This window comes from Cuculus canorus, chromosome 4, assembly GCF_017976375.1.
Source record: "Cuculus canorus isolate bCucCan1 chromosome 4, bCucCan1.pri, whole genome shotgun sequence".
Classification (NCBI taxonomy): Eukaryota; Metazoa; Chordata; class Aves; order Cuculiformes; family Cuculidae; genus Cuculus; species Cuculus canorus.
Genome location: NC_071404.1, coordinates 39104906 through 39176994, shown reverse-complemented (window position 1 = coordinate 39176994; position 72089 = coordinate 39104906). Strand labels below are relative to the sequence as shown.

General features: G+C 37.2%; 2 protein-coding genes across 9 annotated transcripts; one reads left to right on the top strand and one right to left on the bottom strand.

Moving 5' to 3' along the window:
- Window positions 1–20233: 20233 nt before the first annotated feature.
- FBXO8 (F-box protein 8) lies at window positions 20234–43937 on the bottom strand. 2 transcript variants are annotated; one of them, XM_054064621.1, is made up of 7 exons: window positions 43739–43937; window positions 36128–36452; window positions 33772–33898; window positions 24524–24642; window positions 22721–22917; window positions 20460–21972; window positions 20234–20371 (listed from the first exon to the last, which is right to left on the bottom strand). In XM_054064621.1, exons 2-6 carry the CDS (start codon window positions 36439–36441, stop codon window positions 21785–21787), a joined length of 945 nt encoding a protein of 314 aa, XP_053920596.1. In that variant the 5' UTR covers window positions 36442–36452; window positions 43739–43937; the 3' UTR covers window positions 20234–20371; window positions 20460–21784. The 2 variants fall into 2 exon arrangements, with proteins under 2 accessions (XP_053920596.1, XP_053920594.1); XM_054064619.1 differs by having other exon boundaries at window positions 36128–36449.
- Window positions 43938–43968: 31 nt separating this feature from the next.
- On the top strand, window positions 43969–61301 carry CEP44 (centrosomal protein 44). 7 transcript variants are annotated; one of them, XM_054064612.1, is made up of 12 exons: window positions 43969–44109; window positions 45183–45273; window positions 47111–47256; window positions 47759–47906; window positions 48889–49035; window positions 49908–50015; window positions 51392–51520; window positions 51663–51872; window positions 54826–54895; window positions 56018–56145; window positions 56444–56481; window positions 57282–61299. In XM_054064612.1, exons 3-12 carry the CDS (start codon window positions 47168–47170, stop codon window positions 57337–57339), a joined length of 1125 nt encoding a protein of 374 aa, XP_053920587.1. In that variant the 5' UTR covers window positions 43969–44109; window positions 45183–45273; window positions 47111–47167; the 3' UTR covers window positions 57340–61299. The 7 variants fall into 7 exon arrangements, with proteins under 7 accessions (XP_053920587.1, XP_053920590.1, XP_053920592.1 ...); XM_054064613.1 differs by lacking the exon at window positions 43969–44109 and adding an exon at window positions 44181–44761; XM_054064615.1 differs by lacking the exon at window positions 45183–45273 and having other exon boundaries at window positions 43976–44109.
- The last annotated feature ends 10788 nt before the right edge of the window (window positions 61302–72089 follow it).

Below are 72089 nucleotides of genomic sequence, written 5' to 3'. Positions count from 1 at the left end.
CTGTATGAGCACGACTCAGTTCAGAACAGTAATTTAGTTCTATTGTGACTATTCTGACCTTAAAAATTAAGCAAGCATGGGATACTCAGTAGAAACTATTCTGAGTAAAAGCATTTAGCTTTGATTTTTCACAGGAATTTGAGATATCTTTATTTTCCAAATCTGATGATGATTAAGCAAAACCAACTAAACCAACGACAAAAATCAAATAAATTCAAATAAACTATAACGTTAGGGGTTTTTTTTGCCCTGTAACAGTTTAGGTTAATCTACACACGCACTGTCTCTAAGCCACTGACAAAATAAAAAGCTCAGAGACTGAGAGAAGGTGTGCATGCCATTGAGTACTGTGTAAAGTAAAAACTGTTACTGTGCTACCCACAGGAAAAAACACATCAACTATGAACAGCAGCAGACCAAGTGCACTGAAAGTCTGCACCCAGATGTCAGGACATGGAGAATTTTTCCCTCCCTTTAATATGCCTTCTATCGAACCACTTTATTTAGGCAGCTTGATAAGGGTTGCAGTTTTCAGAGGTGCAGGACCCTTCCCACTAGTATTAACGAGAATTGTTGGCCAGACTTTGTTAGGGGGCTAAATAAGATCCTCAGAGCCCAATTGTAGGCATATACCTCTAACGCTTTTGTTTAGCAGCCCTAAGCTGTGAAATTTTTCATCGTGTGTGTAGTTGATTAATGACACTCTTTCCTGAGCTTGCAAATATCCCTAGACTCAAGCTTATTCTTGAGAGTTCTGTAGACTGTGCCTAAAAATATTTCCTTGTGTATCAGTTTTCACTTTGCACACATTGTTTTGCCTTGATCTTGTAGTAGGGGAAGGGGCAGGATTTATTTATGCATCCTATTTGATATTATATATGTTATTTCTGCCAAAGTTTCATATCTTCTAATAAGATTTGCTATTTTGAATATTTCCTGAACATCTAAGCATATTTAGGGTATGGAAGAAGATGAAACTTGAAATCAATGAGATCAGGAATCAGAATTTTAGAAACAGGTAGGCAACCATTTTTAATTCTTTGACTTTACATTAAAAAATGTTGTTGACTGAAGCGTTGTCACTATTTTCTCATCATTTAATGTTATAACTTGACACTTTTACCTTCCTAATATCTGCTTAATTGCCATTAGGTAGCCAAAATAACAGAATTAAAGAGGCACTCCAGATAGGTGTTTTAAATCCACTCTAATCCTTGGTGAGCAGTGTTCTCTCTTTAGGGTGAAATGCATTTGTTATTGACTCCCCAAGAACATACTCAGTTGGTGCTTTTTAGTCCATTATTTCTGTCTTTTTTAGGTCTGTAGTAAGATAAAAAACGAAGATCAGGGTGCAAAGCTCTTCTCCACTAGGTTGATAATGTGCTTTAGAAACAGGTTTGCGGCAACAAGACATCCGATGGCTTTCACTTGTCTTTCATCTCATGTCTATACTGTTTGCTCCTTAAGACACAGGAACAGCCAACATGAAAAAATTTGAGTTGTTTAAAAGTTATGTGAGCCTGTGCTTTTCTTGAGTATGGCTTAAAACAACATCTTTCTTATCTCCTTAGGCTTTTTCTCTTTAATGAATCAATCTTTTACTGTCTTCCTTCACAGAAGGGCAACATTTGTTTCTTTATTTTGTATATGATGTTACTACACTAGATAACAGGATATTGCAGTCTTTGTGATGATTTAGAACCGAGGATGAGGGGGGCTTTCTTTTTCCTTTTTTTTTTTACGTGCTGTTTCTTTACCTCTTTTGGTTTTGCTCATGTTGGATTGACCTGCACATGTGCTGTAGACAATCTTCTGGCTTGCATGAATACACACACATGTGGTGTATATACCAACAGGATCCACCATGAAAGCCTGCATGCATTCCTGCAAATAAAACTACTCTCTTTTTTGAAAATGTGGATTAGTGACATGTCTCACTACAAACAAACGAAAAACCACCCCTCTGATTCAGAATATACAGAGAGAGTAATGCTGAAAAAAAACGCTAATGTCTGGGAGAGAGGTCTGTGTTCGTGACTGCTCTTAGCTTTCCATGTCTTTACAGGACAAACCAAGTACTGTGGGATAATCTTTCAGTTTTGGAAAATACACATACCCTCATTGCAGTGACTGTGCCCTGAATACGTGCTTAGTGAGTGTTTTGATGACTACTCAATACGTGTTTTTAAGAGCACTTTTTTTTTCTGATGATACAGAAGCAGAAATAATTGTGTGGATCACAGAAAAATATCGCTAAAACCTGATATATTCCCAGCTAAAATATCAGTGGAGTATTCTGCTAAATGACTACACTAATTTACTTTTTCTTCATTTTTGGTTCACAAATTTCAGAGGAAAATCACATATGTTTCCTAGACATAACATTTATTATTCTGATTACGTGTGGAGCAAAACTGTGAATTCATGAAGTTAATGTCTGCTTACATATTTTGTTCATAAATTAGTTGTATTAATGAAAGTCTTTTTTTCTAAGCTGAAATAAAGGAAATAATTTGTAAACATCACAAGCATTGCCACCAATCTTTGCATTTTATAAATCTCTTTAGCATTCTTTAAATAACTTCTAAGTATGCTTTACTGCTTAAGGTATGAAGATTTGTTAAAAAGGATGTATAGGATCAATTTACTGTTAAATGTATTACAGAAGTGAAATGTTAAAACACTGCAATGGTATGTTGGAAGCATTTAATTTTGATAGGCATGATGTATAGCTAGGGAAGTGAGTGTACTCAAATAATTACGCTGTCTTTGAAAGACTAGGCAATTTAAAAGTAGATTATCCAATGAGACCGAAGTAGTAGTTGTCAAATTTTCAGGAAGTAATTAAATAAGCAGAGGGTCTCTCTTTTTTACTGGCCGTTTCTGGGTTACATAGGGATTATGAAGAGAGACAAGAAAAATGACAGAACAGGCTAAACAGCACATCAAACTCCCCTTGAAGAAAGTTTTTTTTTTTTTGGTTGTTGTTAGTGGCTTTCTGACTTACAAATAAGGTAACGCTTTGAGATACTTTTGGTGCAGGTATCTGAGAAAATGTACCCTTTAGAAAAGCAAAACAGCATATACTTCTTATTTTTTTAAATACCTCAATAAAATCTGCTTTACCCCAAAAGTTTAGTTCTCTGTTCAAGGTTTTGGGCTCTCATTTTCTCCTTTTTTTTTTTTTCAGGGCTTTTGTTCAGACCTTGGCTTTTCTGGTTGGCTGCCAAATGGCACTCTGCCTTGTCTTTCCTAGAGTAGGGCCACGATTGTTTCTCCAGCTGCTGTCGGTGCTGCCTGAGCCTTCACACAGCTCCACACTGCTCATGGGGCACCTCAGTCTTCCTCTGGCATACGCAGCTCAGCTTTTTAACACTCTGGTTTTTTCAATTTGCATGCTGCAACACGTTAATAGCTGCCTCTGGGTTTCTCAGCAAGATTACATCTGGTAATGAGTAGCTATTTGCTTGGGTCTTGGTTTGGCCGAGAAATTTTAGTGCCTGCCCCTAGGAGCAGAGAGCAAGCGTGTGTGGAAGGATCCTGCACTTGCAGTCCAGCTGCAGCTAAGTGGCAAGGAGAAACACAGAGGGCAGGACTGTGTGTTTAACTCCACCTAGTTCCACTTTCCTCACCTAAGGGTGGACAAAACCTCTCCGATTTTTATGATTCATAAGCCAAAATACTCCATGGAGTGGCAAGGTAAATCTATGATTTCTATTCATTATCTTAAATTTATTTTAAACACAGGATTTGTTGTTTTGAAAAAAAAATAAAAATAAATGTCATTTGAGTCCTTACAGTTTTAAAAGGCACTGAGTCTCAGCCTTCCCTTTTCTGGGTGTGTGACTAAGCTGAGCAACAATAACACAACCATATGTTATTCTTTTTATTTAGAGTAAATACAATTGCAGTTGATCAGGAACTCGATACAGCAATTACTAGAAGACGTCTTTTGGATGAGGAACCTCAGGGAGTTTCTGAAGAGAAATCTATACTTTCTCAGTCCTGGGTGGGCTCAGGGTTTAGTTGTGATTATTCAGAGTCAAATTTAAGGTACACAGGAAACTTTGGAATAAAAAAATACACAGTTATGGAATTGAAGTATTGTGGCCAAAAATTGAAAGAAGAATTAAGTGTCTGAGTCCAGAACTATGATTCATAAATCCTAAAGCTTTTATTGTGCTTGATCCATAGTTGTGGCTTTTAGTATTTGTAACCATAGGCAGGTTTTAATAACCATAGACAAGTCACACAGAATGTAGTTGTTTGGTAAATTCTTGCATAATCAGCCCTTCGGTATCTTGATTGTGAATGTTGTACCAAAGTAAGAGGTTTTCTGACTTCAGAAAGATGAGAAAACCACTAATTTATCTGCAGAATGTGTTCTGGATCATCTTTAATAACACAATGTACTGTGATGTTTCATGGCAGGAAAAGAAAAGTTCAGTAGTCCTTTCTTGTCCTCGTTTTAATGCCAGGGTCCTCTTGTAGTCAAGGTAAAATGGCAAGGTCAAGCTATCCCAGGAAAAATAATAACCAACTTCAGTTTAACTAAAATGTTTGAATACTTTAAACCATGGCTGAGTTTTGGATTCTGTAGCAGTAAGCCTAGTTAAGGCAGGGCTTTGGCACATAGACACTTCTCTGAGAAGGTGCTGAAAGGGCGTTTGTGTCTCATATCAGTCATTTTTAAGGGAAACAGAGCTGAAACTTGAGACTTTTTAGAATGCAGAATAATTTTAATGGTGTTTATGAGTTTGTAACAATGAAATATCTAGGTTTTGGCAGTAAGACAGTACTCATGGTGTTTTCTTAAAAAAAAAAAAAAAAAGACACACAAAAAGAAACCCAGCTCTTTAAAGAGTGATTTTGTTTAAGTTGTGCCCTGTTTTGTCCAAATGTCATCTCATCATCAAAAACATAGTCTTAAATTTGCATGCACTGAGGAAAATAAATGAAGCTCAGCATATGATTGCACAGTTTGTTGTGTGTGTTACTCCTTCTCTTTCTATTCTTGACAGGCACATCGTGACTTTCTAAAATCAGCCCAGCCACAATTGGTAAGACAGCCAAACTAATAAGCATTGCCTGAGTAGTAACATGTACTACTTACATCATGGGGCTCATGAGCTGTTTGGCAGGGTTGTTGGCTGAGGCAAAAGGAGACCGAATGCTTCTGGATATCTATGCTGACTGTACAAACCAGCTCACATCGCTCTGCACCACTCTCCCAGCTCTTCTTGATCTGGTACAAAGATGGTTCTTCAGGAGCCCTGGGAACTTACACTCCCATTTCAGTAACAGCTCACCATCCAACTCCTACCTATGTAGTCTTTTCACTCTTGATTTGTTCCTGAAGCGTGACATTTCTCCGCTGAGCAAACTGCTGACCCTGCCATTTCCAGTTCTCCCCTACGCTGGACGGTGTTTCAGGCACTCTCTCACCTGGTGCTAGGACTAGCGTTGAAACTTTCCATATTGGCAACAGAGCCAGAAAAAGGTCTCTTCACTTTCTTTCTTACCCTCTCATACAACAGCCTAATGCAGGATTTCTCTCTAAGACATAAGGATTTATAGCTGTTTACCTTACCCATTCCATGCTTTAAACTGCAGGACGTAGACTCCTGATTAATGCCGCTGACTACTGAACAACTGCTGCTGTAGGCTGTTGGGAGGAGTGAAAGTCACAAATGGAAGGTCTCAGAGCAAAATTCCCTTTGAAAAAGCCTGTAGTTATCTGTGCAGAAAATAATCCAAGAACATCTCCATAAATAAACCTTAGAATTGAACTTTTGAATTAACTGTACATTTTCATCCTAAAAGTTGGAATTTAAGACCTTGAGAAAGAAGATTTTTTTTAATTTTTGAAGCAATCACCTGAAATATTTTATTTCCACACATCACTAATGGTTACACCTTTTTAAAAAATAAATTAGCTTTACATTTTTTTTCCCCAATGAGCTTTATATATCTGCATGAAAAATGCATTTTTAAAACACTGTTTTCAGTAGTTGGAAAATTGAGATAGTAGGAAATAATGACAGTAGATGAAGGTGATAGTTATTCTTCTCAAGACTTTCTAGAGTCATAGTTGTTATGGCCTAGAGTAAGGTGAGAAGCCATTGCGCTTATGCAGTTGCACCATCAGAACAGGAGTGTATGCACCACACTGGATAGTGCTCACAACACTGAACAGGCCCTTTTCAACCTCTCTGGTTTTGGTAAATCCATTTATGCACCTGTATATCAAGAATATTTTAGGACAGTTGTAAAGACATTTCTCATTGCATCCACAATATAAAGGACAGGTATTAGAAAAAGTACAGGTATTTGTTAGAAACATGTAATGTGAACACTAATTCAGTTCTAGGACAGGTCTCTTAACAGACTTTTTTTTAATGGAGATTATGTTGGAATCAGTGCAAGAGAGGGGCTGATTTCTGGAGAGGCCAAACCATCTGCAAACTTTTGCAAACTGGTTCAGCACTGGTAAGGAAAATCTCCCTTTCATGGCCCAGAGAGGTGACATTTGAAAAAAAAGAAATGCTTGAGACTTGTTCTGCTTATGGTAGTAACGCTAAAATCTGCAAACTGCAGATCATTGGTGTTTCTTTGGTATAATATATCAATATGGGGTGGAGAATACTACATAATATTAAATTGAAGCTGTTAATTGCAGTTGTTATTAATTACTGCGGACGCAGAAGGGATTAGAGGAAGGAATAAGATTTGCAGTCTGAAAGTGTGTGTCCAGAGCATCTCTTGGTATTATGCACCCTCTCATGCTGACAAGCAGGAGACTAATTCTTCAGGCAAGAGTAGTGTGAATAACTTCACAGTTCCGGTGAAAGGATTTGGTCATATGCACCATCCTCTGTGCTTGGTGAACTATTGGGTATGGTTATAAATGCAGGGAGAAAAACTTGTGGGTATGCGCGAGAGACATCAAACAGCGCTCTCTTGAGATTTCAGTCCTTTATCATATTAGCTCCTTTGGATTTTGCCCCAAGTAATTAAGATATAACTGATTTCAGAGACCCCGTTTGATCCTTTGGCCTCTATACAGAGAAACATGAGTACGAATACACTTGCCAAAGCAGTAACTTTAATAACGAAAGAAAAAAACCTTGTCAAAAGCAGATCTCGCTGTTTTCTTTTAGCTAGCTGGAAGGCTGGGTTCTTTCCTTAGTCTCGCTGCACTCCTCGAGCAGCACAGGCTATTTGCAGGTTTTTTTTTTTTTAAAAAAAAAAAAAAATGGAAAGAAAGAAAAAAAAAGTTTTGTTTTTTTTTTCCTTTCATCGACTTTTATTTGAGCCTTTTCAGCTTTACCTCTCGCGTTGCAGGAACAGCCCGCTGCTACGCCTTCGTACGACACCGCGTCCCTCTTCATCCTCTCAAATAAATAACCCCTGGCTCCCCGCAGCTGGCGAAGCCTTCCCTGTCTCTCAGCCTTTTCCCCTTGTTACTGGACTCCTCCTCATACTCTTTTCCCCCCTCCTTGTTTGGGTGGGGGAGACGGCTGGGCTGGAGCTAAAGGCGAAGGTAAATCTCCCGGCGCGGGCGAGGGGAGCCGCGGAGCGCCCCGCCGAGATCTGGTTTTCCTCTCCCTGAAGCACTGTATACATAAAGGGCTCGCTTCTGCCTTTCAGTTAGGTAACGGAGATTTATTTACTTTTGCTCTTTCGCCCGTCCTTACATGTATTTATTGTTTGCATCTCCTGTCAGCTTTGGGGTTGGCTTTGTGGTTTGTGTGGGTTTTGTTTTTTCTTTGTTTTAGTTTGTTTGGGTTTTAATTTTATTTTTTTTTTAACTCCTCCCGAAAAAGTTATTTATATGTATGTCTCCGGAGGCAATTTTAAATCAAACGTCCAAGCCAGGGAAGATTCCGTCCAGCCCGACTCCTCAAACACTCCGGCGGCTCTGCACCGCCCCGTCTGCAGCCTGCGGGTGGCGGAGCGCCTTTTAATGAGCCGGGACAGAGCTGACCCCGTCCTCGGCAGCACTGGGGCTCCCCGAGGCTCTAGGGCACGTCTCAGGAGCCCCAGCTGGGTAGGCGGCTTCTTCCCAGCACGTCTAAGAGGGCGGTGGGGTGGGGGGTTGGAATGGGGCAAGAAGACTCCAGCTTCAAAACAACCAAATAATAACATCGACCACCCAAACCATCACGGTGTTGTTGGGGAAGGAGGATTTCCCCGGTGTTTAAGGGGCTGAAGCGGGGTGGGGTGACTCAGACTGGAGGGGACAATGTTTGGGCCAGGAGGGTGCTGCTGGACTTTCCTGGGGGAACACGGGCGCGGCTGCAAAGGCGTCGAGCCCGAGGCGCGGGGGAGCGGGTGCGTGCGGGAGCTGCTGCGCTACACGCGACGCGGGTCATCCTGGGTGACAGAGGAGACGGGGCATCCCTCAGGACAGCCCATCCCACCACAAGGGAGAGTAAATGGCATCCCTCCTGGCCGCGAAAGGTAAATCTGATTTGGCCACTCCAGGGTGGTTTTTTTGTTTGGGATTTGGGTTTTTTTTTCTTTCTTTGGTTTTTTTTCCTTTCTTTTTTCCTTTCTTTTTTTTCTTTCTTTGTTTTTCTTTTTTCTTTCTTTGTTTTTCTTTCTTTTTTCTTCCTTTTTTTTCCTTTTTTCTTTCTTTTTTTTTACTTTTTTTTCTTTTTTTTTTTTTTTTTTCCCCACCCCCCCCCCCTCGGCGTTTCCTGAACGGCCCGTGGCGTCGCACGTCTCCTCCGAAGCTCCTTGCGTTTCTTCTATGAAAAACGGAGGAGCTGGGAGTAAAGCCGAGGGTTTGTCTGTTGTCATGAAAACGAGAAAAAGAAAAGAAAAAAACTTGCGTGGAGCTGCCACCTGCTCTCCACGGAGGAGGGGGGCAGGGAGGGCGGCGGGAGGCGGCAGCTTTTATTATCCATAAACAGTAAACCGGTAATAAGATCAGGAAAAGAGGCATTAGACAAACCAGCGCTCGGGCACCGCGCGCGTAAAAGCGCGCTCTCAAAAGACGCTTTCGGTCGAGCCGTAGTAAAGGTTTTATTGGTAACTGAGAAGCGACTCACACCCGCGGGTTTGGCATTAATGACCGCTTCAGCGTGCGGCAATTACACCGCCCGGCTTGTGGGCGAGACCCGCCGGGCCGAGGGCACTGCGCGGTAATAACAAGTATTTACTGAAGGAGTTACTGCCAAATGAATGCCGGGATTTAGGCTTCTATTTGCCGGATAAGCTTTTTAGTAACTATGAAAGCAGGCCAATAACTTTTATAGAGGAAAGAAAAATATTTAAAGTCAGTAACTTCTCTGGGAGCTGAAAATTAACTTCTGACAACAAACGGGATTTTTCCTCCTCGTCGAATCAAAGAAACTTCTATACTTCAACTTCACCCTGAGAGATCTACTATTTTACAACTAACAACATCCCGCAGGGCGATTTTTCAGCTTTAGAAGAACTTTTTAAACCAAACCAATCCGAAGTGTTGCCCGTGAGCAGACGGGTCCCTTCAGAGCCATTGAGAGCAGAGCATCCATCCACGTTATTTTTGTTAGGATTCCCGCGTATGCAAGGAGCTCAGAAATGTTATTCTCCCTTGCAGATTCTGAAATTCTTCCTACGAGATTTCCTTTTAGATCTGCTTATGGTCAAACGAAGTAATTAGTGAAAGGAATTACCCTCTGTGCCTTCAGGTAGCAGAGGCATTACAGCTATGAAATAAGCATATTCTGAATGGCTCCGGCTCATCCTCCCCCCTTCGGCACCGAACTTTTCAGAGGTTTTTAAAATCTGTATTTAGTTCGGTGTTATTGAGCGAGGAAGGGGTGGGTTTTGTCGTAGTCTCTGACCATTTGAAATGAATAGACTGGTTCCAGTGACTTTGCGCCTCTGGGCAGAGGCAGAGGGGCGGTTTCGTGGGGAGGCAGAGGAGCCGCCTGCTCCCCCCCCTCCTCCAGCCTCCTGGCCCCTCTGATCCCAACGCCGGGATCCACTGGGAAAAACTGATGGCGTGTCAATGAGCTCTCTTCTTTTGTTACTGAAAACCCACCACGCGAATTTCCCCAGGTGGGCCCCTGTGTATTAATGCTCTCTTAATTTTACCCTCTTTTTCTTTTTACTGTTTTTTTTTTGTTTGTTTGGTTGGTTGGGTTTTTTTGTTTTTTTGTTTTTTGTTTTTTTTTTTAAAGAGGGGGAGAGGGGATGGGGAGAAAAGAAGCCAGCAAAGGCACTTGGGACTAGTTCACCTTTGAATTTATACCTTTCCTCGGACATGGTGCTAAGCTCTTAATTTTATCCAGGCAAAAGAGATCAGTAAAGATTGAGGTATGCATTCATAAAGATACATAAATGAACATTTAGGTGTCGTGTGTGTGCGTACATATATAAGTAGTTTTGTCACTTGTTCAGAGTGCTTTCCTTGAAAAAGAGGCTGAAGAAACAGTTATCCCTTCATCAGACTAAAACCCGTCTATTGCTTTTAAATGTTTAAAGCCTTAATTCTGAGGAAAGGATTTATCCCAAATGATGGAATATTGGGATTTTTCTCGTGGCGGGAAAACAAACAGACTCCACCTTCCTCACTCCAAAATAACAACAAAACCCCAGACCATCCGTGTAGTTTTGGGGTTTTTTTTTGTTTTTATTATTATTATTATTATTATTATTATTTATTTTGCTTTTATTATCCAACGCTGAGACTCAACAAAATATTGCAGGTTGGAAAACACATTTGAAAACAGTAGGGTCACGTTACGACAAAGGTCTGGCCAGCGTTAACCCAGGGTTTGGAAAGCGGCTGACAGTAGTGAGGTCGCTCCCTCCCCTCCGCTTCCCGCTCCCCCCCCCCCCTTTTTCTTCCATTCCTTTAAAAATAGAGCCTTTCAAAAAGAAGCCACAGACCCTATCTCCGTCACACCAGGTAGAGTCCTCTCTCAGTGACAACCACCACAAAGGGGTAAATTGAAAGATCATTTCATTATTTTCATTCTAATCGGTTTAATCCCCCTTATACTAGGAGCAAATGATGATAATGGAATCCACATGGAAAAGACCCCCAGGGAGGGGTTAGGATAGGGGGATCTTCCCGGCTCGGAGCCCTGGCAGGTGGAGCCCGGCGGGGAGGAGCGCGGTTCGGCTGACTTTAAAGTAAATAAAGCATCGGAGGAAGGTTCCCTCACTTGCGGGCTGCTTGGTTTTTATTTTATTGTTTTAGTTTTGCTCCAAGTGACTCTGCTGTCACCCTGCGGGGACAGAGGACCTTCCCGAGATAGGAGAAAAACCAAGACCCCTCTTTCCGCCATCCCCCGCCTCCTCGGAGCCCGAGCAAGGATAAGCTGATTAATTTTCTCGGGTTGCCCTAGCAATCCCCGAGGGCAACAATCCCTCCGGCTGCAGGGGCTCTGTGGAGCCCGAGGAGGAGGACGAAGAAGGGCATCTCGTCGCCCCTGTTAGTTACAGCCACCGTCGGAGGAACGTTCCCATCTGAGGCTGCAGCCACACAGACAGATGCGAGATCACGGGCAGCGCGGTTTTCTTTGGGTGTTTTCCGATCCGTTCGAATACGGTACCTGTCGGTTTTTAACTTTCAGGACATTGTCAATCAATCACACTGACAAGCAAGCAAGCAGACCAGGAGCCTAGAATATATACAAGACATAAATATATACATAGAAAACCTGTCAACTTTGTGATATTTTTTCTCTCTCTCTTTCTCTCTTTCTCTCTTTCTCTCTTTCTCTCTTTCTCTCTTTCTCTCTTTCTCTCTTTCTCTCTTTCTCTCTTTCTCTCTTTCTCTCTTTCTCTCTCTCTTTCTCTCTTTTTCTCTTTCTTTCTCTCTTTCTCTCTTTCCCTCTCTCTTTCTGTCTCTCCCCTTCTCTTTCCTTTTCTCTCTCTCTTTATCTATCTTTCTCTCTCTCTTTTGTTCTCTCTCTTTTTTTTCTCTCTCTTTCGTTCTCTCTCTTTCTCTCTCACTTTCTTTCTCTCTTTCTCTCTCTCTTTCTGTCTTTCTCTCTATCTCTTTCAAACTCTCCCTGTCTTTCTGTCTTTCTTTCTTGCCTTTCTAGGCAAACTGTATCTAGAAAAATTCTGGCCAAGTCAAGAAACCACAGTGAAAAAGTAAGAGCTGTTGTTTGGAAGTTATGTTACGTTGTACGTTCTAATACCAGTAAGGCAAATGCTAGGAAAGAGAAAGGAAAAGTGTCTAAACAAGTCGAAACCCTAAAAGCAGTCTTAGTATACTTAGGAACACAATTTCAAGAATATGTAGCTGAAAAGCATGAAACCTGGTAGTCTTAAAACATGGGGCAATAGATGAATCAGGAAAAGACATGAGTTTACCAGATTTTCTAGTCAGCAAAGCATTCTTTATGTTGCAGTCTTTTCTACTCTTACTTTAATTTGAAACATATTTGTATCCAGGCATAGGTCCTTGCAAATGCACTGTATTTTTTTTAATGGCCTTCTGATAATCAGAGCTCTGCCAGCTTGGAGTCTGTGCCCTCTCTTTCTGACACGAAGTCTTCTGCTTGCAGAAGGACATGTGTGAACAAGGAATTCACACAACAAAGGTGAAACATCCTAGTAATGCAGAGAGAATAGTTAGATAGTCAGGTAGGAGTAAGTCAAATTTCAGGAAGAGAAGGGCAGATTTTAAGCTGATATATATTAGGAGTTTCACTGAAAGAGAGAAGAATGATGGGTTCTTGTTCTTCTGTTGCCATGATCCAAAAACGTGGCCCCTTCTGGATAGTAAGCATCAAGGAAAGCCCTGCGCTGCTTTGACCTGGTGGGGGGGTGATGCTCAGAGAGCAGGAGTTGTGTTTTGGCAGAGAGTATCAAGGAGCGCTTTTCCCAGCTGCTGAAAACTGCCAAATAAACTTGTAGTATTTGGAACCAGAGCATTGATTTTGCTCAGGAAAGACCTTGTGACTGCACTGCCTCTATGGAACCAACATATTTTCCTTTTGTTGTAATTAATGCATTTGTTGTGCAAGTTTTTCTATCAAGAATAAATTTGATATTAAACTGACTTCCACTCCATAGTTGTCATCTGTTAAAATAAGTCATATAAACAGCCTGAGCCAAATACCACTTGTGTTAGGAGAGTGCTTTTGGTGCTGCCCTTCCCAGCTGGCTGGGTATTACAGATGGATAGCATGGAAAGTTGGTTGCATTGGCTTCTCAGAAACTTAAAAGCATGTATTTAAAGACATGTATTGTCAGCAGAATAGGGATTGGGTTATTCATCTGCCTACATCTAAGGCCACACCATAAGGACTTGTGTTTAAAATGGAATGGATCACTTGCTTAAAGGTCATTTTCATTTTTATACGACAATTTACACTTGTCACCATGTAAGTGAGAGCTTCATCAGTCAAAACTTTAGTCTAGCGAACCTGATGTAGTATTTTCCATAGCAATGTATTATGGAGTCCTTTCATAGAAATTTGATCCGTGATAGATAAGACTGACACAATAAGGGATAATGGTATTAACTGACAATTTCCAGTTAAAATAGCACATGAAATAAACAACAATAAATAAATTAGTAGGTGCAGATTCTGTAAATATTTAATGACTTTGATATAAGTGAAATTTTTGTAAACACAGCTATCACCAATTCCATATTTTAACCTTCTGCATTAGCAATTGTAAGGTTACTTTCTTCTGCTCTCAGACATCAGTGGATGAATTTGGACTCACATGAACTACACAATCTTTATTCATAACATTTCTTGGCAACCACAGAAATTGTGTCTTAATGTAATGGAAAAAAATGAAAGCTCACACCTTCCTTTTTTTTTTTTTTATCCTGAAAGATCCAGTCTTTTTTTCTCAAGATAAATGATTGTTAAGAATGATATAAACAAGCTTCTTTTTTTTTTTTTTTTTTTTTTTTTGAAATGAAGAAAATGAAAAAGGAGGGAAGGGGGAGAGAGGTATACTATACACATACCTAACAGTACAAAACCCCTCATCAACAACCAACCTGGGGTTCTTCAGCCTTTGAGCACACCTTTTAAACTTTGTGATACAGCAAGCGACAAATCTCTTTCTGGAATGTCTTACTTCTATACTGGCTCATCAAATACTCTTTGTGCGAAGCACCAGCCAGAGCAGACAGTTTACTATTCATCAGCCTATGAACACAGAAATTCTCCTTTGCTAGATTATGTGGTATACCTGTACCCTGAGAATTTGCTTTAAAGAGAGTGAAACTAAAAGGCCACTTTAATCACCACTTGAGAAAATTAGATTATCATTTACTAAACCTCTTTTAGATTAATGTTCTGCTATGCCTGTACAGGTGGGATATTATTTATTTTGTAGATCTATGCATCGCGGGCATTGAATTTTACTGCCTCCCTTTTGTCTGAGGTTAAGCAATTTTTGAGGAAAGCATTACTTGTATTAAGTAACAGTATTACTTGTAGTAGGCACAAAGCCTCCAGAGAGTCAGCCTGCTTTTGTTTCTCCTCTTTATTGAGAATAGGTTATGCAAAAAGATTTAAAAACACTGCTACGTAGCAGTTGATAACACAGTGACATTTATCAGCCTAAACAGTGTGCTGAGACCTTGTGTCTGTCAGAAGGTGAGGCATTAAAGACACTGCGAAGCATTTGCATCTCTAAACTCTAATTTAGACATCTTGGCTCTACTCCCGCGAGTTACTGACTTGCTTTTCTGGGGCCAGAATTGTACTAGGGTGTATCTCGTTAGGCGTGTTCCAAGAACAATGCAGATAAGCCTCTCCAAGTGTTATCTCATATTCTATATAAAATTCTGCTTAGTTCAAGAATGTAGTGAACAACTTGTAAAATAGATTAAAAGAGTGGCAATTGGTATTTGTGGAATTAATTTGAGGGCAGTTTTGGAATCATTATGTGATTGAAGTTATTAACAAAAAGCTGTATGATTGGCAAAATGGGCTTCTGTGGATGGCTCTGGAGAGGAGCAGACTTGTTGGACAGGGTAGGAAGGCTGTTATGTTACCTCAGGAAAGAGGGAGGAGGAGGTATGGATGTGGCTGTATGGCTGGGACCAGGAAACTCTTGCAGAGTTTCTCTTACTCTTATAGAGTAACTCTTTTTCTTATAGAAACCACTAAATTTACCTCTTTAAAACTTCCATCTCGGCCTGCATTAAGACTAAGAAAATCTCAGTTTTAATGAAACCTTTGATGAAAAGTCTTTTCAAAGATAATTTCTTCCTTTGGGCTTTCCTACCCATTTACTAATTTGTGTCTTTAAACTCAGACCATAAATATTAATTTATGTTTAACAATTTAACTTGACATTGCTCATTTAAAATAATTCTCATATTTCAGGGCCTTTATGATTTTAAAATAAAATCAGCTTTATATAAGAAGTCAGAAAATGTCTATGTACCATTTACATTTTCAAATTAGGCCTTTAAGTGCTGTGATTTTCAGTACTTGTTATGCAGCAGAATGTACATCATGAATACTTAATACCAAGAAAAGGAAATAATATATTAATACATTTATTTTTAAAAAGCTGAAAATTAGTTTTAACAAAAGTTGATTACTAATCACGTGACTTCTGTATTTTATTACATATCTAAACCTTGTATATAAGGGTAAAAAGATTCAAGTTTTTTAATCATATTTTTACTGTGACAGATGAATGCATATCTACTGTAAATTTTGCTGCTATGCCAGGGAAAAAACCAACAGAAATAGCTTTTTCCAGTACAAATCAGAACTGGTACTTTAAGACTTTAGGCAGCGTGGAACAGTAAGAAATGCACTTATTAATATAAAGTCCTAAATATTACATAGAAATAAGAAGTTACCTTTAATGTGGAAAAATAAAGCATGTTGATTGTGGCTAAAAAGCACACTGAGAGGTGCACTTCTTCAGCATTTCTAAAGCAGTTCTGTGATTTCTTTGCTTCTTTTGTCATGCAGGTGATTAATGCTGCAGAAGGCAAGTCAGCTTAAGAAGTTCTCCAGTTATAAAAATACATTTCAATTCTATTGCATTACATGTAATTACGACCATCAGTCTGGATTCGGGATGTGAAGACGGGGAAAGAGCAGTTGTGAAAATACTTTTTTTAAAGCATAAGAAATAGCTCAGATAAAAGTCATGCAAAGAACACCTGTGGCATCATGCCCCACAAGGAGTATCTTCTGACTGGTGTAGCAGAGCAGTACAAAGTCTTCTTCACTATCTACATCTCTGTGAAGCCTCACAGGACTTTTGCCCTGCTGAGCTAGTGGGCAGAACTGATATATAAAGGGGTCCACAAGAGTGAATGACAGGTCAGTTTGTTGATGTGGAGTTACGTGACTGCAAAAAGACTTGTGCAGCACAGGCAGCTGTATGGTTTTTTTGGAAGGGGAAATTTGCTTTTGACATTAAAGTCTGTCTTTCAGTTTTTGTGTATTTCATGTGTAAGCAGAACACAGTGCTCAAGCTGCAGCCCAACAGAATAAATTTCCACATGTAAAGTGAAAAGATAAATCACAAATATTTTTCAGTATCTACCTTACATTTCAAAAGAATTTCTCATTTTTTTTGTGTTATGGTTACTTACAAAAAGGGTTGCAAACCGGTTAGGTATTGGCTGTTAGCATATGTGCGCACATAGATGTGTATTCAAGACCAACAGAACATTCCTTGCCATTGGGCAGCCCATTTGCATGCATAGGGATCAGAGAATGAGATCCTTTTAATGGAATACAGCCAAAAATTAAACAGGTTGCATAGATGGCCTTTGTCCAGAAAAATTTACCTGAACAAGCTTTGAGATATATATATATATAAATATATACATATATATAATGCTTATAAAGAATTTCTCAGCTGCGTGGGTTATAGGATTTTCCATAAGGTTGATAGTAAAGGCTATGCCTGCTCTGAAAATGTAGGTTTATACTCGTATCGCACGTCAAAACCAGGCTATTTAAATAACGAATGAGGTTCACTTCCTCAGAATGTGTAAATGTCCCAACTTAGAGTTAAACTGTCAACAGTTGAAAGACAATACCATTGACATGTACCTGGCACGAGTTACTCAGGTTTATTTTTTCCTGGAAAGCTGTTTTGGGCGACAGAGTGGCGTCCGGGTTTCCCAGGTTGTTGTGCTGACAAACTGCAGTGGTGGTAAAGGCAGGGAGTCTGACAAAATCTCATTAATCATTTTAAATTAAATTCAACATTCCTCTCCAACACTGCCAAGGAGAAAGCTAGCTTTTACAAATGAACACTGTCTGAAAAGAACTGGTATCCTGACCATGTTGCTTTCACATCAATATGCTTGATTTCTGTCATGTACACATACTCAGCAAGTAGCATTTTTAATCTTAAAAAATGCATTTGTTGGATTGCCAGAAATTCAAAAAGTGGGTTTTGCTCATTTTCTGTATTAGGTGCTATGAGTGAACTTTGTATCTGAAAGTTAGAGCCTCTTCATCCTTACAATGAATTTCAGTTTTTTTCTTTTTTAAATTATAAAGCAAACACAGAAAGCTCCTTTTTAATGCAAGAAAATTGCACATAGGGAATGGAAGAATTCTGTGTAAATATCTTCTAATGCATCTGTTCTCTAAGCTTGCTTCTACAACCCAAAAAGGAAAACTGCGTACTTACTAACATATTTGTCAGCAGAAGCACTGAAGAACAATGTGATCTCTGAAGATTTTCACATACACATTCATTTCTGTAAGTAATCCTAGCTATCTGGTTATGATCTAATTACACGCATTGTATGGTAAGTCTTAACTTTTAACATCTGATAAATTATATTAAAAGATCACATAAAATTTTATCTTACCAAAATCCCTATTATATGTACATTACAAAAGTTAGCATATTATTTCTGTTTAAGGCAAAATGAAACCATAATGTGCCTATGGGAGACACAGGAAATCCTTTAAGTCTGTCCTTTGTCCATTTTAATAGTGCTTTTGAGATTAGAGTGGTAGATTTTACAATGGCAGAGAACAAGTCATCAGCCTTAATGTTTATTAGCATTGATGCTTACATGAAATACGTGAAAACAAATCCCAATCCAATACGAGTAAATCTGACTTTTCTAAATACCTCATATTGTTATTTTGACAACTTATTATAACATGATCAAGTAGGTATAGCTCATCTTTCCTTAAGTACTTAAAATAATTTAATACCTGTTTTCTAAAAATGCTATAAAAAAAATTAGATTGCATGACAACAACCTGACTCAGAGAACGAATTCTTATCACTTCAAAAAAGAGTAATTCTTGAAAAATTTGTTTATGTAAAGAACATTAGTAAGTGAAGCTGAAGAGGAACAGTATACTGAAGAGGAAATAATAACATTTGTTTGCCCAAAGAGATAGTTAATTTTCCTAAATCTGTGTGTTAAAACTCTCTGTAATGTTTTTATTCCTAGTGTGGGGGCTGGGAGGGAAAACTTGAAGAGAAGAAATCTAATTTTTTTTCCTGAATGTGAATTCCTTGCCCACTTCAAAATTGACAGGCTTGTCTCTAGTTAAAATTGTTTGGGCTTTTGTGTGTTGAAGGAGCCTCGATTTATTTTTAAAAGCCAAAGCTGTCTAAATCTGTTGTTTGGGGTGTGAATAAGTATTCAAGACAGAACTAGAGTTTTGTGAAAATGTAGAATATCAAACACTGTCTATAACTAAATCATATGAATATGTAATATATGACGTAGTCCTTGAATAAATGCAATGACAGCCTCATAATTTAATACAGGCGAAAATGAGTTGTATTCTGTGAACCTTTACATGGACACAGGTACACTCATTTCCCCTACGTGAACAAAGACCAGCTGTCCTTCTGTCACATCTGTGTATACTAAACTTAGTACAATTTCAGAAATATCTTAGAACACTTCAGTGTCTTTTAGGACCAGAATAACTAGCGTTTGCAGGGCATGCAGGCTGATTTTTAACTTTAGTACTGCATACAGTTAGCATGAAGGCAGTATCATATGGCCAAAGTTCAAAGGACGTGCAGTCGAACCACAATAGCCCAGGAATCGCTTTGCAGTTTCAAGTATGATCATGCCCATGTAATTAGGCCTGGGATCGTCTACCTAAGTCTTCTGAAGTGCTTGATCAAGTAGCGATTTCCACAGCACATCACTTAGTGACACCTGGATCAATAAAGTATTTATCACTATCTTCTTTTGAAATGCATGTGGAGATACCAATAGCGCATTAAAAGACACTGCCCAGAACTTCAGTTTTTGGAGGATGACTAAGAGAATTCAAACTTTCTCACTTCGTAAGAGTATTGTTATACTTCAGATTTTTTCCTTTAAGATAGAAAATTGCCTAACTTCATGAAAGGTTCTTAGAATGCAAAAAATTACTTCTCTGCTACTCTGGAGAGACTCAAACTTCAAAACAAAAAAGAAGAAACGCTGATTGTAATTTTTTGTTTCTTGGTTACCTCTAAGGGAATTCACACTTGGCATGTTGTGTTTGCTGCTTTCTGTTGCACTCTGAGTTAGTAACATAATGCACAGCATGAGTTGAGCGCTAATCAGCTAACACTGCTCAAAATCCTGTTGTGAAGATCAGACGCTGTCATCTGATTAGTTTTTCCTTCTTTTTCTTTTCCCCTGGGCTTGTGTCTTATGGAAACTTTACCCATATCATCCTGTTTCTCATTTATCTTCTTGGCTGTTACACTGGCCTTTGAGCTTTCTAAACCTTGTTAATAGATATACTCATCTATTCCAGAAAAAACACATTCTGTATGCCTGGATGCTTTGTTCTCTATCTGTTTGAGGATGGGAAGTGGAAATTCAGGAAAATGCAGATTAACAACTTGTATTCTTGTATCAGTACAAAATCAAAACACAAGTACCACTCCGAATAAAATTGATTAAGCGTTGCTCTGCATTTGTGGTTTGAGAAGAAAACATTTCCTGATAAGACGAGTAGTTGTAATTTCAAAATTCACTGAATTCTTCTCTTTAAGTGTATAACTTCTAAGGAGTGTTTTCCAAAAAAACATAGTCTGCAGATCACTTAAAGGAACACAGAGACACTTATCATTTATTGTTGGTTTTACCGATTATGCTATTTTCCAAATGTTTGTTTGTTTTTTTCCAGGATCAGATACCTGTGCCTTGGAGAAAGCTCCCCAAAGTACCACTCTTTATTTGTGTTAGACATTAACTGACCACTTGCGACACACATCCTTGGGCTTTATGAAATAGATGAAATGACACAGAATGAAGTGATGAGAAGATATCCTGAGAAAAGGGAGTGATACTGTAAAACCTGTCTGGAAAATAGCTGCAATGCTGCTGTCTCCTGGCTTTGGCTGTGTATGCTACACAAATACAAACGGCATTTACACTTGATTAAAGGCAATGTAATAAAAAAACTACAGCTATTTCCTGGTTTGTTTTTGCATGTGGACCAGACCTACAAACAAAATGTATTGAACACTACAAACAGCAGCAGTAGTAGCACTTTTTCTCCCACCTTTTATGTAGCCCTTATTTGGATGGTTACCATGATGAATTCAGATACTAGTGATAGCTGATAATTTTGTAGACAAACATAATCAGGAGAAGCTCTGATTTCAGCTATGTGTTCTGTCAATTTAAGAGAAGCACTGCTCTATGAGTTATCTGATCAAAATCCAGGCAAATCATCACTTAATTCCTGCACATGCATGGCAGTTCCACTGCTGATATTGTATACACTTCAGAAAAAGTAAGACACAATCTGACCAAAACCATTTTTGAAGTATTTTAATAAATCTAGAACTATTTAAAATCTAGCTACATGACAGATTTAGAATGAGTAATTCAGTATCTGAGTCTGAAATGGCTCTCCAGTCCTGCCCAGTCACTCCTCTAACCTTGCACTGTCAGTTTTCAACAGCTTGAGTCATCTGGTACATGTTTGCCTGGGCATTTCCACCATTGACACCTCTAGACCGAGAGAACCAGTGGAAAGCAGTAACACATTAGTTGCTCCACCACTTCCCCTGTTGAGATTTTTCCTTGCTTACTGTGCTAAACAGATGACACTGTTTGTCCTACGACCCCAGTAACTGCTGTCTGCAATAAAGGTTAGCACTTTGTATGCAAACTGCACAATTTCCCTACACTATCCCTGTATGACATCAAAGTTACCTAAAATAAAGGTTGTAATCTTCTTTAGAACTGAGTGAATAGCAGACTGGGAATAAGCTAATTCAAGTTAGCCAAGATAGTATTAAATATCAGCTTAGATATTATACAAATGTTTTGTCACGTCCTAAAACAAACTTTATTGTAATATTTCTTTAACTTATGTATCTGAGGTAGTCAGCATTGTAAAAAATGCAAAAGAAAGGAATACAACACTATTTTAAGAGATAAAAGGAGAAATTTTAGTTAAAATAGTTTACAATAAAATAATTATAAATCTCTTTAGTTAAATATATACACATTACATGGTATTCTAAAAAGAATGAACTTATTAAAGTTTCAAGCAGATCTAATGCACAAATTCACTGCTTTGTCAAATTAGACTGTAATGTCAGTTTTAACATTCGTAAATAGCTGTGTCAGACTAATGGCATTGTTTTGTGCAAAACTAAAAAAATTATGAAAACCAAGTCTCCATATTCTCCCATTCCCACGGTAAATATAAAAGGTAGTTTACACATACACACGCTTACACACAGAGACTTTGATTGCATACAGAGGTTTGAATGACCAGCACTAAAATAACCCCCATCTCTACAAAATAATTAATTTCTTGAATTGACATAGTTTCTGAAAATTAGAAATTTTAAGTGCTAGCAAATTGTGCTTTTAGGCAGCCACATGGCCAATAAGGTAGATGTTGTCATAAAGGTGCCCTACAAAATCTTCACTAATATTCTGTGCAGCACGTCGTGTATTTCGGATGAATTCTCTCTTTGACATTTTGTTCTTCACATGAGGGCTTGTTAGATCAATGGAAAGTAGAATCAAAGAGTAGCACAGTACATAAACTGCATCTAGACAAGAGAGAATTAAAAAAAAATAGAAAGGAAATTGTGATCATTAAAAATACTGTTCCCTGGACAAGAGACGGTCTTCACCATCTGGGCTAGTAACTACATATATACACGTATATACATATATAACAACTATAAAGAGTATCCCAGTGAAATAAAATTTAACACAGAAATTTTCGAAGTAATAATGTCAGCACATTGCCAAATGAGCATTTATAAATCTCTTAATATTTCTACATTATCCAAAAGTCACTAGGGGCTTTATGCACATTTACTTAAATAGATTCTTGAAGTTTTTGTAAACTAAGGCCAACATCCCGCTAAAGCTTATCTTTAAATAAGTAAGCACTCCCACTGCTGAAAACCGGCTCCCCAACCAATTACAAATGCTTGTTAACTTGAGTGAAGTCCAAAATTCCCTCTCATTTCTGTAGGACAATCCACAAGATAAAATGTTAAGTGCATAAGTCTTTGCAAGAGGGAACTTAAGAGACAGTATGGAGCTTAAGTACAGCCAAAAGTGAAGGAGAATATAAAATACATTTATCAGCTAAGAGAAGAATCTGTATATTTTTTTCATTTTTCCTCAACCTGAGTGGGATGATACCTGTATACTGAATCATCCCAAGCTGCTTGTACTTTCAGAAGTACTCGTTTAGATGCCACTCTTAAAACTATCATAGACAGTAGTATCATCATCCAGAAACATAAAGACCAATCCATTGAATCAAAGCTCTTTCTTGCTTACCAGGGCTAAGGCCAAGCTCTCTCATCAAATCAGGGTTGCAAGCACAGAATCTGTGAGAGAACTTTGTTATGAGAGTCTCGAGGTACTCCCCACGCTCCTCAGGAGCATGAATATGTCTGAAGAACTCTCTCAGTGCATTTGGCAAGAACTGATTTCTGAAGTTGTGCAGTGTCACAAGGTCGTCCAAAACATCTCGCCTGGCAGAATAAAATCCCACATAATTAGAGAAATTTCTTTTAATTGTTTAAATATGTAGGTTTTAAAAACAAAATGACAGCTTTATAACAGTTTATTAGCTTCAGATTTGTTGAAAAAGAAAGAAAATTATCACTAGCAACAAAAAGATAATATAAATATCTGTTCTTCAGACACAACAGTAGACAAATACTATTAAAATTAATCAGAATTCTAAGTTTCTTTATATGCGTATTTAATCATACTCTTATGGAGAGCCTTTGCTTCTGTCTGACAAAGACATTAAAAAAGACAGTAGAGGGAACAGATTCATGTGCGCCACACAGTTTTGTGCCTAAATAGAAGCCATTACAATAGCATCTTGTTAAAACTAGGCTAGTTAGATAAAATTTGCAAACAAAACCCCTTTAGAGTCTATCAGGGACTCACTCTCAAACATTTTTCCACTGAACACAGGAACATCTGAAGGATTCAGACTAGCTTACGTGAACAGATGTGCAAAAGGCATCTGAGAAAAATTTGGAAGCAAATCTGAAGCGAACCAAAGAATATTCTCATACATTTATCCTTTCTATTTAACATTTCAGTACTAAGAACAGAGTTTCAACATTTAGAAACCTAATTTTTTGTTTCTATTGCCCGATTACATTTTGTTTATGAAAGGAAGATGAATGGCAGTGGGAGTTGCTAGTATTAACTTGCAATCTCATCTGTTACATGGTTTTGTATTTTTTCTGTTGCCAAAAAAAGCTGATAAACTGAAGTTTTACAGCACAAGACTCTCAGTGGTTATAACATTACAGAATAACTCCTTTTACTCCTTCTGTGGTACAGGCTGAGGAGGCTGAGAAGCAGGAAATGATTTCTGCTAGAAGCGCTGCTGTCCCTCTGCTCTTCCTATTTAGGTCCAGTTATTATTCTCCTCCTCTTTCAACTTTGCTTCAACATGTTAGTCCTCCTCTCCTGCACTGCACTACCCCAACCTGAAGGTATCCTGGAGGCCAAGAGAGGCCAAGACTGTGGAAGTAGAAGAGCACACTAAAGCAGGCACAGTGTTCCCTACTGCAGCTCATGCTGTCTCCAAGAGAACTCTATTACATCTTAGGAGGGGGTTGTGACTTCCACTTGAGAAATATCAGACAAGCAAATAATCGTTAGATAATTCAACAGTAGTTAAAAAGCTATCATCAGTTGGTAAAGTGATAACTGCTTTTTCTGATTAACATCCATACTAGATAGGGAAAAAAACCTCAAGTCAAAAAAATCAGCAAAAATATCTATAAGATTGGAATATCATATATCACAAAGATTATCCTGTACAGTTTCAATACTCACTACAGCTTCCAAACTGCCCAGAACTGCAAAAATACAGAAAAATCACAGTATGCGAGATCTACTAGTTAGAGTTATTTTCAGGGTTTCTTTCAAAGTGTTATAGTCACATAAATACTTAAACTGAAGAACTATTCATATTTGGCAGCAGCATAACTTAGCTGCACTTTCTCGCATTTTTGCATTTTAATATTACATGAATTCAAGCAAAATATTGTTGAATGGTGCTGTACATTGAAAATGAGTAGGAAATGTCTCAAGAGAAATTCAAATTACCTTTCATCAAGGTAGATCCTCAGCTTCTTCCAATTTAGTGTTCTTGTGCAAAAGATAAACTTAGCTATTTCTTTCGGTGAATCGTCTAGTATGCCCTTGGACATGAAGTAGTTGACTCCCTGAGATAAAATACATGTATGTATAATTACGTTTAATCATCATAATGTGTTTAGGAACAAGTATTGTACTTGGCAATGTACAAACATAATCCTACTGATTAGTTGGTTTGCTTTTCAGAATTATTCCTCTTCCTCTAGATCACATTTCAACATGCACAATACACTCTACAATTACAAATCAAATGCAAAGAAACATTTATTGTTATGGTTGAGATTTTACATATACTCATAGTAGGAAATTTAAAATTATGAACCCCATAAACAAGCGTGACAGTTCTTTAATAATTTCTTTACAGTGTAGAATACTATTTTGATTTTCATACTCTTGTATTTAAAATGCTGTGGGGACCATAACTTTTAATTTCATAACTTCTGTAAATAAGAAAATCTTAGCTGCAATGTGTTTAGTATTCAGCATATTTCATTAAAACATTAAACATTTTCACATGTATATGATGCATCACATTCAAATAGATGCATTAAATGCATTTGTTTAAATGTGTAACAATGCAAATAAAAACAAGCACGCTGATTTCAAAGCATAGCTAAATATCAACAGATATAAATATGCATACACATAAATAAGAACACTGTGCCTAATGTAAAAAAAAAATTAAAAGGAAACAATTGTGCATATTTTATATTAATATGATTTAAAGAATTTTCCACACTTTGTCAAGCACACATTCTTACAGAATACACATGCCAAATTTAATTTAAAATCATTTCAGTGATATTTTGGATTCTTTCTGTTCACTGAAATATCACAAAGCATAAAACTATTTTCGTTATGATGTCCAAAATAAAAGCCAACCTAACAGATTTTAAAAATGTTCAAGTTTTTCAACAACAAGAATCTAAACCCAAGAATAACTACCCAACTAATTTAATTCCATTCGGCAGAGGCTGGGAGTGGCTCCGAGCATTTGGTACAAAGAAGCATTACAATACCCAAGTATAGTATCTCTTGACTATACCATAGTGTTGAAATATTTAAGAATGTGTAGGGTAGTGCATTTTTGCATAGGATAAAGTACTGAAGTCACAACCTAAATCACCTCTAAAATACTTCTCACATATTTTTTCATAATTCTTCTCATAGCAGTTCACAATATTTTGCAGGGCTGCCCTTTTGGTTTACATTACATCTATAAAGATGTGGGGGCAGCCTGTCATTCAGTGTATAAACTAATTTCCCAGTGCTGTTCAATTTTGCTTAAAAAAGAAATAAAGGGCTGAGTACAGATTTGGAAAGTTATTTTATGAAGTGGATTAGTAAAGCAAAGTCTCAGTTGTATCAAGCAAAAGAGAATACATGCTTAAGATATTGATAGTATAAGGGAAAAGCCAACAAGCACCTGTAATATTATCTAGCTGTTTTTACCATTTTTTACCAGTTTTTTTACTGTTTTTACCAGTCCACAATTTTTGCTTATATATTTATAGAAAATAGGAGTTAATCAGCATACTTTTTTTTGTTGTTGTTGTTTAAAGAATGTTTTATAAACAAAATAAAAATGCAAAGGTTTTATAAAGGTAAGACAAAAAAACCCAACAACCAACCCTTGCAATTCTATGGCCTGATTTTAAGAAGAATCTTTATATAGGACTGTAATGAAACAGGTATTACTCTATAGGCTTGCAATTAACTCCAAATTAGAACATACTTAAGTTTGTTCATAATATGACAGACAACATAAGATTAGCTCTAATTCAAGAAGGTACTTAAACATGAAATTAAAAATGGGAGATCAAAATGAACATCAACTGCATGTTAACCCCTCAAGCATTCCGGCAATTTATACAAGACTAGCAGCAGAGCATCTTCTTTTTATATATATCCTGACTTAGTAAGACATGCATTTGCTTCAGTAATAACTATTTGTTTAACATAATAGAAACTGAAGCCTAGCATGGAACTCTCAGTAGTGTTCCTGCTGCAATTATTTAACAAACACTTCTGCAATGTATCCAGAAACAGGCCTTGCAGGACAAAAATAACACCTTCATTAAGACAGTTAATGGGCTGTTTTCTCTGTGAAAGTAAATGCCTAAATAATTTCTTCGATGCAACTTCACCTGATAGACTACCAAGTCTTCGCAAAACATTTTTATTCTCTGTTTCAAAGTCCATCTCTCTCTCCCCATCACAGATAATGCTTGAAAATATCTTCCTCTGTGAATGAGGTCTTACTATTTGTTTTCCTTCACAAATAAACAGGGTATACGTAAAATATACTTCAGCACATGCTATCATTTTTAGTTGCTTTTTATTTCTTCCTAAGCAACCACAAATACTTTGCAACAATAGAAATTTGATTTCTCTTTAAGTTCTTAAATTTTGGGTCACAGCAAATGAAATTTATTTACAAGATTTACGGCATGTCATTGCATCTGCTTTGTGTAATGCTGTAAACACTGCCTTAAATTCCTCTCAGAACCGCACTTCAAATAAATCTCTTTTGGTAGCTAAAATGGTCACTTGTGGCAGGTATACTAGCTGAAATGAGCAGTTCTACACAGTATTAAAACCTTTGCTAAGATTATTTATCAGTCACCTGGTGATTCTCTTAGGAAACATTTGACAGAAGTCAGGTAGGCAGATCTGTGCCACTATCTACCAGGTTTGAAGAGGTCTTTTCAACACTTAGGAAACACTGCAGGATGAGCACACATGGTATGTTCTTCTAATTCTGATGTAGTGGAAGAGTAGTTAGGTGAACATTACAACTGCCAAGATTTCCAGTAGCTCTGTCTGCCTAACTTACACAAGGAGACAGCTTGTCACTACAATGTTCTTAGCACTAGAGAATCAGGAAAGATGTCTTAAGGATGCCTTGCCTTTGTAGCAAGAACATTACCACTGAATCTCAGACAGGTCTGGATAAAATCTTAATGTATAAAAGTGTTGATTTAAATTATATATGCAAATAATCATAACTATAGACTAACTGTAACAACAAAAGCCATTTGTTGTATTTCAGTGGGTTTTTTTTAATAGTTGCTCTTTTTTTCCCCAGTCATACAAGGTTTGTTTTACCAACCTATTCCATTACAGTGCTGATACTTGCTTTCTATCCGTTCCCAAGAGTCTTTCCCATTCATTTATATCCATACAGGACAGCTAAATCTGAAAACTTCTATTTTTCAGTATTGGCTTCATTTCTGCATTGAACATCTCGTTTGCTAAGAGTACTTTCAGAACACTTTACTATAGCAGTCAACAAAACTCTTGTAGTTGCCTTTGACATCTAACCAAACCAAACCAGACATTCTAAGTTAAAAACATAAAAATTTTGGAATCAGTATTTTTCTACAGATATACCTGATTTATCTTCTTAATATTTAAATGGAACTGTTTCTAAAGTCAGAGTTGGGTGACAATTAAGCTTTTTACCTAATGCGCATTTAAAAGTAGTGCAGGAAAATACATGGCAAACACATTTGTCATTAAAGATAAATTTCAAATTTCCACATTTTTGTGGAACCACACATGGTTGTACACATGCTCTATCTTTTTAGCTTAAATAGTCTTAAAAGATGACTAAGAAAATCAGTAGTAGCATATTACTATTTTTAAGATATTTATAATTCTGAGTTATATGCTTTTACATTTCAGTAAAATTACAGAAGTATCAAATGCTGATTTCTTTCTAATCTAATAAAAGACTACATTAAAAAAAAAAAAAGATGATTTTGAGTACTAACCAAATTAAAACATCCTTAAATTAACACTGAAGAAATACAGGAATTCGAGTAAATACTAGCTTAATTATTTACATAAATTCTTTGAGGTCAGTGTCTGTCATTTCATTCTGTAGATGTCACTTCATTCATAGCAGGCCTCACTTTCTAATGGGGGCTTCTAGGTAACATTTTTAGTAAATAATAATTAGACATTTACAGTATTTTTATTCCCATTTTTCTAGGAAAAAGCAATATCTTAATATATTTCATGGTGTATCTTCTGGAACAAAAGGCACAGTACTGATGTTATATTTATTAATAGTAATTTTTAAGATTCTTTTAATAGAATCATAGAATGGTTTGGGTTGGAAGGGACCTTAAAGGTCATCAAATTCCAGTCCCCCTGCCATGGGCAGGGACATGTCCACTAGATCAGGCTGCCCAAGGCCCCATCCAACCTGGCCTTGAATACCTCCAGGGATGAGGTATTCACAACTTCCCTGTGCAACCTGCCTCACCACTCTCATCGTGAAGAACTTCCTCCTAATGTCTAGTCTAAATCTGTCCCTCTCCAGTTTATAGCCATTCCCCTTTGTTCTATTCCTATATGCCTTTGTAGAAAGTTCCTCCTCAGCTTTCCTGTAGCCCCCCTCAGGTACTAGAAGGTTGCTATAAGGTCTCCTTGTAGCCTTCTTTTCTTCACGTTGAACAACCCCAACTCTTTCAGCCTGTCCCCATATGGGAGGTGCTCCAGTCCTCTGATCATCTTTGTGACCCTCCCCTGGAGCCCTTCCAACAGTTCCATATCCTTCTTATGTTGGGAATTCCAGAACTGGACACAGTACTCCACTAGGGTCTCATGAGAGCGGAGTAGAGGTAGAGAATCACTTCCCTCGACCTGCTGGCCATGCTTCTTTTGATGCAGCCCGGGATACGGTTGGCTTTCTGAGCTGTGAATGCATATTGTCAACTGATGTTGAGCTTCTCATCAACCAGCATCCCCAAGTCCTCCTCTGCACAGCTGCCCTCAATCGCATCATCCCCCAGCCTGTATGGAAGCCATGGATTGCCCTTACTCAGGATTAGGACCTTGTGTTTGGCCAAGTTGAACCTCATGAGGTTCTCACAGCCCACTTCTCCAGCTTGTCCAGGTCCCTCTGGATGACATCCCATCTTTCGAGTGTGGCAACTGCACCACTCAACTTGGTGCCATCTGCAAACTTGCTGAGGGTGCGCTTGATCTTGCTGTCTCTATCTTTGACGAAGATATTGAACAGCACTGGTCCCAGTATGGACCTGAAGGTTACCACTTGTCACATATCTCATCTTCAAGCTGTTGACTGCTACTCTCCAAATACGACCATTCAACAGTTTCTTATCCACCAAGCACTCCACCCATCAAATCCATATCTCTCCAATTTAGAGAAAAGGATGTTGTGGGAGACCATGTCCAAGGCTTTACAGAAGTCCAGAGAGATTACATCAATTATTTTTCCCGTGTCCACTGATGTGGTTAGCCCATCATAGAAAGCCACTAGGTTGCTTGTGCAGGACTTGCCCTTGCTGAAGACATGCTGGCTGCTTCTAATCACCTCCCCAACCTCCATGTGCTTTAGCATAGCTTCTAAGAGGATCTGTTCCCTGAGCTTCCCAGACACAGAGGTGAGGCTGACAGGTTGGTAGTTCCCAGGGTTGTCTTTTCTACCCTTTTGAAAAATGGGAACAACATTACCCTTCTTCTAGTCACCAGGGACTTCTCCTGATTGCTACAACTTTTCAAATATCGTGGAGAGTAGCTTGGCAACCACATCATGCAATTCCCTCAGGATTCTGGGATGCATCTCATCAGGTCCCATAGACTTATATATGTTCACATTCCTCAGGTGATCATGAACCTGATTCTCCCATACAGTGGGAGGGGCTTTATCCTGTTTCCCATTTTGTTGACCCAGGAGGGCTGAGGAGAGTGGTTGTCAGTGAAGACCGAGTCAAAAACGTTGCTGAGTACCTCAGCCTTCTCCTTGTCTGTTGACATGCGGTCACCATCTTCACCCATGAGTGGGGGTATGCTTTCTTTAACCTTGCTTTTCCTAACTTATGAATCAAGTCATTTGGTGACAAACATGGACACAAGATAGAACATACATTTCAAACAGTCTCACTGTATGTCTTTAAAATACTATCTCAGCGATACACACTTATGATGGCAGGAATCACAAGTAGAATGTAGAAATATTTTCATGTTACACAGAATCCGTAACTAATAATTTAGAAGATTAAAGTTCTTGACTTCAATGTAGAGTTTTGGAAAGGTTTCAGCTCTCTGTTCCATTCCAAATTTTCAAATAAATCACACAAAAGAACTTCTCTCTACAACATACACATTGTTGTGTGTCTTAGGACAGTTAAATCAATGCATCTCAATACTGGCCACTATGAAATAGGATAAGTTTTTAAAAAATTTGGTTAGAAATACAGAGCACAGTACACATTCCATTATCTACACTATCTATAATTAAAACTTACGGAAGGTAGTTTTATGCAAGTCACTAACAACTAATTTATAATCAAGAAAAGTTCAGAAAACTGATCTCCCTGGCAAAAACTAACGGCAGTTGGTAATGAATGAGATAATCATAAGAGTGGAAAGGCAGGCTTAGTATAAGGAAATCTTCATCTCATTATAATTCAAAGAGTTTTGGAACAGTCCAGATTCCATTAGATCAACAAATATAAATGCTATTACACAAAATCATTTAGAATCATTATTGTTAATAGAAAAACAAAAATTAGATCTTCTTTCCTAGCCAAAGGATTCTCTTTTCCACCTTTAGTTCTAATTTTAACTACATAGCATAGCTCCATGTAATAAACTTGAGAAAGTATTTTGTAGGGTGTTAGAAACAGTATACACAACAGTGGGAAATACCTTCTGGTTGCTTACAAATTCTGAGTCATAAGAGTATGAGATATGAAATGAACACTGCATGAGAAACATTTCACATACACCATACACTCTTTACAATAAAATACAGCAGAGACCACGTAGGCAGATTAAACAACATAATATTCATATTCAACTGCTAATACTAATAGTAAATCTCCCCTTCTCCCCAAAGAAACAAAAATCAAGTTCCAAAATCTTGGCTACAATGGTGCTGCCATATTAAAAAAAAAATCAAAACAGCAACCGACAAAAAAACATAAGAAACCAAACATGCACTGGAGTGTTTTTTTCCAATTACATGTAATGCAATTAAGCACATCCTTTCAGCAGAATGTGAGCACCTGCTATGAATTATGCAAGCTCATGCACACAATCAATACATTAAATTACAGCAGTTATCACAACACCATGCACACAACAATGGCTAACCAGAGAATCCTACCACAAAATGTGTAGATGCTCTTCCCTACCCCGTGAGCCACCGCTAGCTCTGGAGCTGTTGTTGTGGAGCCTGGTTACCCATTTTCATGACATGGGCGATGTCCTTTGGAGAATCTTGCTCCTGAGGCTGTAAGTATTCCTATTTTTATAGTAATTTGATCAGGTCTGTTATCAAATGTAAAGCAGAGTTTGGCAGGAAATTCGGAGATGCTATTTGTAATAGTGGAATGTCATATCATATATTCCAGTCACAGTGTCCTTATAATAATAATAATTCTGCCAATATCACAGTTGCAAACAATAAAATCAATGATATTTGTGAATTCTCCTGAAACTCAGGCCCTGAAGGATTCCTACCAGGCTATGGTGCTCCACAGGGAGAGAGGAACAGAAGCCCTTAGGAGATATCCTGAGCTCCTTGTCTCTCACTAGGCCTGAAGCAGACTGTACTACTACTGCACAACATAACCACAGTGAACCCAGAAAAAGTAAGTGTAGCATAATATATTTAATACCCAATTTAGGTACAGTATAAGGTAGCTCTACTTTGCAAATCTTAATTTCCTTTAAAGATAACAAATTTTACTATTCAGTGTCTTTAGTGAAGGCTCCAAATGCTTAAACCTACCAAGATTAGTTTGAATTAGTTTGGAATATAAGAGCATATTAAAAATTAAGATAACTGAAAAATTATGTTAAAAGACATTGAAAGACAAAGAAAAATTTGGGTGGGCAAAGCCGTTACCAATTAAAACTTGATATAGTCTTGAAAACACATTTAAGTTACCTAAAAAGTGCATTTCATTTGAAAAGCTTTACGTTTACTACTAAATTCCCTAAAATCCTGATGAAATGCAATACTAATGACTCAAGCAGCAAGGTGCCGATAAGACATCTCAGCACTGTGTATCGCAGCTTAAGGCAGAGGTCTACCAAAGAAATTACAAATTTCTGTAATTTGTGACTAATAAAAATAGTAGGTTTCTTTATGAAGTAGAATATGAGATAAAGCAAGAATTTAAACAAAATCGCATTATTGTAATGATTCATACAACTGCTTTTTATTTCACTCCACGGTCACAAGTTCGTGTTTTCTGTATTGTATCAGCAGAGTAAACTATTAGCTCCTAGAAGTATATATTTTCATTTCTCTTAATTCCTTTCCTACTTTGGATTTATTCAATTACCGCTTCCATGTGTATGTATAATTATAAGATATGTAGGAAGTTAATACTACTTTTTATTCAGTACTGTGTACCTCCTTCTCCTAGGAAACACGAAGCAAGAATCTGGTTTTGTACACAAAAGACTCTCTTTGTCACTTGGGCATTCGTTGCATATCTTCCAGGCAAAACTGTCTACTCCCAAACTCTTTGTTGTGATAGCAAAAGCAGAAGCTCACCTTTCCAGTTAGTTACACACATTAATAAATGGAAGCCTTTCAGTTTGACATGGGGTATTTTTTGAAAATAAATATATGTTGTAGTATACTATAAAGAGAGATTATGTTTATGCATAACAAACATCCACAGAAATAAAATGAAACACCTATAGGCTAGCTCAGCAGTACATCTTCTTCATAATACTTCAAGATTTGCTCATTGATAGTGGAAATATTTAAAAATTCTTTAAAAGAAACCATAATTGTCATAGAAGTAATTGGTGTTACTCTATACCTAATCCTGCTTTAAATGAAGTGGTATCAAAGTCATACTCTGCAGAAGTTACAGCGTTTTAATTTATGTAAGTGTATTATTACTGATTTAAAAGTCACTGTTATCTCTTCAGTTATGATCTCTGTCTCACTCCTAAGTCAATACATGGTTATGAATTTCTGGTATCCATAGCTCAGACCACTGTACAGAGCACTTAAGAGGCAAGCCGTGCACAGGTACCATATGCAAAAAAAAAAATCAGGATAGCACTGTAACTTAGTATTAACCGCTCCTTCAGTAAAATGCCAATTAAAATTTGGCTTTGAATATAGCTATAATTATAAAACAACAATCACAATTACTTCAAGTGTTTATTACTGTCAGCAACAGTTCACTTACCTCATCAGGGTTGGCATTAAAGGTGAGACTGCCCTCATCCAGCTGCATATACAATTTTCTAAAAGAAAATCCTAGAGGTGGATTCTTATTGTATATAGAACAGTGACCCCAAGTGGATTTGCACAACCTATGAAAACAGAATTAGTCTGTCATAAAAATTCTTCTCTGTATGCATTTTACAGAAACAAAACGTATTCAACATTGTAAAGCCAAATACTCAAACTATAGGAAAAGTTAGTAACAGGTTGCATGTAACAGTTACAAAGACTTTGGCACCTGTGTGGTTAAAGTCTTTACATTGTTTTATTCTCATACAGATTTTGGTCAATTTGAATGCAATCTCAAAACATATGCCAGTAGGTGGCATCATAACGACAGCAACACCACTGAGACCTGTGGTACTCCTAGTATATGAATGCTGGATAACTGTTACAAGTTGTTCTGCAGCAGTACAACTGCTTAAAACATTGTCTTTATTTTCTTGTGCCCCAGTTGTGCAGTAAGTGGGACACCACATAGGCAGAAAATTATGCCATTAACTCACTGCCTTCCCTTTCTGTCCTTTTCCACCTGACTGTCCTTTTCCCAGTGTTGAACATTCCTAATCCAGCCTCATTCTTCTATAACTTCCACCACCCCTCAGTTTCTTTCCCTTCTACACCACCTTGACTCCGTATCTCAGTTTCATCTGTTTCTGTCCCTCATCTCAGCCTCCTTGAAGACGTCACCTGAAATTCCCTTGAACTTTCACTTTCTAGCACTCCGACTGTTCTCTAAATTTGTTATTGAACTGATAGCTCTGCTGAAACATGTGTTTTGTAAATAATTAGGCTCAATGCTTAGGACCCAGCAAACAGTCACTGAGGACATGGAAGAGACTTTATTTTCAGTCCAGGAAACTAGGTCTTTAAACTAAGTTCGGAACTGCAGCCACAGGACTTCTGTAGAGTAAACTCAAACACATCCAATACGTGTAGAATATTGAAGACTAAGATATCTATAGAGATTATGAAATTTGAGATTTTTATTAATTTACTAAATCAGGACAGATTTGTGCTACCAAAGTGTATATTTTAAACTGAGTATTATTTGGGAAGATTTTACTAAAAATCACTGAGCTATTTCCCAGTATGAACTCTGTGGAAAACATGTAATATTCCCCCCTGTATGTTAAGAATATATACTGCACACAATTAAGAAACTCTAGTATCTTCAAACTTTGGTCTAGGGAATTTATTTGTATTTAGTGTGGTTTTGATACCAAGAACTAAGTAAAATACAAGGCATACTTACTCAACTGCCAAGCTATTTGATATACATAAACTTAGAAGCTTGGCAGGATCTTCACGACAATTCCTGTTTCCTGTCAAGACAACAGTCCCCAACAGCAGAACGATTATGACTAAGAAGTTATAACTGCATTACCCTATTGCTGAGTTCATAAAGTGTGATAGGAAGGGAAGCTGCTTAATTCAAATGCAGAGGGGCAAAGAAATAGATGAGGAAGGAAGAAATGTACAGCACAATGAGAGGAAAAGAAACAGGACCCGAACAACAGTCCAACTATTTCAACAATACTGCTTACTGTTAAGCTATAAGGTGTAAGAATACATTGTGAAAGAAGACAGAAGTAGTGCTGATCAACTACTCTAAAGACAATGTGATTTCACAAGTCTTTCCTAGTGTTGTAAAACACCAAATACAAAATGAAAATACTTTTACTTAAATTTTGGTTTTATTTTATTTGATAGAGTGCTACTTTATTTCCTGAACATAAAAACTCTGCACATGTTATATAAATGTGTTTCAGCTGTTAGACTGCAGAAATTTCACTTGACGTATTTGCAGAACTGACCCTTTCTTTTCCCCTGTCCTTCACCATCTTCCAAAAAACATACACTTAAGTTGCTCTAAGATAAGTATAGCAGACAAGTTCTCATCCCTTTCTTCTTAGAGCTTCAGCTGAACAGGTTTGCTTGCTCAAGCTAGATGTTTGTTTGAAGTTCTGAGAAGTAACAATACAAACATCTGAGATGCGCTTTGGGCTAATACAGAAGTGAAGAAAGTCCTTATATTTTTTCCCCATGATATACCAAATGAAAAGTATAGAGCAATACACATGTACACTTGTACCAAGCACACTTGTGTATGTAGTAATCTTCACTAATACCTGATAGCAATTAGAAATCCAAAATCATAAATTTTTAAACTATATTCATTTTCCCTATGTTAAATCTTATATAACTTAGGAAACTTTTGTTAAGGTTAGAATAACAAAAAGCACGTTGAAACAAATTTAAAATCTAATAATTATTTTTAATACGTCCAGGGGATACTTTTTTTTTTTTTTGCTTACCCTTGCCAGAGAAGCTCATCATTAGCGAGATCCTGCCAGACACAGGAAGCTAGACAGAGATCAGTTGCATTCAGGTACGACAAAATGGTAAAACTAAGTTCTGGTGGCAACATTTCCAGGTTAATGAATCCTTCTTGTTCTTTAGATTTTCTTGTCTTCAACAGGTGGTAGATGTCAATGCCTCCTTGGGCTTGTTTCCGATGGTTTGTATTTGAAACGTTGTTAGTAGTTACTCGCCTACCATGTTCTCTGGCAAGATAGCCTTGGTGTTGCAGTTGCTGGTTCCTAGCAACTCTCCAAAGTCCCTGACCCATCTGCGAGCCTGCTGGACATAAAATCCAAATTAAATATTGACAGCTATCTATCTATATTTGTAAGACACACTCAGTACATGCTAGAAAATTAAACTTGCAGGACTGAGATGAATAGGAAAAATAAGTTCTGTCCAAGTTATGCTGATGATGTAATCTGCCTTCAACGGAGCAAGTGAATAAATACTGAAAACAAAAACCATAAAATCCTACAATTTTTTTTCAAAACTTCAAAAGTTTCTATTCTTGAAAGTTACAAAATTAACAATAAGCTTCGCAAACAGCATCAAACATTGCCCATGTCCTACACAAACTAAGAAGCCTTAACCACTGCAACATTTGGAACAATTATCTTCAGACTTCCCTTAAAAGGTAACAGAAATCGTTTAAAGAGAATAGAGTGCTATAAAATGTAAAGATAAACAAAAATGTCCCGATTAGTGAGTAGTACACAAGATTAGGCTGACTTACATTACACAATGTTTAATGGCTTGGGAATGGCTTCTAACAACAATATTTCTATCTTACCTCAATGATAGTGCATTAAAGATTCACTTTCTTGTTTCTGAGCACCCCAAGTGTCTTTTCAGTCTTTTCAAGCACATTAGAATAAAAACTTTATGATAAGGCTTCTATATCTTACTGTCAATGTGTTTTTTTTGTCAAACTTCCCTGCAGATTGTAATAAAAAGAGCAGATTCTGAATGTTAGTCAGTCATCCAGATTTCTGAATGCTATAACTCAAATTTCAGTAACCACTTGTACTTATCAAGAGGAAAAACTGAAGTGCAATAAACCATACTAATTAAGTATGGGAATGTTGTCTCAATGCTATCAGAATTAATGTATATACGGTGACCTGTCTTATTTTTTCAACCTTTGGAAAAATGACAGAACACTGTAAAGTGATCACACTAGGAATCTCCAGGTTCCTAATGCTGACTTTCAAAAAAAAGAAACCCATGGCCTGGCCTGGTAGGATCTGACATGTATTTGAAATTATTTATATACTCTTAGCACGAGGAATTAAAAATGGGTCTTTAAAACTGGTAAAGGCTGGACATGAATGGAAACTGTTCTACACTAGCAGAAAGAAACAAGCCATGGATGTGGTGAGGGATTATGGGAGGAAAAAACCAGAGAAATTAGAGAAATTACAGAAAAAAAAAGCAGTATACTAAGATGAAGGTAGACAACAGACAAGTACAGCTGGCTGATGAAATGGTTATCAACATAAGCATCTATTCAGGAGAAGCTGAAAAAATTATTCCTTCAGTTGCATATTCCAAGAAATACAGTTCTTGATGCCAAATGCCTATGCTGGAGCCTCCCTTTCTCACCCTTTAATCCAGATAAGGCCACAGTTGTGAAGAAACTGCTGTCATATGTATTATATTCAATTTAGTAGTATGCAAGATTTTCCATAAATTAATCATTAATTTTATTCTCATTTCTTGTACAGTTATATGTTTCTTGAGACCAGCATAAAATTTTCAAAAGTCCTTAGGGCTACCAGTAAAGTTGCTTCATGAAGCTATACCACAATCTGCCATTTTAAATGTGGCAACAAAAGCACTAGCGGTCTGATGAAAGCAGGCCTTGGTAATTCATGGTGGTGCTTGCAACTAACTTACAAAACTTGTAGCCATAAATAAAACATTTCCTCACAAGGTGAAACCTCTCTGAGAAGAAGGAAGTTACTAACCTTGGTCCCAAAGGGGGACCACCAAGACTTGTTACAAAAAAACCCAAGAGCTATTAAATGAATCAGTGGTAGGTGTGCCAGAATTGGTGTTTGGGACTACAAGCATAAATCTTTCAAGTCTGCTGCTGCTCCAACTTTGGCTGCTGCTGCTGCTATTGCTCCTGCTGTGCAGGCAGGACCTACAGTGACATGCAGTGAAGAACCAAGCAACGGGTAGGCAGTAACAGGCAAGGGCTAGAAGGAGGGAAGGATACTTTCCCTAGGGATAAAAATAATAGATAAGCAATATGTCTGAGGAAATACAACATTTAAAAAAAAGGCTATCAGTGCGCTAGAAGATTCAATTTGTAAAACTCCCATTTTGCTAACCATTGTATGCAAGCTTGTTAATTAAATACAGTACTTAGTAAACATATACCTTTAAATATATTGGGAGGCCATAACCAATGCTTGACCTGAGCCCTGTGAGTAAACTCAACACTGCCAACAAGGCATTACACTTTCAAATATGCAGATGCCAAACTTAGAGGCTGTGTCCACTCTCAGAAGATATCAGATGATCTGAATGACTGAATAACAATGAACTATCAATTCAATCATGTAAAAATGTAGTTTGAAAGCATACACATGTGTAGCTGTAAACTCAAATATAATCTGTACACTTCCTCAGAGCAGCTCTTCATGTAGAAATATAAAATCTGCCTGAAAATACAGCATTGACTCTAACAAAACCGCAAAAATAGCCTTTATTTTGCTAGTATTTTTGACATTTCTGACATTACTGTATATCATTCTAAGAAAGTCACATTTATATACACATTTGTTAATTCCCAACTGTCAAAAGTGTTCTGAAAATGCCAATAATTTCAGTGTAGTTTAAATAAAAGGAAAAAAAAAAAAAGAGTAACAAGAAATTCAAGGCTCTGAAGATCATTAGGAATCACACTGTGGCAAGTTTCATAGTCACAATACACCACAAAGATGAGAGAGAAAGACCAGCAGCATTACCAGGAACAATTTATAGGATAGCTGTGTATTCAGTGAATCATCAAGTGAAATTTATGCTTTTGGGTAAGCATCTGGCAGTTTTATGTTAGCTTTTAAACCTCTTCAAAGTCAGATTATCTTTCTGTTCTACATGTACTACTTGCAAAGAATTTGGTAGTGGTCACAGAAGACCAAGATTTTCTGCTTAGCCCTAAATAAAATATAAAGTTTAGTATCTTTATTGCAATACTTAGCTACAGGTTCCTGTTCAAAAATTACATTCTACTGAGGAATACTGAGCTAACAACAATATAAACAACTTTTGTTAGTGCTTACAGGGTTTTTCTCCCCACAGAAAAGCTAACTGTGATACATCCCTTCTAAATTATTCAACACTAGAAAGTGGCTCCAAGGCAGAAATAAAATGTCATTTGAGAAACTAGCCTTCTTATAAAGTACCCACATACTTATACAGAAGATACCACAGCAAAAGTATTTTAAAGTTAAAAGATACTTTAAAACACGACTAGAAAAAATATATTTACTATTTTTAATATCAACTAAAGACACTTCAGAGAAGAAACAAAGTGAAACACAATTTAAACCATTCTAAATCCAGCTGCAGGAAATCCACAAGCTCTGATATGTGCGTAGCTATTCAGCAGCTTATATACTATTTGTTAGACCACATCTTATTTTCTGCATCAAATAATTACTTTCACCTTCGTAGCAATCCAGATGAATACTTTGAGAACTTACTGGGGAAATAAGGTGAGTAAACTTGTTATTACTATAACACCCTTAAAGTAATAGTGCCCAAAACTATACTTCTAAATTTTCTGGAACATATACTTTCAATCTCCAGATCCCATAAGCCACGCAAGTGTATGTTTCCAAGTTTCACATTATGTAACTTCACCTAATAACTGAAACCTCTTGACAGCTTGGCTGTAGTAATTATCACAGTAATAATAACGTTAAGCTTGTTTATACATTGCTGATCTTCTCCAAATCTGTCTGATATTTATCAGAGTCTGATATTTATCAGAGTCTGATTTTGATTTTAATCGTGTCTTCTTCATATTGCCTTGTTACTGAGTAATAAATTATTTGTAGTGTTGAAGAGAAGGCTTTGCAGAGATTCTATAATGGCTTTCCAGTACCTGAAGGGGGCTAGAAGAAAGCTGGAGAGGGACTTTTTACAAAGGCGTGTAGTGATAGGATGAGGGGGAATGGCTATAAATTGGAGAGGTGAAGATTTAGACTAGACATTAGGAAGAAATTCTTCACGATGAGGGTGGTGAGGCACTGGCACAGGTTGCCAAGGGAAGTCGAGGCTGCCCCTGCCCTAGAAGTGCTCAAGGCCAGATTGGATGGGGCCCTGGGTGGCGTGACCTACTGCCTATGGCAGGGGGTTGGAACTAGATGATCTTTAAGGTCCCTTCCAACTCAAACCATTCTATCCCAGGAGAGTAAAAGCTAAATGTAAGCTAGGGTGAAGCTGTATTGGTACTGGCTTCTACTTTATTAAACAAAACACAACATGTAACTACCGTGCTACTAGAAAGCTATGATCTAGTTGCCATCACTGAAACTCAGTTGGATGAAATCCATGACTGGGGTGTGGTTATCGATAGCTACAGGCTGTTCAGAAGGGACAGAGTGGCGAGGAGGAGTGGAGGCACTGCCAAGACTAAGGAGCCAACAGGAACCTTGTGGGTGGTGTATAATATAGGCCACCTGATCAAGGAGAGCCAACCAATGAAGCCTTCCTCCTCCAGCTCCAGGAAGCTTTATGCTGACAAGCTCTCATCCTACTCAGAGACTTCAACCACCCTGACATATGCTGGAAAAGTAGCACAGCAAGCTGTAGGCAATCCAAGAGACTTCTGGGGTGCATTGAAGATAATTTCTTAATCCAGCTAATAGAGATCCCCACCCAAGGAGATGCAATACTGGACCTAATGGTCACTAATACAAGTGAACTCAACACTGACATTAGGATTGGAGGCAGTCTGGGCTGCAGTGATCTCGCACTGGTGGAGTTCAAGGTCCTGAAGGATATGGGGCGAGTGAGGAGTATAATCAGGACCCTAAATGTCAGGAAAGCAGACTTCCAGCTCTTGAAGAAGTTACTCAGCAGGACCCCCTGGGCCATGGTCCTCGGGGAAAAGGGAGCAGAACAGAGCTGGCAAATATTTAAGAATGCTTTCCATGAGGCACGAGAGTGCTCAGTCTCCGTATGCAGGAAATCAGGCAGGAAAGGGCAGACACCAGCGTGGCTGAGTCGAGATCTGCTAGTCAAACTTTAGAACAAGAGAGAACTGCACAGCCAGTGCAAGCAGGGAAAGGTAACCTGGAAAGTGTATAGGGATGCTGCCCGGTTGCGTAGGGATGAGGTCAGGAAGGCCAAGGCGCAGCTGGAGTTGAACACAGCAAGTGAAGACCAACAAGAAAGGCTTCTATAGGCACATCAATCAGAAGAGGAAGGTTAAAGAGAAGGTACCCCCACTGATGGTTGAAAATGGTGACCTTGTATCAACAGGATCAACAAGAAGGCTGAGATACTTAACATTTTTTCACTCAGTCTTCACTGACAACTCTCCTCACCCCTCCTGGGTCATGGGACAACGAGATGGTGACGAGGGGGGTAAACCCCTCCCACTGTAGGGGAGGATCAGGTTTGTGACCACCTGAGGAACATGAACATATATAAGTCTATGGGGCCTGATGAGATGCATCCCAGAATCCTGAGGGAATTGCATGATGTGGTTGCCAGGCTACTCGCCACGATATTTGAAAAGTTGTAGCAATCAGGAGAAGTCCCTGGTGACTAGAAGAAGGGTAATGTTGTGCCCATTTTTCAAAAGGGTAGAAAAGACAACCCTGGGAACTACCAACCTGTCAGTCTCACCTCTGTGCCTGGGAAGATCAGGGAACAGATCCTCTTAGAAGCTATGCTAAAGCACATGGAGGATGGGGAGGTGATTAGAAGCAGCCAGCATGTCTTCAGCAAGGGCAAGTCCTTCACAATCAACCTAGAGGCCTTCTATGATGGGCTAACCATATCAGTGGACAGAGGAAAACCAACAGATATGATCTATTTGGACTTCTGTAAAGCCTCTGACACGGCCCCCCACAACATCCTTTTCTCTAAATTGGAGAGATATGGATTTGATGGGTGGAGTGTTTGGTGGATAAGAAACTGGATGGATGGTCATATTCAGAGAGTAGTGGTCAATGGCTCGAAGTCCAGATGAAGATCTGTGACAAGTGGTGTCCCTCAGGGATCCATACTGGGACCAATGCTGTTTAATATCTTCATCAATGATACAGACAGCAAGATTGAGTGCACTCTCAGCAAGTTTGCAGATGACACCAAGCTGAGTGGTGCAGATACCACACTGGAAGGACAGGATGTCATCCAGAGGGACCTGGACAAGCTAGAAAAATGGGCCTGTGAGAACCTCATGAGGTTCAACAAGGCCAAGCACAAGGTCCTACACCTGGGTCGGGGCAATCGCCAATTTCAGCACAGGAAGGGGGATGATGTGATTGAGAGCGGCCCTGCGAAGAAGGACTTGGGAGTGCTAGTCGATGAGAAGCTTGACATGAGCCAGCAATGTGCACTTGCAGACCAGAAGGCCAACCGTATCCTGGGCTGCATCAAAAGATGTGTGGCCAGGTCGAGGGAGGTGATTCTGCTCCTCTGTTCCTCTCTTGTGAGACCTCACCTGGAGTATTGTGTCCAGTTCTGGAATCCTCAACATAAGAAAGATATGGAGCTGTTGGAATGGGTTCAAAAGAGGGCTACAAAGATGATCGGAGGTCTGGAGCACCTCCCATACAAGGACAATCTGAGAGAGCTGTGCTTGTTCAGCATGGAGAAGGGAAGGCTCTGAGCAGATCTTATACAACCTTCCAGTACCTGAAGGAAACCTACAGGAAAGCTGGGGAGGGACTGTCTACAAAGGCTTGTAGTGACAGGACTAGGGGCAACGGGTATAAACCGGAGAGGCAGATTTAGACTAAGCATTAGGAAGAATTTCTTCACTGTGAGAGTGGTGATGCATAGGTTGCCCAAGGAAGTTGTGGCTGCCCCATCCCTGGAGGTGCTGAAGGCCAGGTTGGATGGGGCCTTGGGCAGCCTGGTCTAGTGGGAGGTGTCCCTGCCCATCGCAGGGGGAGTTGAAATTAGATGATCTTTAAGGTCTCTTCCAACCCAAACTATTCCATGATGCTCTCGATACAAACCTCTTATGCATTATGGTAACCGAGCCCTACCGCTGCTGTTTACGACCATGATTCTCCGAAAAGGAAAACGTTCCTTCCCAGAACATCCTTAACGACGCCTGCCGATCCCCTTAACGTGAGGGTCTTGCACGCCCCGGAGGCACAGCCCGCCACTCCCGCTCGAGGCAGCCCCAGCTGACGGGAGCCGCCGGGGAGACGGGTCCTCGGCCGGGTCACGGCCGCCGCGCTCCCGACGGGCCGGGCCGCGTGGGGTCGCCCCCGCGCGCCACTGGGCCGCGCTATTGGGCCGCGCCTCCTGATTGGACGCGCCGCCCGACCGTCCGCGCCCACCGGCCCCGCTGAGGGCCCCCGTACCTGCGCGAGCTCGGGTCCCGACCGCCGCCGCGACGAGCCTGGCCCGGGTCGGTGCGTGAGCCTCGCCGTGTGGGGACGGGGCCGAGCAGCCCCCGGCGCAGCGGAGAGAGGCGGCAGCGGCAGCCAAGGAGGCCTCTCCGGCTCGTAGGGAGGCCACCGCCCCGTCTCCTTGCCTAGCACGCTTGACGTGCGATGTTGTTGCCGGAAGTGACGTCACAGCAGAGCGGAAACGGAAGGGGCCGTTGGGGCCGGCGGCGGCAGATTTGGTTCGCGCTGAGGGGAGGTTGCGGGAGTGCGGTCAGGCGCGGGGCTGAGGGGAGGCCGAGGCGCCGAGGGGAGGCCTGAGACAGGCGGCTGCTCAGTGGGGGCAGGTGAGCGTCAGGATCTCCCCGTCAGGGCACGGGTTTGGGTGTTCCCCCCCCCCCCCGCTCTCCCTTAGGGACCGGTGGTGTGCGAGGGCCCAGGGTCCCTCTTCGCCTTCTCTTTCTGGTCTCGTGCTGGTCTAGGGCCGAGGAAGGGCGGGGTGAGGGCCGGCTCAGTCCCGTTCTTGTGAGTTCGTCTCATGGCAGGGACACATTTTCCACCTCCAATTCCTCCGGCCCGCCCCCGCCGGTGTTTCGGTGTCTCCCAGGGCAACCGCGACGCACAGCTTCTTGGGTTTGCACATATCCTGTGTGCTGGCAGCATGTTACAGCCGCCACGGCAGCGAAGTGCGATATTTATACATGCATATACATATACAGCCTAATCCAGTGGAACATGTTCCTTCCCGTCCCTTCCCACGGCAGGTGTTTTGGAACTAGATGGTCTTTAAAGTCCCTTCCAACCCAAACTATTCTATGATTCGATGGTTTTCCATTGACGTTATTGTGTTTCTTCTCAATGGCGTGATTGCCTCCCTCCGCTGCATAAAAGAGTAATTACAATTTGAAGAAATGAAAAGTCTTTTTTGTTAGACGTTTCGAAGACTGTGTCTATAATGTTAAGATGCTAAGTAACTTGCATGGGTTCTTTGTGTTTCAGGTTGGTTTTGTTTTGACATTCATTATTTCTTTGAATACCGTGTGCAATTTTAAGACTTGTTCTTTAAACCACTTATGGTTCTAGGTCGTCATCTATTTAGTCTTTGTTATACCTAATTTTATTCTAGATAGCTAATGTTCTGTAACTGTTCTGTTATTAATAGTTCTGTAACTGTTCTGTTATTAATGACTAGAAAGAAAAGCTATGTGCAGCTTTTTACAGTGTTCAGCCTCCCAAGCTGTTGGAGTATTTTCTACTAACTGTTATTTTTATGATCTCTTGAGCTATTCAGTTTGTAGTGACCATAGTTGTCAGTTTTGCCATCTAGAGATCAAGTGTAGAAAGGTTTGTTGGTACTTTTGGGAAACAGCCTATGTGATTAGATGAATTTCTGTGTCCTCTATGCGTATTTGCATTGCAGATTAGAGCTTCAGTTTTATGTCAAGACTCTTTGAGACTTGCCTTGAGATCTGGTCAAATTGGCAGAACTGTAGAGTGGATCACTTTGTAAGGTAATGCAGAAAGAACACCTGCCTCAGTTTACAAATACTTGAGATTAAATTGTCCCTAACTTTTAACAATGAGTGTTGTGTACTCATATTTACACAACTGATAACCCAGAACCTAATGATTAAAGAGGAAGATCCTAATAATTAAATAAGAAGAAAATACTTTAACAAGGGCAAAACACATGTGAAGATCTCAATCTTACTAAGAACTGCCATTTTAAACACCACAGAGGCAGTAGAAGGAAAAAAAAAAAAGACAAACCCAGCCCATTGTGAATGGAAGCTTCAGCTGTGAAGTATGTGGTCAGGAAGTTACTTTCAAAAAACCTAGTTACTTTAATGAGTAGGACCAAATAACAAAGCTACAAACTGGCGTACCCATCAGTTGATTTCTGACAAGGCTACACATAATGTCTTAGGGGTGTTTGGTCTTTTCATTTGAATCTCTTATGTCAGCAAGAGAAAAGATACAGAATTCTGTACGTTGAGACTGTCTTCATGTTTAGGCTGTCAGGCAATGCCTCTTTACCGCTTGGACTATTAGGCTTCAAAGTATTTGTTTTCTGGCAAGAAAAGAAAGTCGAAAAAGATAGCGGCAGACAATTATCTCCCAGGTTATAGCAGAAAATAGAGCAGTAAACTTCTGTTCTAAGGCTTTATAATTAATATAATTAATTTTACTAAGACTTTTGGGGGAAGTACTGTAGAGGATTAAGTCAGTTAGTCACAAATAGATCTCAAGGATATGAGGAAGTGTGACAAGTGTCAACTATCTGTACTTTTAATTAACTTTCTCCTTTTTTCACCCTCTATTTTTCTCTGAACCATTCAACAGAGTTTGTTATTTTGCTGGTAGACTTTCTCAAATACTGTTGATCTGTCCACAGTGCAAAGAGGCAGGCCTCTTATTTTCAATTGTGACTTAAGAGCTGGGCTGTGATCCAGTCTGTGCTTTTAAGTCTTGTGTTGGAGAACAACTAATATTGACTGCTTATAAAACAGTGGCTGCAATACAATAAATAGTATTGTAGTCTATCTCTAAACTTAAATGTATTTTGAAGCAATGGAGTGAGGGACAAGTTTCTTTAAGATCACTGTTGATACTGATACTTGAAGGTACTGCTTCAAGTGTTTTCTTGAAAGGCACTTTTTGTAGTTTGCAATGAGTCCTTAGATGAGTCTCTTTCTTTTGTGAAGCAAAGCCCACAATAAATTAGAAGTGGGTTGTCAAGTTGTGTATTACAACGTGGAAGTTAAACCTTTTGGGACCTTCTGGTTATCATCCTAATAAACCTGCACCTATTTTGAAATATCTACACAGTCTTTTACCCTCTCCCCTGCTAAACAATTGTAAGTGTATTTAATGGGTCATCTAAATAGACGAGTGTTTTCTGTGATAAGTTGCTAGTCCTGCCTTCTGATGTTTACACATCCGAACTTTGCTCTTTTGTGCGGTGTCCTTGGGACCAGGTGAAGAAAAGAATAAGATGGCATTCTAAACTGAAGGATGCACTCACTGCTTGTCGAGTTTCTGCTCCTTTGAATCAGCGAAGAAACTTGTTTTCACACAGTTTTAGTGGATTTAGCCAACCCTGAATTCTTGCTTTCAGTTATCTTTAAAGATCTTTGATAGTTGATCAGCTTTAGGATTACTGCTTAATCCTGTTTAGAATTAATTAAGATGATGACTGATATTGATTGGTATTGAGCCCTAGCTGTGTCCTGTATTGTAACACTTTGAAAATAGAAATATCTAGAAAAGAGGAGCAAACCCCTTTGAATTTCAGTCATATTTCTGTTGCATTTTGTAATTTTTGTTTACATTTTTTTTTGATTTAAGGTGGAGGATGTACTATATTGCATTCATTTCATAATCTGAAGAATAGTATTTGGAATAATGGCAACAGGAGACCTTCAAGGAAGTTTAAGAAAAATAGAACAAGGACTTCGCTTGATAAATTATCCAAAGGATGTGGATTATGCAATGTAAGTGGGAGTGTGAATAAATTTACACTAATACATGGTGATAACAAGATGTGTAAACAAGATATGCATAAATATTAGCACTATATCTACTGATGAGTAAGCTGATTATATGTCTATTGGAACTTGAGGTTTGATACACGTGAATTGAGCAATCCTTAGAGTAATTCTGAAGTGTGTTACTATCTTGCTTTTTTTTCTTCTGCTGTTTTTCTCTTCTTGATTAATCTTTCACCTTAATAATTTCTTTGTAAATACTAGCAAAATTCTATTGAGGAAATTTAAAAAGAAAAAAACAAAGTTGTTGACTATTAAGATGGAAATGCTGGTGAAATATAGACTTGACCATGTTGAAATCATATGAGTCACAAAACTGTTGTTTTGAGTATTTTATAGATAACAGTAAAGACTGATGAATGAGATATGCTTAAGAAAAAACCCTTAATATGAAGGAGATACTTGTCTACTTGTTTTACTTGTGTAAAATACTTCTGTTTCTCAACAGGTTAGTAAAGGGTGATCCAGCTGCATTTTTACCTATCATCAGCTATTCTTTTACATCTTTTTCAACTTACATAGCAGAACTTTTGGTAAAATGTGATGTGGAACTCACAGCGAAGAGTGACTTGCGTTTTATTGAAGCTATCTATAAGGTATCTGTCCTCATGTTCATCATAGAGATACAGTTTTGAGTATGACCTCATAAAAATTAAACATCTACTATGACCTTTAGAGGAAAGTTAAAATTTGTGGCAATGAGTATGAATTTGAGATGAGTAGTAAGTCACTATGTGGCAGATCTTCATGTAGATTTTCATGAAAATATGGCTGGTTGTTGCTAGGCAAATAGCCTTTTTGAGACAATAGCGAAATCAGTAATATTATTGTGTTTTATATTAGTTGTGAAGAATACTGAAATGTTTCTTACACAATATATTTTAGAGACGTGACCTTAGAAGAAATGATACCAACAAAATATCTCAATAATTGTAATAAAAACACAATTAAGAAATAGAATTATTTTAAGACACCATGCAAAATTAATATGCAAAGTCCAGTTCTTACAAGTTTGTAAGTTGGAATGGAATGAAATTCTTAAGTGAATGAAAATAGTTTTGAGCTGTCATTAAAAATATCCATAAAGACATTTTTATAAAAGGTAGATCGATGCATTAACAAATAAATATTTGCTTATTCAGGCTAGAGAATTAGCTTATTCAGGCTTCATTTGAGAAGGACAGACTCATCTATAAAGAGGCTCTGTGGGAGCCTTACTTAGCCCTCTGATGCATTTGCTGAGATGAATTCAACTTTTTATTATGCATTCACGTTGGAAAGTTTTTGTTTAATTTTTTTTAAATATTAATGTGTAGAGTTATGTATTTCACGAATCTTAAGACTGAGTAAAAGTTTACAAGAGCGATGTGAATGATATGTTTCTGGAAGTTGTTGAAATGTTGAAAGTCTAGTTAGAAGAAATGGCTGAGAATATATAAATAACCAAATGAGAAAAGGTTTAACTTCTGAAGTGCTGAATTGAAAGAAAACATTGTAGAAAAAGAACTTGGGCATGTCATTTCTACAACAAATTGCATGGTGATTTTGACAGTGAAATAAACTCTTACTTTGTTGCAGCTTCTTCGAGATCAATTTCAATATAAACCAATTTTAACAAAACAGCAGTTTCTTCAGTTTGGCTTTGCGGAAAGAAAAATGCAGGTTGTTTGTGACATTATCGACTCTGTGGTGAAAAAACATAAGGAATTAAGTAACTCGAGTAAGGTACTGATTAAATGGTGAGATAAGTTTCTTTTGACATACTTGATGCTGCAGGTAGAAGCTGAAGACCATTTTATTTGAACATGCAGCCTTGCTGATAGTCTAAATAAGGAGGAGACTAGTATGAAGATAGCTTGATTGTTATCACATATACAAAAGACAAGCTGCCAATGCTTCGTATATAAACAAAATTATATTAGTATGGAGATAAATCTAGTACTTATTGTCTATAGGAAGTGATATATTTTGTTTTATTCTTTTCAACTTAGTGAATGTTTATGTAACTTGGTAGACTTTGCAAACAGGTAGATTTGAAAACAAAAGCAAAACCACCTGATATGCTGAAGTTCTGGTAACGTTTAATTTAAACATGACATGTGTTTCAGTGGCATACATCTCAAACCTGATTATTTTCATTAAACATATTTGTTTTACATTATTAAGGCATTAGATTTTATCAGTGTATACTGTGCATCAGTGTATGCTTTAATAAAAGCACTTTCGGTGTCATAATAACATATTTTTCATATTTGTCTTTCAACTCTGATGGAAGTTGTCTTTTGTTTTTACGACCAGCTTGATGCAGCCTTATTTAGGCATTAATGAGTGTGTGGATATGGTATTTGCTTCCAGATCTTGTTTTCTCAGTAAATTTGGGTCATACTTAATTTTTTTTTTTTTTTTTTTTTACATTAATGTCCTGCAGAGGTTTAAATGTGTTTATGTGTGTGACATACAATATTCCTGCCTGGTAACGTTGGCAGAAAATGGAGTATGTTATCCTGTCCTCATGTCCCACTTACCCCCACTCCCCTCTCCTCCCCTGAAAAAACATTCCTATGTTAAAAGCATGTTTTCTTCTCTTCGCTTTGAAGGTTAAGTGCCAAGCAAAGGAAAAACTCAGATCTTTTAAAAGCAAAGTATGGTCAAATTATGATAAAGTCCTTCCTGATTGTAGTGGCAATGCTTTGAATTCTAAACAGGTATGAAAACAGTTTTTTACGTTGTTTGTCTAAAGGTTATTTATGTTTGTAACAAGTCAGGAATATGTGCTTTCATCTAGCTTTTAATGTTTGATCAGACTGTTCCCCTCCCCCCCTCAGATGTGGTTGACTGAAATAGTAGCTGAAATACAAAGGATATTTCTTCTGTCTTTTGCCGAGTAGTTGATCTCAAAGTTTTCACGGTAATGATGTAGTACCGTTCGCTGCTTGAATTGTATCAGGTGGAGGGACAACGATGAAAGTGAAGATGCAATTGGAAAAGGAATATATGTCCTATTTGGAGATTTAAGTGTCTTTGGCTTAACATTGGAGTGTTTTCAATGTACTTCGAAAACATTTTTTTTTTGCTTTTTTTGTCTGAATCTCTTCAGCAAAGATCTCTTAATGTAACATTCCTCTTGCTTTGGTTTTGCAACTGTAACACTTGATCTCATGTCTTATGTTATTCTTGACCTGTGGTAGAGACAACTTTCCTAGTATTTTCTGCTAAAAGGGTAAAGTAAAGTTATAAAAAACATTTAGGACTGTGATTGCCCATTTAAATGTTGGTGATTTCTGTCTAGAGGGAAAATATGGCTTTTATTAGCGAGGAAAACACAAAGAAAATATGGAATGACACATTTGGCACTTCTGGTTGTTGGATGGTAGAACTGAATGGTAATGGATGTGAGTGTATTAAGAATTCCCTAGAAGAGAAGAGTTTAAGCTTTTTTAGTTTCACTAAAAAAGATCTAGGAGTCTGTAAGTGTTAAGATGTTGCACAAAACTAGTAATTGTGGGTTATTAATTATTGGATAGTTTTGATTTATGGCAGGTAGTTATTGTAGGAAATGTATTGAAGGAAATGAAATGTGTAGCTGGTAGGGCTATTTTGCTGCAGTTGTCAAGAGAGAATTCTAATCTTCTAAGTTAAACTTTTTTTTTGCTGAATGTTTGAGGAGTGTCTTTGATGTTTGAACAGTCTACATTAATACATACAGTGAGATTCATGCCTCCCAGTCCACACTAACAACCCATGTAATAAGAGATAATAGTAATGCCTTCATTACTGTTTATGGAAGGGAACCAAGGCCCACAGTACATATGGTAAAGTGTGCATGTATTTGTTTTACAGTTCTTTCATATCTGTATGATTTTTTTTAAATTAGACTGCCTGCTGTTGCTTTCTGTGTTTTGCAACAAGTTGGGATAAAATTGTCATTTTTAAATAAAAAAACACCAGAGGGTAGGTCTTCTGTGTCAGTTACTTGGCTGATGAATTGGAATGTTCTTGTAATGAATAACACCAGTGAGGTGTTTGTTGTGTGGGGTTTTTTTGTTTGTTTTTTTTTTTTTTTTTTTAACATGCTCTAAAGAAGCCTCTAGTGGAACGACACTCGGGAAGTGAAGTTACTGATGACTTCCATCCATTACCGCTTCCAACACAGGGAGGTAATGAAGAAGCGTACCAAGATCACGGTGTTGTGGAAGTTAAATGTGATCAAGTAAGAGCTTATATTTTAAAATGCTGTATAACTAATAGGTATATAATAAGTATATCAAAGAAGTTGGAAAAATTCATCATTTATCAGATGATGAATTACATGTGCCTTGAAAGCACAGAACCCGTCTTATCCATATTTTCAGGTCACAGAAGATAATTCTCAGATTGAGTTCATAAAGAGTCAGCTTGCTGATTGCCAGGAAAAGCTTCATAAGTTAGATTGGATAGAAGATAAACTACATGTTTTAGAAGAGAAACTGGAAGGAAAGGTGATCATAGATGAGAAGGACTGGAATAACTTGTTGAGTCGAGTTTTGCTTCTTGAAACAGAACTGTTGTTGCAACCCCTGAAGGTATGTTAACCTCTGGTTTTTGTTTCTATAACAAAAATTCCTTAGGCACAATGTTGTCGGCCTGTCTCTGCTCTTCCTGCTTCCTCATGCATACTTTTCCACTATTTTTAAAGGCATGATCTGAATGCAAGTACTGTTTATGGAGCTGGTGGTAATTTTTAAGTGTTAAGTTCTCCTGTTTTCTCATGCTCTATGAAGTGAAGCTCTCGGTTGGAAATAGTTTCCTTGCAGGAGCAGCAGGTGTAGCTAAACGTCTTTTCATTAGTAATCATTTTTTTTTTTTCTCCTAGCAAATTTGTAGAAGGAAATTTTTGAAGACTTTTAATTGTGCTGTCTTAATGTTTCTGTAGTTGAGAGTTTCATCGTGCTAGTAACATGTTTGAGGGTTAGCTTATTCTGAATTTTCTATACTGGCCGGCAAATATTATTGCTGTTGATACAAACTCTAATCAGATACAGATAATCCCTTTGGGAGACTGCTCATTCTATGTAATCAATGTTGACAAAAATAGATGGTGTGCTCAATAGAAAATAGAAGGTGAATGGAAAAGTTAAATCTTGATTTAGTCCTATTCTTAGTTTGTGACTCTCTGAAATTTCTAGCCTAATTGATGGTCTTCCTCCTTTTTGCACTCCCTCCCCCTGTATCTTGTCCATTATTTTCATTGCCTTTTTAAATGGTTGAAAGTTCTACACTTGTGGTGTAACTACATTTGGCTTATTTGTCAAGGCAAATCAAATATTTTGTTGCATAAAGCCTCTTGTTGTTTTTCTTAGTGTTGAAAGGTCCTTGTATGCAGGTTATATAATTTTGTATATGTATAGATGTAAGTATTTTGAGATGCAGTGAACTGTAACATCAGTTTTATGATAACATGCTTAATTTCAAAGTGTATTTGCATATATATCTTGTGTGTATCCTTCAGATACTGTCAAATGCTTTCCACAAGTCGAAAACCATTGTGGAAAAGAGTTCATCAGTGCTGCATTTTTCTCTGTAGCTGTAAAAATGTTGAATTTATTTGTAACCAGGAGCTCTGAGTGTGTTGGCTGTGCAAGTTTGAAAATGTTGCTAGTCCTAGTATACAAGACAACTCTTTTGTGTGCCTTGAAAGTGTGCTAGTTATGGTAGGTCTTGAAATGGACAAGTGTTCAGACTGATCACCAAGTTATTTCTAAAGGCTGTGGCTCACATGATAAGGATTGACATTCTCAATCACTTCTTTTTTTAACAGTTTCAGGTCAGTAATTGCTCCAGCGATTTACTGTTTGAAATAATTTTCTTATGCATATTGTAATTTAATTATCAGTGGACATATGCCCAAGTAACGCCACCAATGATAATGTTTTATTCTGCTGGCAGTCTCGATAAGCCTTGAGCTGAACAACCGTGATTGTTTTTCTCCTATTTCAAGAGTATTTTCTTCAGGAGATAGTTGCTGTGTTTATGACAGTAGCAGCATGGAAAGCTTCTATTTCAGATTAAGCTTGTTCTTTTATTTCTGTAAACTTGGTTTCTTATTTCATTAACATGTTTGTTGTAGTTGTTCAAAGGTTTGGAATAGTATTTGGAAAATACTTGGCATTAATATTACCCCAAAATTTCCAGTAAGATAGTTATATTTCTGTACTGCATTTTACTGAAAGAAGTCATCTGCAGAAACAAGTTTGAATTCAGTTTCTGTGTGGTATTGTTGTGTGTCTTCTTTTCAAAGCAAAAGAAGCTGTTTTCTACATTAAAAAAAAGTCTTGAAAACCCTAACTTTTTTTGCAATCGACATTTTAAAACTGCCAAGAAATAGTCCTTTGGGCCAGAGAATTGCTGCTTCTTTGTTTCATGAAATTCCATCCAAGTTGTGCTTCACTGATATAGAAGCAATTCAGAATTACTTCTTTCTTCGTATTCTTGCATTTTTAGAGACTTTTGGCATCTAGCCACCATAGCAGGAACACACTAAGATCTGTTTTGCTCTGCTGCCAAAGTAGCAGCAGCTGTGCATTTAGCTTTGGGAAAGTCTGAAAGCTACCATATCCATTTTAATTAAAGGAATTGAACAGAAGTAGTCAGTGCAGATATCCACTTTTTATTTTTTTATGAGGTATCCAGTATTATATTTTTTTTCCAACTTCTTCCCATACAATACCTACTATTTCTCCCCTGCTCACTTATTTGGGTATAATATTCCCCTGTTAACTGTTATAGTTACTCCTGTATATAAAGTGATATATTTTACCAAAAGTTGAGATTTCAAATAATAATAGTAATTCCTTGGTGAAAAAAGTCTAGATGTTGTTTATGATCATTGACTATTTTAATTTTGCAATTAGAAAATTGCACTCAAACCCATTTATTTTTAGTATATTTATTTTGTTTCTTTGTTTATGAATAACCTGTTCTAAGCAAGATTGAATAAATTGAGAACCTTTCTTGAAAGAGCCCTCTCCTTTAGGAGCCTGGGAAACTAGCTTAAAATATACTTTTCAGTTCTAAGCATTTAAGTGGAATGAATTTCAGTTCATCTTTAGGTTAATTTTTTAGGACTGAGGAGCCACATTTCTAAATATCAACAAGAAGTAGAGGATATGCTTATTTTATTAAGGTAATGGCAGCCAATATCAAGACGTAATTGTTCGCTCAGGCCAAGAACATTCCGATTGTTCATTCTGCTCATACCTAAGTTATATGCGCTGTATTTGGACCCGGTTTTGACCCATTTGTGAACAGTGATATTGATATTAAAAAAGTCCCCTTGAAATAGACAATTTTTTTAAATGTGATTTATACATGGAAATTTTTGATTATTTAGTCCTGTTAAGACATTTGTGTAGTGCCAACGTATCTGGCTGGTTTAGCATATGAGTACATAATTAGTACTTAAATATAGTTTTGTTCTGTCAAAAGATGATTTAAACAGAGTTTTTATGGCTAAAATACAATAAACTTGTATTTTAGAGAGATGTATCTACAGAGTTCAGCAATATAGCTCAAGAATGTGCTTCTAGTAGGATTCCAGTTTCTCCTGGTGAGTATTCATGTTTTTCTTTTTATTTAACATCATATGCTGAAAGCTTCTTGTTGACCTCCACTACTGTAGTGTTTTTAAGTAGACAATTGCAATATAGTGACCTCTGACTTTTTAAACACATGCTGCAAATTAGAAATTAACCTGCTAGTCATTTCATGTTTGTAATTGATTCTTTAGAAGCTTTGTTTGCTGAAATAATTGTTAAAGCATTAATGAAAATACATAGCATGGTACTAAAAATTTCAAAGATACAAATTTAAATAAGCTGTGAAAAAACAATAGTTAGCTGCGCTTTAAAGCAGTAATAATGTTTTAAAAATAAGCCCTTTGTAAGCATAAAAGTAATTGTATAGCTCTTCAGGAGCCACAGCTTTACAGAAGAACACTTTTTAATTTTAATTGATTTAAAATAATGTAATATTACTTTAAATACAGAATAGTGTAGCTAAACATGTTCCAAAGGTATGCTCCATAGACAGCGGCCTAAATAACAATAAAGATATGAGGATGCTTTTTGTCTTTTTCTAAATACAAAATTCTCTTCTCTGACAACAGTATTCTAAAATTGTAAAAAATACCAAAATCTTCCCGAAGTGAAAGAAAAGCCTGTTTCTGCTGAATGGGTGCTAAACATATCCCAGTGGAAGGAGAGCCAGAGAAAAAACAAGAGCCTGGTACAAATTTTAAGCTACACAAGAAATTGATAACTTTGTTTACTGCTGCTTATAAAACAGGTTATTTAGCAAAATGAAACATGTTTGAACAGGCAGTTTACCATAAAAATACCGTAAACTATTTGAAATTACTGTTAAATGTTTGACCCAGTAATTAGACTTTCTCAAGTGTTGATTTCACTTAGGTGTTGACCAGGACAAAGGTAGCATTCCTAGTAATCTTTCTGGAGTTTATCCTGTGCTATACATAGTTTACTGCACTTATCTTCTTTTAAGAAAATGAGAAATGTATTTTGGACCTTCACCAGTAGCTTTTTTTGTTCCATCTCTAAACAGTACATTATCTTCTGTTATTACATGCTGTAAATAGAGCTATTTGATAGCTTCCCTTGCAATAAGAAAGCAAAAATGCAAAAGTGACCTAAAAATGACTATTTCTCCATAGATACAGAGAGGAAAGAGGACATGCCAGAGAGTCTTCATCAGCTGTCTGGGTACAGTTCACTGTTATCCACAAAGCCATCTCCCAAAGCCATGACCGTTAATTCTCATGGTCTGACAGACATTTCAAAGGTGAGTAGAACTGGCAAATGCTTAGTTGATTTCCTTTCTGAGGTTAAGAGAACAAGTAAGCGTTTGTTTTAGTTCTATATACTATATGTGAAAAACAAGGAAAGTGTGCAATACTATGTCTAGGTCTATCTCATAAAAATCCGTTTGGTACATGAACAGTGCTTAAGGTCACATTTTCTCTATGAATTTTCCATGAATAATTCTTCTATGAAAGAAGAAATTTTCATTTTCTATGAAAGTCCATCTGAAGGATGTTAGCTTTGAAGAGTTCAGTAACTTTGTTGCATTTAAATTGCAGGACACTACAAGAAGAAGAATGGAAAGGATAAGTAAAATGTAAGTAATAGGAAAGGGCAGCAGGAATGCATTTCCCAGGAGTTATATTGGACTAAGGCATATAGAGAATCTACATATGTGCTCCTAACCTCAAAGGTCTCTACATTAGGCGTGGCATTTCCTTATGACTCCACTGGATAATAAATCCGTGTACTGTTCTGTATTTGTGGGATGAGTCACTTTTTATTTCTAAAAAGCAATAGAAAGCAGCATTCTTTATAGTATTAACTAGAAATTAGAGAGTGTTTAGAATCTGGTTCACAAGAAATAGGAATATTATTTATCTTTTGATAGGAATTTCCTGGTACTTGCAAATCATCTTCCTGAAAAATGACTACATTATCTTAACTCTATTTTTTATTATTTAAGGAGAAGTTAAACTAATTTCAAGTGAAGCATTGTGAAAACTGTGTTAAGGTGTATTTGATACAAGTCTTGAGATCTGTAATGAAATTTCTTTTGGTCAGAAATATTTTTATTACACTTGGAGAAATGCATTCCTGTATAATGTTTCTTTAGGAAGAGATTTCTACTCTTTGTCTGGCCTGAAAAAAGTTGTAGCCCTTTTTTGTGATTTAAATCTATTGTATGGATTGCTTCTTTATCTATTCTTTAAGGTTTATTGATATGTGGTAGGCATTTAAAATACAAACAAATTGCGGAAGAAGAGGAGGAATGAGAAGAAACTTAAGATTTTGCGCTGCTTGTTAATATTTTGGATTGATTAGAAAGTTAAAGGCAAATGAGTTACTTCTTGCCATATTTTAATAGGAATGTGTGTATAAAAAATTTATTTTCAGAATTGAAGAAACCTTAGAATTGTTGAAAACCTCAAGCAATGCCTCTCACAAGACATGAAAGTGCAGATCTTCAGACCTGATCTCTGTAATGTTATGGATATCAGAACAAATACGTATGTTTGTACAGCATTCAATTTTTAATTTATCAAATTTGTAATTATCCACTATTGCTTTTATTCTTTTGAATAAATATTTTCTAATGCATCTCCGTATTGGTTTCTCTTCAGCCCTGACTTTTGGTTTAAAAACTGTTCAGATAGCTTCCCCCCAGCTTTTGTAAAGTGAAGACATTATAGCAGTGTATGTTTGTGTTGACATTTGTTAGCAGTGTGCCTTTCAAAGTGCAAGCTTGAGCACTGTGGTTTACATCCTGCTGGAAACATTCCAGCTGGGACTTGCATATTGCACCCAAGAGGCTTTCTTACATACCATCTTACCATCTGTTGTCTTAATGTTGTTGTACTATTGTCTTAATGAAAACTTAAATACTCAGTTTAAAATGTGTATCCTTTTGCTGTTTTTTACTTAAATATAAGTTTTCATGCTGAGCTGGAAAGCACTAATGCGTTATGGCTTCCATAAACACTGACAAAGTGAGGGTCAGTTTAATCCTAAACAATAGAATGTGCAAGTAAGCCCATAGGCTTTGACTGCAAGAGGTGTGTTGAGTGTTTTAGTGTTCTTAACCAACGCATTTTAAGACCAGCAGCACAGATGGAGTCCATCCAGTATACAAAGATGCACAACAGTTTTATGATTTGAAGCCATATTGACATTTCTATTTAGAGACATAGGTAGATTCCATGAACATGATGTGATCAAACCAAAGACATGGTGAGGCTTGATTAGGTTTCATTGTTTATTATTGTTTGCATAATGGTAACATATAATATGAAGGTTTCTTTGTGCTGTAATACTTCCTTAAAAAGATTTTTTGAGTTTAATATTACAAAACTAGTGGCAGAGTTTGTTTGGCAGAGTTTGGAAGTGAAGGTAAAAGCGGTTGTATGACATTATGCTGCCAGAAGTGATTCTGTGTTTGAACAATAATTATATTTTTTTAATATAACTGTATGGAATTAAGATTACTTAACTTCACATATAAATAGAAGAGCATACAGTGATCCATTATGCTATATAAACTGTTCTTGAGGGGTTTTGGACTTTTACAATAGAACTTAATTTTCCACTTGTTTTAAAAAAAAAATGTTAGATGGTATGAACATCTTTTGCTCCCTATTGGAAAACAGAACTTGCAAATCATTATTTTAACAATGAAATGAAATATTCTAACTGTTATTCAATTAGATTCAATTCAACAGAAAAAAGGTAATATTTGCTAAATTAGGACTATAGCACCATCTTGTGGGAATCTTCATACAAAGTAATTGCCAAAGTAGGAAAAAAGTATATTCCTATACAGTTAAATTAATTGTTTTAAAACAATAATGATCAAATATTTTGAAATATTATGTCTCTTTATGTTTTTGGGTTTGCCTTGGATTTGAAGATGCTTTTGACTTAAGTAAGTAAGATTGTGCATGGTGTTTGATAATGTTCGTGGCAGGAACCAGAGCAATGAATCTACTGTTTGTTGGTGTTATGGCAAAAAGGTTAGTCAATATAAATGATTCAAGTTACAGGGGTTTATCATTGAATGCATCTGATAGATGCTGCCATATAAAATACCTTTCCATAAGCGTGCAATTACATATTGTCTCTGTATGGTACTGCAAAACTGAACATCCGGAGTTGTTCAGCGGTTTCCTTCTTCTGCAAGCTTAAATGCAGTACTTTCCTCTGCACAAGGGGATTCAGTCTTTGTAATCAAAAGCTTTGCTTCTGCTGTTTTCAGCACCAAGCAGGGGCTTCTTTGATCAAACTGAAGCCAAGAGCATTATTCCTGTTAGGGCATTGGAGCTGGTTTTCTAAGGTCTTCCTTTCACATGTGCTTCTTTTGAAATGAGATTTGATTTTTGGAACATAGTACCATCTTCTGAAAAAGAAATATTTAATAGTACATTCAAACCTTCTTTACATGTTTGAGTTATATATTTTATTTTGTGATTCATTTCTCTCATTGCAAACAGCTAGTACTAGTAATGGTATATGGCACAGTAAAACTTCACCAAAGTGGTGCAATACCGGGAAATAAATGTCATGACTAAAGATAGCAACAGTTTTTTAATACTTACTGGTGCAATGCTACTTTGAGTATTGTCACAACAGTCAAAGAGTTGACGTTCTACATGTGCAATAAATTGCATGGCTGGATCTTACCGAGAAACAGGAAATGTTAGATACCCTCCAAAACACTAAATAATCCAGAGAAGGTTCCTCACCGTAGCTTCTACTGTGCCTAGCTCTTTCCAATGTCTTGAAAGAAATTCCTGTTAGTCACAGTTTAGCTCCACCCAGCTAAATTTCGGCAGCTAAAACCATGCAGTTGAGCTTTCAAAAATCCTTCCCCTCCCTCCTTGCAGGGAAAGGGGAGAGGGAAATGAGAGGAAAAAGACTTGCAGGTAGGAAATTAAAATTACAGCTTTAATGAAATAATAATAATAATAATGAAAATAATAAGAAAGTAGTAAAATATACACAAATATATGACATCGTGAACCCCTCCTCCCCCTTGTTAACTGTATTATGTCACCATAAATACTGTAGAGCAGACAGAGAATGGGTTTCATGGCTAGGAGGGAGCTGGACTTGGGAACTGGATTCAGGAACACGTGGACCTGGGATCAAGAACAACCATACAGATGAGGTCCTCACTGGATGTCAGCCATTGCTGAAGAAAGGAAGACCCTCTCAGTTTTATATCAAGTATGACATATATGGGATGGAAATCCTCTTGATCAATTTAGGGTCACCTGCCCTGTTCTCCCCTCCTTGCAGGTGCGGTCCCGTTCCACCAGATTGAGGATGGCCTTGGTTAAGTATAAGGATTGGCCTTTCTGCCTACCAATGCCTTGTGTTATCCCTTAGGGAGAAGAGCACTGTCTCAAAAACATGCAGTTAGCTTTTGGAGAATAATTACAACAACTGAGTTAGTCACAAAACTGACTCTAATTTAGCTCAAACCAGAACACTGTTATTCAAGGTTTATGTTCTATGATTATAAATCATTAAACTGCTGTTTCTTAATACAACTGATTTTTTTAGTTTAAAAATATGTATTGTTAATTTTATAATTAAGGAATTGCTTGACAACTCTACTTAAACATCAATAGTGTAATTCCACCTTCAGTAACTGAAAGTATTTATGCATTGTGTGGGATAATGAAGCATAGTTGCATTAAAGTAGAATGCTAAAACTGAAACTTCTACAAAAATAAATGTAAATTAGATTTTTTTTTTTAAGCAGGATTCTGAAATCTATTGAAAGTTACAGGATTCCCATTAAGATTTTTTTTTAACTCTGCCTTATCAAATATCAATATTCACTTTAAGTTTTTTACTGAAGTTAAAACATGCTATAGAAAACATAAGAATCCTCTTGCCCCAAACCTGTAATATTGAAAAGCAGTCTGATAACACCTTTTAGTTATACTTTGAGTTGGTGTATATACAGCTACATGTGGCATTTCAGTGCTCCAAGTCATAAATACTAAGAAAATTATTGCAGTTATGACACTAGAATATATTCTTTATTATTTAAACATCAAAAGTATTGCATATCACTCAAGTTTGCACCCAAGTATGAGACAGACTGGGTTCAGTTACATCCCGTTGTTTATACTTAACTTGGAATTATTTTGCGTCATCAGAAGTGTATTCAGAGCTCAAAGCCGTAATTACCAAGTGTGTCCTATTTCCTTATGAGTATATCCTAATTTCTTATGCTTATTCTTGAAGTTCTTTTATGTGTTTTTGTCCTGGTTTAGCCTTACTTCACATGTCAGGATCAATTCAGTTTCTAGTCCAGCAATGAACAGGGTGCAGAAGAAACCTGGGTGGAAAGTAGTCTTGAGATCACTTCCACTAAGGAGAAAAATCTCTCCTGGAATTTGCAGAACTAAAATCTAAGGGAAGATTTTAAGGGCTAAGGCCTTCCCTAAGGGCTGTAGGGAAGGATGTTACTTGCTTTTCCTTCCCTGTCAGTCTTGCCCTGATTAGTAGAGCCACCTTGTTTGAATTATAATAGATTTTTTTTTTCTGGTAATGAGGTATATGTATTGTAGACTTCTGAAGAAATAGTTGAATGTGAAAAGTACTGCATGTATAATCAAGTAATATATCTTGAAGCTGCTGCTGTCATGTGGTGTCATGACTTAATTGAACTATACCCGATGAGAGTGGCAGTTTTCTTCTCTCCCTGTGGAAGATCACATAGTCATAGTTCTTTCAAATAAGCTATTCTTTTTAATTTTTAAGCAAGAGTATATGTTGAGTTGTGAGGATAGCTGCCTGGTGCCCATATGGCTTCTTTTATGTGTTGCTAAATATGCTCCTGCAGTCTGTGATACCACTAGCCTGTAAGCCTATTGCTCGTACTAACCACAGATTTTTTTCTAATGGCTATTTTGTTCCTTCCTCCCTCCATCCCTCCCTCCCTCCCACCTTCCCTTGCTCATTGTCTTTTTTTGTTTGATCTATTGTATCTATTTCTATTTTATTGTAGTAGTGAAAAGCTAAAATCAAGGATATGGACATAATGAAGTTTGAGAAGCACATTCTTGTAAAGGTTAGTTTTTTTTGGAGAACAAAAAATAAGGTGATCCAAATGTATGAGAAGCTACTAGTATTTGTGGAATTTACTTAGTTACTTTTTATTAGAGATACTTAAAATTCTTTACTAATAAACCAGGATTTAGAACAGCTTTTTCTATCAGCTGCTTGTTTTGACATTGGGAGTTAGCCATCATTTTTGCCTCAGTTATATATCCCCCCCAAATAAATAAAAATTATTTATTTGGCACTATTATTATCTTTCCGAACACTCACTTTATGCCACCTAAAGTTCCCTTTCGGTTTCTTTCTAGGATCTTTTTTTGACTCTATTTAATGAAAATCCAAGTAGTTCGCTTATCCTCACACAGCAAAATACACTTCTTTGGGAAAGATAATTAGAAAAATTGTTTAATGATAGTATATTTCTTCTGTGGTATCTAGGCAGATTTCTGCATGACAGAAGTTTGTGTTGTATTCTTTGTAGGATATTTAGGATGATAGTCTGTCAGCTATGTCAGTTGAGCAGTCAATACAAAGACTAAAACACTTGTGACTTTAGTGTTCTAAATGGGGAAAAGAAGTTGTACTAAAACTGTATTCCTTTGTTTGAGCATTCTAGAGCTTATTTCATGAGGTGTAGTAAACTTAGTAGCTCTGTTTATGCAATGTGGCTTTATCTAAGAGAGAAAGATGCTATATCTATGGTGACAAAACTTATCTTCTTTAGGCTCTATCCAAAGCATATGCTTGATCTGGAAGTAGTGGAGCTTTTTACTATCTGGGAGTAAACTGTTCTAATTACAGGTTAACAACAACAAGCAGTAGAGTGGAGTGATGATGTTCTAATATAGCAATGTGTGTTTGTTTTCTCCTCCACTTTACCACTGCATAAAAGAAGCTTCATATGCCATAAAGTAAAATAACTTTTAATTATAGACTGTGGAATCAGTAGAAATAGAATTTTGCCAATGTTAGATTTGTAGTGATTAGTTTTTAGCATAAGCAACATCAAAGAATATGCCTCACAGTATTTTAATCAAAGACATAGTTATATTTCTGAAACGTACTGCAAGATCATTAACTTTCACACTTGTATGTCTGTTCTGCTCTTACCTGGTGTTTCTGCACTTCATTGAGTACGTGTTGAAATATGGACTGGGATTAAGAGAACTGCATTTAGAGAGAACCTCAAATACTTTCCATGAAAGCTGAGAATAGTTCTACAAAGCTAAAGTTTTTGGCAGTGTAAGGGATTTCCTTTCACTGCCTCTCATTCCCACCTGACTATGCTATGACCTGTGTTTTGTAACTGATGTGATTAAAGTATGCTCTTCTGAAAACACATTGTGGGGTTATTGGTTGGTTTGATGTTTTTGGTTTTTGGTTTTTTTTTTTTTTAATTCCTCATTCACATCAGCTCTGTGATCCAGTGTATAACTGCATGCAAACTTTTGTGTCTGAGCTCCCAGGTGGAGCTGCATGTTGTGGTGACAACTAGGCAGCAAGAGGGAGAATTGGTCAAGTTAGTGTTTTACAGCAGAAGGATCCTTTCTCTGAGCCCATTTTGAGCTAGAAGTGTAGAAATTCCTATGCAAAGTCCCAATGTATATATTCATGAAAACTTGTTTATTGCCTGTTTGTTTAGTTTGTGTTTGAATTGACTGTAAGGCCAAATGTGTCTGAATAAAACCATGGAAAATAGAATTAAGGGGAATGTACATTTTGAAATTGTGTTACTTTTCAAGTGTTAAAATAGCTCGATTTATTACATGTGCTTCTGATTTCCACCCCCTACCCTGGCCATATTTTTGTTGATTTAGAGGCACATTTTTCACTCTGTTTAAATAAAATAAACAAATAAATAAATAAACCTCTCCTCTTGCTAGTGTAAATTGACTGTAAAATGTACAGACAAATGCAAAACCAATCCTCTGGGAATGTGTTTGGAAACCTTTCATATTGTGTTATAAACATCTATAGACATGTAAAACATTTAATATTTTATGTAGTGATCACACTGTATTATGAAAATATGAAATGAGTCTTCCTCTCAACCTCAGTTTAACTGTAAAATGATAGCCTAGGCAATATAACTAATTTAGTTCCAAGCATTTCATTGCTATCAATGTAGGTGACTTTTAATATACATGAGGACTCTTCAGTTATTTTTAGCAGTGCATGTTCCCTTTCTTTTTCATAGGTGATTGAGTTGAATGTGCTATCCCTTTCCTATCATGCTGATTTACAATCTGGTATTACATGGAGTCTTTTTCCTGATATTGTTGCATAAGTAATTTATAGTGACTTCTCTATTTCTGCTTTATCCAACTGTAAAATTGTGTGATTCCCCGTTTTCCTCCTGAGAGTATTACATGATTTGGTTCATTGTTTATGCCCACTTCAAGAATTACTTAGGAAAAAGTTAATGGAAAAAATGTAGTCTGGTTTTAGGAGTTCTCTTAATTGAAACCATTCCACTGGAACCTATGGAAGGAACTAAAGGGTAAGTTCATGAACTTAGTTGAGCTTATGTATTAGTAGTAAGTTAAGCTCCAGCTTCTTGTAGTTATAAAAGTAGTTGACAGGTGTGATAATTTCAGATAAAGTAGTTGTGCTTTCGTATGAAATACAAAAAATAGGTGCTGATATAGTGGGAGACTGCTAGCCTGAATACTTTGTCAAATTCCTTTTTTAAGCTGTGATATAACAATTTAAGACCAGCGACTCAGGTTTTCTGTAGTTTTTTTCTCAAATGTCACGTTTGGAGCAATTCTGTATTCTCTATATTATATGTAGTCTCTTTCATGAAGATGTACCAGCAAACTATTTATTGCTCTTAAGTATTTTGTGATTGAAAATCATATTAAAGCCTGTTAAAACTTTTCATTTGAAGCCAATTTTGACTTGCATAATACTGTGTTGATTCATTGATCATAAGTTGTCTCCAGTAGAAAATATCCTCCTACCTCTACAGTGGGCAAGGATCACAATCATTACGATATTTTAGCAGAAAAGTGCAAGCAACAATTTGTTCTAGTGATGGGGAGGGCTCTGAAAGAGGCTGTCTTTAGTTATTTCAGTTGATTTTGCAGCCTTGGTTTTGAGTGGAAGTATTTTTGTTACAGGCATAGCTTTGATATGCTTACAGATTTTGATTTAGCGAGCTTCCTGACAGGCTTGCCTCCAACTTAAAAGATTGACATAAATATTTACTAACTGATCTAAAACTACAAAAAGCTGCAATGATCTGTAGGTGTTCTAGAAAGGTTGTGAGCTTTGCTGTACAGGTACGGTTTCATCTTTGGAACAAGTTAGATTAATCATCATCATGAATCACTTCTTAAGTGGAGGAGTTGTCTTGAGTAAGGAGCAAATGGAAGTCCTAGTAGAGATGTTTATGGCCTTGAAAAATGTACACCCAGAATATGGAGGTCTTTCCTGGTTGCAGGAGATTCTTCTGGATAAGATAAAAATGAAACTACCAGGGAAGCAGGAAAAAGGCTCCAGATGAACCAAAAGAAGGTGTCAGCAGGGCATTTTAATCAAGTAATGCTTAAAAAGTTTGGTTCACAATGTAATGTTTTTGACAATCAGCATAAAATACAAATGGGGTGCATTTAATTAAAAGTATACTAATATTGAGTACCATTTGAAATTAAAACAGTTCAGATGAGTAGGGAAAATAGGCTACATTTATGATCATTATACTGCTAAACCAATGGAATATATCTTTCCATGACCAAAGCAAAATGACAATTGCAACCTAATTTTTAAAGGTGTTGTGTGGAAAGAGAGGAGGTGGTTCAGACTCTTAAACTCCTCAGAAGTTCAGCAAACTTTTCACCCAGGAACCCCTCTATAGCTGGGAAGGTGGTGAGCAGTGGTGTAAAAATGAAAATATTTGACATAATTCTGTTTTGTATTGAAGGACAAAAAGAAAAGTAAAATTTATCTATTTGGAGGAAGGTGTTGGACTTGAAATTGGTGTTTATGGTCATAGAATTTTTTGTTGTTTCTCAGCTTGCGGGATTTAGGTAATCCTGCCTGCATTTTCTGTGTTTTCATTAGAACACTTTTAACTTTGTGTTAAAAATATCAAAACCTCATTGCTTCAGAACATAGTCAGCAAGGTTAAGGAGGAATTTATGTCCAGTGCATGCGTGTTTGTTGAGGTGTATTGAAGGCTTGAGGAGGGCAGAGTGGGATTTTTGTTTATCTAAAAAAAGACATAATCCAATGCAATTGCTAATATTAATTTATGATAATATTTAATACAAATTTAATGCAAATTTTAATATAAATTCTTTATTGGTATGTTTTTCCTCCTTTGCTGATAGCTATATGGACAGTTATTCAGGGTCAGGGTTCCCTCTCACTCACAGGCAGAATGTCAAAGATCTCTGGTATTTTAATTACTTTGCTGCATAAAGTTGATTTTTGCTTTCAAGCCTTGTTTGGGCATATCTCAGCTAATCAGATAACCACTATCAAAGAAGCTTGTTGGAGGCACATAATTTTTGATAAGCCCAAAATAGCAGCCCTCTTTTTACCCTATGAGGTTCTGCTCTGCCCCTGTGTTTGTCCCCCTTAATGAACTGGTTTATCTGTCGGGGAGCTGTGCGGATGGGATGGTGTAAGATGGGTTCAGTTCAGCTCGGGGAAGACCAGATGCAAGACAGAAACAGATTTCAGTCAAACTGAATTGGCTCGGTGCAAAGTCAAGGCAACATGGGAGGGAGAAGACAGGAGTAAGCAGTTGAGGGTACCCAGAAGCGAACTTGGGGTGGATATCCTCTTTGGCAGTAACAGGTTGTGATATTGTTGCATTATGATATTTATTGCTTATCACCTTTGGTTTTCTGGTGACTATCACAGGTTGATTTACCTCTTTTATGATTTATGAGGTGAGTGAATACTTTAGTACTTTGTCTCTTATTATAGTACCTCCTCTGAGAGGCTCTTCCCAAACTTCTTTAGGTCTGCTGTGATTATTTTTGAGTGCTGTAACATTTTAGGATATTTATGAGGTCAGACCTAGTATCACAGATATCACAGTCACCTCGAACACAATGAAAACTAAAGCATTATTCCTTTTTTTTTTTTTTTTTTTTCTCTAAAGGTGTTGCTAACCAGCTGGATTTGTATGTTCTGGTATATTTTTCTTTTCCTTTCTTGAAAATACAGCCATGACTACATAAGCTTGTATTAATAAAAAACTGTAGTAGTAAGTGTAACAGTCATTGTTTCTAGCTCTAGAAAGCACAGAAAACATTCTCCTTTGATCAATTAATTAGCAATATTCAGTCACTTTCATTTATCTTAAATACCTTCCAATGCTTCCTAAACTATTTCACATTGTAATAAGGTAAAAAAGGAGAAACAGATTGTTAAGGTAAACCAAACACTGGCATAGTAAGAAGCTTGCTGCTAGTGATTAGTGCACAAGATGAGTTATTTTCAAGAGTCTGAAATACAGCAAAAGGCATTCCAATCATTCCTTATTTAGGTGCTTGTGGCCACATTATTTAACTAATGTAACAAATACATATTGCTTAAAGATCCTGGTCCTTTCCTCATGGTTGACTGCAAGCTTTCACTCACTCTCCTGTGCCTTTCCTCACCTCAGCAGAACTGTTCCGAAGTCCTGTGTTTCATCTTTAAAAAGAGTGTTTGGACCCTGCAGGGAACCATTACAGCTGAGCACCTATGCAGGAATGGCAGGAGTTTTCTGAGAAAAGCAGCAGAACTGGTCCAGACAGGTGTACTAGATAGTCCAACTACACCACTGCAGGTTCTCAGTGAACCTGTTGTGTGTCTTTTTGTTATCACGTATCACTGTTTGCATACTTTATTCTACCCAGCCTTATCTACTGTATAAGAAGTCTGTTTCCGTGTTTTCTTGCAGGCTTTTATAGTGCTGTGCTTTATTCAGCCTTTACTGTCGTGGTACTAGGACAGTAATATTGCTTTAATAAATGATTTCATAGGTAGACCTTTAGTCAACATGAGGACAATGTGATAGTTGTTATCTTGAATCTTGTACAAGTCACTGACCTGTACGTGAGAGGAGACCACTTAATTTAATAGGTTATTTAAAAATTACATAGATATCAGAAAGGATTCTCAGTCATTAGGTAACAGATCTTTCAGACCTGTGCTGACCCTCAGCAGCACACCCATGGCTAACTTTAAAGAAGCCCAGCTCCACCTCATTTGAATTGTCGTGATTACTCATTTAGCTCTTCCTTCATTTGCAGTGTCTTCTGTATTTTTGCCACAGCATGAGTAATTTCAGATTACTAAGGGTAATTTATTTCTGTTATGCTTATGTATTCAATGTTTGGGATGATCTTTGATCTTCTCACTCTGAGTCTATTTAAATAAAACTGTAACTGTAACCCGTGTCACTTAGGTATGCTTATCAGTAAATTGAGAAGCTCAGGTCTTTAGTTGTTACCGGGGTTATGATGGTGAGGTCAGCACAGGCTGAGAGACCCAGGAAGTCTGTTGGCCAGAACACACCAATCTCTGTGTTGCTGTAACTGTGCTTTTGCTGATAACTGGGCTAAGTTGATAACTCTACTCTTAACAACTTGCACAGGAGCATATACATCATTAATTGCATGTCAGACCTAAAGTTAAATAGTGATCTCAGTAGTTCACATTACATAGTTGTAATACCCCATATATCCCTTAGTGTTTGTTATGTGTGTTTTTCTGTGGGAACTAAAGAGGAAAATAAGCTTCAACCATTTTTGTTACTATTTTTAAATATTTAATATTAGTTTTTAACAGATATGGTAAAAATCAAGTAAGGCATAATCTTTGATTACCTTTGATTTTTTTTTTTCATAACACCTTAAAACTAACAAGTTTTTGCTGATCTTGGACCTGCCTGAACTTGAGATTTCTATTTTAAAAATAGGCTCAGCACCTATTTTAAAATAGAAATCTTGTTAAAAATTGAATAGAAATCCTGTTAAAAATTGAAATTTTATTTGGAGTAGTTTAAGGAATAATATCCTGTTCCATAACTTTAAGTCATTCCTAGAGCTTTATTCCTTTTATGTTGCTTCAGTGTTAGTCATTACACAAAATTAGAAGTTGATTCTTACTGCAAATAGAATCTGTAGCATGTTCATGTAAATAAAGCATATAAATTGTGATGTTTTCTATTTCATTGTAGTATATTGGCAAATGTAGATAGATGTGTCTAATACAAACAGTTTAGTGTTTAAGCTATGGGTTTTTTTCCTAAAAGACTGGTGTTTTCTGCTTTTTCTGGATAACAGTAGCCAACGTAGTCTTACCAGAAAAAAGGTTAGCTGCACTTCTGTAGGAGAAGATAAGAACAGCTTTGAATAATGGAGCGATGGTTTGTAGCAAGGCCTTTGTGTTCGGGACAAGATTAAAGACTACAGAACTTTCCAGTAAGCTAATTGGAATTGGCCCTTTCTTCCACATAAAAAAATTGCAATAACTTAGAAAAATTAACTGCAGATAAACGTGTTAAATCATGCAGTTTATTTTAAAAAGCTCAAGTTTTAAATTATAAAATTATAAAGCTGTCTGCATGAACACAATAATCCCTATAAATTGTTCTTTTTTCTAACTTAGAAGTTATACAGTAATATCTTCTTAAAATCTCAATAATAGAAGTTACTATTTTGCATTTCTTGCGTCTCTAAATGCATATTAACTCCCTTGATAAGAAAGATTTTCCTGATGTCAGTGACAAATGCCCTGTTAGTTTCTCTCATCGTTATTAGCAGCTATGTCACGTAGTCCTTATTTTAAGTTCAGCTAGAACCACTTTTGTAGCTGAAACAAAGCTACTCCCCTTCATCATGCTTTCCGCTACTTTCCTTGTACTCAGCCTGTTAATGTTTTCAATCTCTACAAACTAAAGTTATGTGTTTCTGTTTCAGAAACTGCTTCTTGCATTTAATGACTGGAATATGTATCTCTGAGAAGAGAGAAGAAAGCTCATTGCTTCTGCTACCAGTGCTAAAACAGATTCTCCTTCCTAGTTTATCTTCATAATTCCTGTTGTTGAAAATGAAGAAGCGAAAGATATCAGCACTTGCTGTATTTTAGGATAAACTGAATTTGTGTGATTATTTGAAAGAAAAATAATCCAAAAGCGAGACCTTTAAGAAATGCCAGAAATACTGTTTTCAGACTTATTATTCTAATACGGCTTTGAGCACACCTGTTGCTTTAAACACACACATTTTCTTCTTTGAATAACATTGTGCTTAAGCTGATCCATTTTTCTCTCCTTCAGTAAGGAAGATATTATTAATGTTTTTTATTACTGTGTCAGGTGAATATGTATTTTGCTTGCCAATACTTTTTTTTATGCCTTCCATTTCAGAAAGAGACAGCTGCTGCTGTGATATGTTTTGTATTCCAGTGTATCTGTAAGAAATAAAGGGAATAAATAAATGGGAATAATCTAGTACTGTAGTAAAAATGCTGCTATTTTTATGCCCTATTGTATTGGTAGAGATTCAACATTACTTAGAATGTTTTTCGGAAAAAGGGAGACCACTGTTGTTTTTCTTCACTGTCTTGCAGAATGTGAACTGTAAGAGAGGCGATGGTCTAGAAAAGATAATCCTAGGAAATATCCCAAGGAAGCTGTTGTTAAACATACTAGTAAAATTGTGACTGTGTTTGTATAAATTGCATGACTGGAGAGAAACAGCAGAGACAAAATAAACTGAACTTCAAGTATATGAAAAAATATTTTCAGAACATATACCGGTCATCTGGAAATTAGCGTATTTTCAGTGTTATTTGAAGAAGCATTAGTCTGAGATTCTGTGTAAAAAATATTCTCCTCTTCCATTCTGTATTTTCTGTTTGAGGCCTGGATTCTTCATAGAAAAATGTCATGTCCCTGAGATTTTCAAAAGGGGTTGTTTTGCCTCTTGTACCCATCCTTACATCCAGTATCTCACTTTAGGATAGGGAGAATCAACTCGGGATCCATCACTGCAAAGTTTGAGTTGTCACTTATCTTATTCTATGTTTGTTGGCATTGAACTTTCTCAGCCACTTTTTTTTTTCACTCTGGTAGTATTTTCAGTTAATATTTCTTTCAGTATTTCTCATTTTCAAAACCTGAATACTATCAGCAAAAATTATCGTATTACAAGATAATTGCCTCTTCCAGAATATTTATGAATAGATTTGGATATTTCTGCTTTCTAATGGTAGCTACTTAGCTAAATCTCTATGGATAGTAAACATTAATTTTTTGACCTAGTAGCCTTTTTGAAAGTTTATTTCAGCTTTTTGTTGTCTTTTACACTTTGTTTCCTGAGAGGTTTTCTAAGTTTTTACTGGAAAACAGTGACCCTACCAGTATGGTCTCTGACCTCTAACAAAATGTCACTCTATAAATTTCAGAGAATTGTCTCAAAGAAAAATTCCAAAAATTCAGGAATGTCTGCTGTCTTCAGAGCCTTTTCCAAATTACAGGCTTGTATATATATATATTTCTTTAACTGTTCCCTCTGATTAATACTGGCAAAATAATTTTATCTTTTCATTTCCTTTTCATCTTTAAGTCAAATGTTGGGTTCTTTTTGCCATTTTAGTTCTATATGAACCATGATCCTTATTGGAAAATATTTGAAGCATAGTATTAGACTGAAATTTTCACCTAAATATCCCTTTAAACCTAAGATGATGAAGAAGGTTTCTGCTACTTCTTCTGAGTCCATTGAGGGTATTGCATATCTAATATTTATATGACTTGAAGAAAATCAGACATTTTTCACAGAAAAGTGCAAAAGACAACATAGATAAACTTGATGGATTCTTAGGAATGTGCCTACCTCTCACATAATTGCAGAAACCGCAACTTTAAACTGCATGCAGCACCCTTCAAAGGGAACTTGATTTTGTACTGTCTGTGGTATCACATAACTTATTGCTTGGTACTTAAGAACAACTTTAAGAGGTTTTACATTTAAACTCCCATTAAAAACATAAACACCTTTCAAGTGACCGCTCGGTTCTCTTGACTATGTTGTCTGCTTAGTATGATAGACTTTAGGTCGTTTTCCTCTTTCTTTTGGGTTTCAGAGGCCCTCTGTGATACTAAGCTTTAACAACTTGTCT

Coding starts and splice junctions, on each gene's coding strand:
- CEP44 (XM_054064612.1), top strand. CDS start 47,168: ATGGCAACAGGAGACCTTCAAGGAAGTTTAAGAAAAATAGAACAAGGA. Junction 49,036..49,907: donor AATTAAGTAACTCGAGTAAG/GTACTGATTAAA, acceptor TTCGCTTTGAAG/GTTAAGTGCCAAGCAAAGGA. Junction 51,521..51,662: donor TGGAAGTTAAATGTGATCAA/GTAAGAGCTTAT, acceptor CCATATTTTCAG/GTCACAGAAGATAATTCTCA.
- FBXO8 (XM_054064621.1), bottom strand. CDS start 36,441: ATGGGTCAGGGACTTTGGAGAGTTGCTAGGAACCAGCAACTGCAACAC. Junction 24,643..33,771: donor TTAATGCCAACCCTGATGAG/GTAAGTGAACTG, acceptor ATTTTATCTCAG/GGAGTCAACTACTTCATGTC. Junction 22,918..24,523: donor AGGATCTACCTTGATGAAAG/GTAATTTGAATT, acceptor TTATTCTGCCAG/GCGAGATGTTTTGGACGACC.